Source organism: Leptodactylus fuscus, chromosome 9 (genome assembly GCF_031893055.1).
Source record: "Leptodactylus fuscus isolate aLepFus1 chromosome 9, aLepFus1.hap2, whole genome shotgun sequence".
NCBI lineage: Eukaryota > Metazoa > Chordata > Amphibia > Anura > Leptodactylidae > Leptodactylus > Leptodactylus fuscus.
The window spans coordinates 9,271,137-9,343,225 of NC_134273.1; the positions used below are offsets into that span (position 1 = coordinate 9,271,137).

General features: G+C 47.5%; 2 protein-coding genes across 3 annotated transcripts; one reads left to right on the forward strand and one right to left on the reverse strand.

Moving 5' to 3' along the window:
* The first annotated feature begins 269 nt into the window (after positions 1-269).
* GADD45A (growth arrest and DNA damage inducible alpha) lies at positions 270-3,240 on the forward strand. Its single transcript, XM_075286282.1, has 4 exons — positions 270-387; positions 539-640; positions 1,250-1,463; positions 2,637-3,240. The coding sequence occupies exons 1-4, from the start codon at positions 344-346 to the stop codon at positions 2,748-2,750; spliced, it is 474 nt and encodes a 157-aa protein (XP_075142383.1). The 5' UTR covers positions 270-343; the 3' UTR covers positions 2,751-3,240.
* A 2,212-nt stretch (positions 3,241-5,452) lies between these two features.
* GNG12 (G protein subunit gamma 12) lies at positions 5,453-56,771 on the reverse strand. Of its 2 annotated transcripts, none has more exons than XM_075287255.1 (4): positions 56,644-56,771; positions 35,188-35,244; positions 11,160-11,264; positions 5,453-11,052 (listed from the first exon to the last, which is right to left on the reverse strand). In XM_075287255.1, the coding sequence occupies exons 3-4, from the start codon at positions 11,250-11,252 to the stop codon at positions 10,927-10,929; spliced, it is 219 nt and encodes a 72-aa protein (XP_075143356.1). In that variant the 5' UTR covers positions 11,253-11,264; positions 35,188-35,244; positions 56,644-56,771; the 3' UTR covers positions 5,453-10,926. The 2 variants fall into 2 exon arrangements, with proteins under 2 accessions (XP_075143356.1, XP_075143357.1); XM_075287256.1 differs by lacking the exon at positions 56,644-56,771 and adding an exon at positions 56,375-56,620.
* Between the last annotated feature and the right edge of the window lie 15,318 nt (positions 56,772-72,089).

Below are 72,089 nucleotides of genomic sequence, written 5' to 3' on the forward strand. Positions count from 1 at the left end.
ATGAGGAGACCTGAGGGGGGGCCCGCCTCCAGCACACAAAGGGTTATGCCCTAGCAAGCCGTCTTCCCACAACAGCTCCGCCCCTAGTCTCCGAGCCAGCCAATCCGAGCGTGCAGCAGCGTCTCAGCGTAGTAGCGGGTTGTGGTGAGAACCGGGGCTCATTTACATGCTCCAATCAGAGGCCGTATGTTAATGAGACGCGCGGTGATTGGCTGTCAATCCGGCACATGTAGCCGGGTAGGGGTTGGAGTGAGTCAGACTGAGTAGAGCTGAGGTACAGAGCGGACGTGCTTGTCATACACAGCTGGCTACCGGGATTACCGTGCGGACTAGCGGGACTACTATGACCCTGGAGGAGTTTACTGCCGGAGAGCAGAGCATGGGAAAGTAAGCATTGTGCACGGGGGCCTGTGCGGGCAGCGGCGGTCCGGCTGGGGGCTGCCCTAACAGCTGGAGTACCTCACAGTGACCGTTGCTGCGGTGAGTGACCCGCCGGGTGTGCAGGTTACAGCTCTGATCCCTGTACTGTCTCTTGCAGGATGGATAATGTGGGCTCAGCCCTGGAGGAGGTGCTGAACAAGGCCAAGGTGCAGAGGACCCTGACCATCGGGGTGTACGAGGCGGCCAAGCTGCTCAATGTGTAAGTACAACTGTCTGTGCCTGGTACTGCAACGCTCAGCAGGCCGGGACATCCTAGGAGGTGTAGTGCACGCAGATTGCAAGTAGACTAGTCCTATACAACTGACTGTGCATCTGTCAGGGCATGCTGGGCTTTGTAGTTCTGCTCATTAACTCCTAGCACTGTATCTTAAAGGGGTTTGCACATTATTGTGGGGGTTTAAAGGGGATGTGTATCTGATCATGAGAATGGGGGTGATTGCATTGCTCTGTGTGTCCATGCATTTGGGAATTTGAGAGGTGATTGTAGTGTCCTATGTCACTAAGGAGAATTAGGGGGGACCTATATGATTGATAGGGTTGTGCACCCATGCATGCTATTGGGGGGGACTTGACGTGTCTTTTGGACTGTGCTGTGTGATTGTAGGGGGTCGTGCACCTATGTGACCTTCTGTAGACCATGGGGCACTTCCTGGGTTGATAGTGCAGGATGAAAAATGTCACTTATTTTAATGGTGGTGAATATTTGGGATTTTTGCAAATTACTTACTGCATCTTGCAGTTTCCCAATCTTTATCTTGACTCTTGTATATGCAATTGTCCTAACCTGCCCCCAATCTGTACATTACAGGGACCCAGACAATGTGGTGCTTTGTCTTCTGGCCACAGATGAAGCGGAAGATGAGGATGTCGCTTTACAGATTCACTTCACTCTGATCCAGGCATTCTGCTGCGAGAATGACATCAACATCCTGAGAGTGAGCAACATGAGCCGGCTGGCTGAGATCCTGGGTGGCGTTGACAAGGCCGGGGAACCTGCTGATCTGCATTGTATCCTGATCAACGTAGGTGACATTCTCTCAGGGAGGATGCGGTGGGTGGTGGTTTCTGCTGAATTCCACGAAAGGGGATTGTTGTGGGTAACTGAGTACAGTCCCTTGGGGGGGGGGGGGAAGCTTAACATTCCCTTTGTTGATGGCAACACAATCTGCCCCATACCTGTCTGACATCTAAACTCTTGCAAGAAATGCAAGTCCTTGAGATGTCATTCTGTTCCTGGAAAAAGGTGACTGCTAATAACCCTGCCATAAGTTGTCACCCAGCATTTCCAAACTTCTGAGTGACCGATATGGCTTGTATCTCTGCATACCAAATATTGCAATTTGGGACTTTTCATAGTCATATGGCTTGTCACCCAACTTTCCCGGAAGCAGATAAACTTTAAGCAGGTTAAACAGACTTGACAGGTGACAACTCAAGCTCTTGCATATATTTAATTTTTTTCTTTTTTTTGGGGGGTGTTATTATTTAAAGGGATGTGCAGCTATAGATTAGTGACTTTGCAAATTTTAACCCTCTCCCCCCTGCACCATTTAACGTCTATTGCTGTGAGGTGCACGGAACAGAAACCTGTGGTAACCTTTCAAAGGACACCAATGCGTTTTTACGATTTCCCTACACCTACGAGTCTCGCCACACCCCTGGGCAGCCCTTCCCGATCCTATATCCCCCCTCCAGCACAGAACAATTGACGCTCAGAGGGTATTGTAATTCCGTCTGCCCAACCCTTTGCTTTCTACTGCCAGCTCCTTGCTCAGTTCCCAAGCTCCCGTAAGCCTGACTCACTCCCACATTCCTAAGTTCCGTGCATCTGCCCCCGCCCCGGCAAGGAGTTTCGGTAATGCAAGATCACAGTGACTTTGCTCTCTGCGCGGCCGTGGCTTTTGCATCAGTGCAGTTGGACTTTGGATAACTGCTTGTGATCTCATCACTGGGGCATTCCTGCCCGTTAACTTGTACTGACATGTCCTGTAGTAACGGAGGCCGCAGGTAGAGCAGGATGTAGTGGAACAGGTGCTTTTTGCTTAGGGAGTATTTTTGGTGTATTCAAAAACAAATGCCCCAAAAAACTGAATCACTCAAACTGCAATACCAGGCACTGCCATAATCAAGGGGGGCGCCCTTTTTTTTTTTTTTTTATTATACAGTTGACTTATGTCTATTGTTTTTCATTCCAGAATCCACACGCTTCCCAGCTGAAGGATGCCGCCATGAATAAAGTGATGAGTTTTTGCAAAGAGTCTCGCTTTCTGGATCAGTGGGTGCCTGTGATCAACCTCCCCGAACGATGATCTTTTTCCCGGACTCTTATAGGACACTTTCTGTTTTAAAAAAAAAATATATACAAAAAAAAGTACTGTTCCCTTCAGGGGGCGCTATAAAGTGGACCTGATTGGGCGGCTCCTGCCCTATTGTTTCTGCAGGAGAGAGGAAAATGCTGAGTATTTATGATATTTAATATGGAAGAGGTGGGATGAGCGGCGTCTGCGGCACCACCACGCGTCCTCGGAGGCGACCGGATCTTAACGTTGAGGAGTAGGAGTTGTTCTGAATTTCCAGAAGTTGACGGACTCGACATACCTGGTGTATTTATCGACGATATTTAATGGAGACGACGGTTGATGCTTAAAGTTATTGATATGAAAAGGTTAATTTATTTCTCCAACTATTTATGCAACTTTGTTACGTATTGTATGAATTCTCTGAGCTGGTACTATCCGCTTTTATAGACAGTGGTTAAGAGAACCAAATTTTTAACTTTTACTGTAACTTTTTTTTTTTTTTAAAACTGGTTTTGAATAAAACTTTTAAAAACTCCAAATCTGGTTCCTCCTGTGTAAGAAATCTGTTGGGTTTGTAGGGAATAGTCTGGGGGCAGTTCACTCGATGGCTTTGTTCATGTCTATACTGGGAGACCTGTCATAGATGGTGAGCTGATCTAGTCATCTGGTGTATTGCCCTTCTGGCCTCCATTGGGACGCTGTGGCTAGTCAATGTATATTGGAGCATAGACCATGCAAAGTTAGACAGTAACAAAATACCCTGTGCCCCCAGCCATGTGTGCACTGACCAAGGAGGAGATGTTACCACCAAAGGTTTTCTGGCAGCAGCAATCTCCTAGAGAACCCACCATGGCTTCTGTTCCATATACATAGTTGTATGGCTGCAATTACTGCAGGAGTCGGAACATGGCTGCTTTCTTGTCAGGAAGTGACCGATCCGTTGGTCACATGGCCATGCTGCAGCTCAATCCCATTCATTTTAAAGGGATGGAGAATATGGCATTGCCATGTGTCCCTGAGAAGAGCGGCCATATTTTGGAGTCCTGCGCAATCCTTGTCCCTAGGCAAAAACTTACATTTGTTGCTATTTTGCTACTATTTATGCTATGTGGTGATGGCACAAATTGGCAACTTTAAACCATCTGTGATGGGTGCCCAATTTACCCCCTTGTATCTTTTGCAGAGGATCATACTTTCACCATGTGGTGCATTACAACTATTGTGCTGGTAAAAGGGGGTAGAGTTATACATTGGGGGAATTTACCAAGACAATGGACTAGTCTGTAATATTGCAGAGGTGCCACAATGAGGAGGGGGGACTCCATCCTCCTAATTCTAGTACACCATGAAATGTCAGAACTGAAACCTACACCAATTCTGGACGGTCACAGACTTCAGCTATAACTTGCGCCGGTCTTCTGGCATGAGTGATCGTAAACCTGTTGGAGCGAGGTGTCCCTGACCTGCCCTTAAATGTGCCAAAAACTGGCAAAAAAATTCCCAATTGTTTCAAGGCAGGAGATCAATCTAATGCCGCTCATATTTGGCTCCAGCGAGGGGACTTCTATTCATTGACAGCAGACAAAGTGCTAACCAGCCTGTCTACAAGCTGCAACATCGTTGCACACATACACATGTAAGTTGGAGCATTGTTGCATTAGTAGCAGTTCTCCAGCTGTTGCGAGACTACAATTGCCAGCCTACCCTGACTCAGATCATTGCAGAGCATTGTCGTTTTGCAGCATCTGGAGAATTAGCGGTTGCAGAGCACGGCCACAAAGCAGCTTATGCAACCTCAACTGAACTGAGCGCACCTGTCCCGCTGCCTCATATCAGGGCCTGGTTCACTTTCATCCCTATCTCCAGGAATCCCAATCACTTATTCCACATTCCTGTCACCCACCATTTCCCGTCTTCCCACACTCCATCCAAGCAGTCACCAAAAGAACGTTAAATATTTATTCTAATGGGAAGCGGCGCACCCCGCACCAGTGACCGGCAGCCTCTCCACACTGGATTATGGACTTCCTGTTGCTTATCTAGTGCCAACCTATACCAGAGCGCTGTAGAGATTTCCAATATAATGGAGATTGTAGGAGAGACACTGATGTGCAACAACTACACAGCAGGTATTAAAGGGGAACTCCATCTAGTACAAGGATCCTCTCCAATTAGCCGTTTTCTCCACATGGCAAGAGTAACACCTGCAACTTGTGGGGGGCAGAGTCTAGACCAAACCCCAAATCTGGTTACTATAAACGGAGTACCAGCACAGAGGACGGGAGATTGGAGTTGATCTTCCAGGCCCTAAACCAAAGGGAATGTCCAGAGACCGAAAAACCTGACTACTTCCATAAACAGCACCATGTTGGACCAAGGCTTGGATCTGGTATTGCAGCTCAGCTGCCCTGAAGTGAATGGGGCTGATCTGCAATACCACACACAACCTGTGACCGGAGTGGTGCTGTCCCTGTAATAAAGCAGCCATGATTTTGTAATGTTATGTCATGGTAGTCCGGAGCCATGAAACCTCTAAACAATGACTGACAGATTTAAAGGAAAGGTCCAGTCTTGTGGAAATGTTTGTAGTGGAAATATGAACAAGGAACAATTGGCAAAATGTAAACCGGGTCAAAAGGAGAGTCCGAATCCCTCGAAACCCCCCCAAAATAAAGAGGACACCTGCACACAAGAACGAGCCGACCAGTAAATGGCTACAACATTGATGTATTTGCATGGTAAAGTTTTTACAGAGTCACAATCGAGAACGATCTGCTGCGTCTCGCCGTACGAGAGCCATTCTGGTAGAACGAAAAAACACACAGTGACAAATCATACAAAAACATTTCACCAACAGTCCCGGGATAGATCACACGGATTGTAGACTCCATACTGACGGGTGACAGCTCGCAATTTCAGAAGGAGAAAAAAAAAAAAAAAAAAAAATTACAGAAAGATTTTTTTTTTTTTTTTAATTTTTTACATTTTTTTTTTTTAAATTTTAATTTTTTTTTTTTCCTGTTAAATGTATCATTGTTAAAATGAACCCGGCCCGAGCAGCAACGGGGGCAGCCATTGTGTGACTGGAGCCAAAATTCATAAGGATTGCAAGAATATCCTTAAAGGGATTTGGAAAATGTGGTGGCTTTCTTTCGAAAAAACACTGCCACGCCTGTTCAGAGGTTGTGTCTGGTACTGCAAGTTGTCCTCATTCACTTCAATAGGATAAGCCGCAATACCCGACAACCTATGGACAAGTTCAAGTGGTTTTCTTAAGAAGGTAGCCATATTTTCTTCATTCTCTACAACCCCTTTAAGGCTACGTTCACATCGGTGTCAGGTGTACGTCCGAGGCACCTGTCAAATAAAATCATCTGACAAAAGCAAAGCAGGCCCAAATTCTTCATTGGTGATTTGGATGAAATGAAAACCACCCAGACACCCAACAGACCCCAATATAGTCTATGGAGTCCCTCGGGTTCCGTTCGTGTCAGTCTATTTGTTCTTCTGGTCCTCTGACAGACCGGATGAACAAAACTTAAAAGTGAACGTAGCGCAAAACATGAACACCAGAAGTAAGTGGAGAAAAAAACAAAATGGCTGCTGCTCCTAGTCGTCGGCGCCGGGTTCACTTCCTGCGCAAAGCGTTTCTAAACCAAAAAAAAAACAAAAAACGCAAGATGTTTCATTGTTCTTGGTACAAATAGCAATAACCCCTCGGCTGCCAGTGTAACATGCCCGGCCAGGCTTTCTGAGCCTTCACGGGCACCCGAAAGGCCGATATGAAAAAAACTGAAATAAAAGTAAAATAAAATAAAAATCCTGTTGAAAATGTCTAAAATTTACCGTGAAACTGTCAGTATAGAAAAATATAGATTACAAAAATAGCTGAAGAATAAAAAGAAAGGAATTATCCTCTACAAGATCAGCAGATTTACTTTTCGATGATCCAAAAATAGTTGCTAAACACGATGAGGAGAAAAAACAAACAAAAACGCAAAGTACCCCTCCCCTCCCCCCATTACCCACAATGCCATGCAGCACCACAGGTCCCAGTCAGAATAATAAAAAAACAAACCCATAAATCCACCAATCATCTCGTAAAGGACTGACCACGATTCAGGACACGGCCCCATTTAGAAAAATCACATTCAACATTTTCTCTTGAATAAGCTTAAACCGTGGCGCAAAAATAATAGATACCGTATAGAGGATTGTTATTCCTCAAAATGGCAAGTAGTGTTTTAGGTTAAGACATAATACATAGGAGGAGGAGGAGGAAGGTATCGTCAGACAATCAATGGCCGGTCGTTGGCGCTGGATTCGCAGTCCGTCCTTGGCGTTAGGGATCAGGAAACTGGCGACTGGTGAGGTATTTGTGAATTCTATCTTCAGTCCGCCATGATCATTGTGTTACATTCCTGTTCAGTGGCACTTACATAATAGGGGGTGTTAAACCCGTTCCCACACACCCCACAGGGAATTTGGGGTTAACAGAGGGGGCTCCTACCTTCAGCCAGAGTGACTACAAAGAGTGTCTCCTGCTCTGGAGGACCTGACCTGACCTGTATTACACAGACAACCCCAGTGATAGGAATGGATAGTGTAATACTTCAGTCCTCCTGTGGTGGCGCTGTGGGGAAATTGAAGACTTACTGCCAGGTTTCCCAAGGATTACAGCTGATCGCTAGTGATGGTCGGCTTATTACTAAGGAGGGAATGTCCAAAGTGAAGAAGTCCTTATGTATGAAATAAGTATAGCAGTGGTCTCCATGGTCAACTACAACTCCCAGCATGCCCGACAGCTACTCTACAGCACCCGGGTGACATCTTTCCTACTCCTCTTAAGCTATACTGACAATGACATCATGGCGACCGCTAGACCACGTAGAGAACGGATTGCTTCACTAGTCAAAGGTGACAAATCACCAGAAAGCAATGTAAACAGGGCCTTACGAGGATACAGACCTATAGCGCCTCCTTTGGTAACACTTCGGGTCCCTTTTCCCCTGTACAAGGGCCAAGTCACAATCCTACGCCATCTTGTATTGGAATGACTGATACAGACATGCACCCCCGACTGGTCCCCGTCACTACGACTATCAGCCATCAGACGGCGAGGGATGTCTACAAGAGATACGTGGCCGCACGATACACCACAAATAGAGCAGCAGCCGAGCCATTCAGCGTTTCCCACACCGTCCTCCTCCTTCAGGAATCTCCAGCAATTCCTTATTTGGCCCTGTGTCACAAAACAAGAGTCTTCTTATCAGAAGAGCCGACGATTAACCTGGAAATGCTCGCCACAGCCATGACGGCAGCCGCACAGCCGCGCGCAGGTGACGGGGTATGGCTTGTGTCCTATGAACCTGCACAAGGATGGGGAGAGATAAAACCCCTTCAGGCCTTACGTATCTAACACTAGGACGAATGAGCGGCCATGGCAGAGATCCGATCCCATGTAATAGGAAGATTTAGGAACATAACCAATCACAACACAGCTTTCATTTCTCTTTCTGCTTTTGAAAAATGAAAGCTGTCCTGTGATTGGTTGTTATGGGCAACAGAGACCACTTCATAATCCAGACCTGGTCTCTGGGGGGACACTAGGCCTCAAAATTTACCTAAGACTAAAATCCGGCTTGTTTTTTTTTGTCATGGGTGGCTGCTCCCTACAAGAATCGGGGTGCCCATAGGTTGGTCTGCAGTGGTCACGTATCCCCCCCCCCATTTAATATAAACTTTCATGATCCCTAACACGTCTACAAGTACCTCAGGAGAATTCGCCCCTTCTCCTCACACACCACTGGCAGCCATTTTGTGTAATACCCGATTCATTCTAGATCGACCTTACTAGCCCAAAAATTATAGATAAAAAAAAAAGGGCCTTGATTGTCACGTCCAAGAATGCCGAAACAGCCCACAAAATGGCTTCCCCTGCCCTGAGAACAGGGAGAGGAGTCCTTGGCTAATACATTATACCCAGTGGTGTGCAACACACATTGGCAGCCATTATAAATGAGAGTATCCTTAAGTAAAGTATGATACCGTAGTGATCCGTAACGCGCCGGCGCCTCTGCAGGCGTTGGACTACAACACCCATCATCCTCTAGGAATTCATGGAGAATACGTTAACCCCCTCCAGTCTGAGTAGCCATGAATACATACACAACAGTCACCACTATGGCACATTAGGAGTGTACTAGTAATACTCACACTGATAGAAACGCTCCCCCCGTCCCATCCCCCAACCATACAAGGAATTATATTGGAGTGTCCCGTACAAAAATCCCACACTTTTGCAAATTTTGCTACGTAATAAAATACTCCACCAATTAAAAATACACACAGAGAAGACATTCTAGTAAAAATAGACTGGATATTTACTGAAGTCGCTACGCAGGGAGTTTCTACAGTTTATGGCATTATGTCGAAGCACCGGCTGTAACGGGGGTTGGAAACAAAAAGTTGCCGATCTGTAATTTTCGGCACAATTTTCTTGACTGACTTTAGGTGCTCAAACCCCCTCCCCCCCCCAATAAACAAAAACAGCGGTAACTAAATCTTCTGCATTAGAGGGATAGTAAGAGTTAAAAACAAGAAACCATGACCACTTCCTTGCAAAAAAACAGCGCCCCCTCTGTCCACAGGTTGAAGCTCAACCCCATTCACTTCCGCAGAGTTAACCGGCATTACTACCCACAGCCTGTGGACAGGTGGGGGCGCCATTTGTGGAAGTAAGCGGCCATGTTTTTTAGAATCCGGGTTACCAAAAATAATAGGAGGAAGAATTTTTGTTAACAGTTGACGTGGAGCACAATCTGCAAGGAAACGGAGTGCAAAAAGGTCCTTTGGCTTAATGGTTTCAATACTTGGCTTTAAAACACTGAACTGACGTGTAGATGAAACACGAACCGACGTGATGAGAAGGATGGAGACATCTTAGGTGACAGCGATCCCCGCCACGGGGCCAAGACTAAAGACTCGTGATTTAGACAAGAGACGTTCGGCCCAGGCTACAGCCGCCAGGCAATGTTCTGCTCATTCATTCACCCGGAGCCATGTTGGCAGCTCTGGAGCTGGGCGGCAGCTGACTGGCATTGATTTTCAGCCTGGGCCTTAGGGATCCGTAACTGATGCTGCAGTAATTGTGCCCATTTATGAGCAATAGGACATGTCCATAATGCAAATCTGCAAATCTGCAAGTCAAGGCTTCCAAGTGCGAGATCCTCCCCGACAGTGACCATTCCCAAGTGTGCAAATGTATGAACTGGAGAACAGCGATGCAAATAGAGCATTCAATTTCTTTGGTGAAAATAAAACAAAAAAAATACTCACTTTCCCTCACCCTACGTGGCTCCCATATTGGTAATACTAGTGGACCTTCTGCAGAGGACATGGCCCATGCACTGTGTGATGCTAGCACAGTCTATTAAACATGACTGGTATGCCAACAGGAACCAAGGGTCCTTGAAAATGCTCCCCCCACCCCTATAAATAAGTGATGTGAATGTTGAGTGGTCAAATATGGACAACTTCTGAACCAGGCTGCAAGAAAGTCCTGGTCCGGAGCGTCAGAGTACCTACAGATGGTTTTTGGCCCAAGTAATAAGCAAACTATAGGAACTAATGAGACCAAGTGCCTTGGCTTAACCGATTCTGCAAAATGGCTGCCTGGTCTACATGGTGAATAGGTTCAAGTAATGGAAGATGCAGGGTCTTCTGGATTTACAAGATAAAAACGGGCCCGGGCGAAGGCCTTGGAATGGCAGGATCAGGTCTATGGCAATGGACCCTAGTTGCACTTCACCATTCGCGTCCTGCAATGCTAATCTGTGCAGAAAACGGAGGCAACTTTGGTCTTGGTAAGATTCCTCTTTGTGATACTTGGACTAGATGAGTAGACGCTGCACGTTAGTTAAAAAACATGAAATACAACCCAACACAAAAAAAATGACCGCCCCCCAGTCCCATCAATAACAGGTTTGGTTTTAGAGAGACTGTTTTCTATGAACATGAATGGAAAAAAAATAAAATAGAAAAAAATTCATTGGTATAGATTAAAGAAGATTAATTTTTTTTTCTCGTTTTTTTTTTGGTGGAGACCAGAAACCCTTCGTATCATCGGGGTAAGGATCTGCTTGGTGTAAGTGAAGAGAGACGGTAGAGATGTCTGCAGCGGATACTACAATATAATGCACGGCTTTTTATCCTTGAAGGGGTTTTCTGACGCAGGGATGCCCATGAGTAAAGGGTCAACCTTGGCATGTTCCTCGCAGTAGCGCATGAGATCGGCTGATGCTTTGGAAACCTGAAGGGGGAGGGGAAACAAAAAAATTTTTAGTTGCCACAGATGTCCAATGGTTTGGAATATTTCTGCCGTATTATTGGAATTGCAAAACACGGATATAAGGTCACCTTTATTCTTTCTATGGACGCCTCCACCTTCAGTTGCTGGACGGTTCTCCGTGCTTGTGCTATGTTATTTGTGCTGGTTGTTTTGGTAGACATCTTTGGTGAAGTCTATGGAAAGACAAGAATATTCGTTAAAAATAAAGTTTAGAATGTTCTATCTATATCAGTTTAGGCGATACGTGAGAGGATGGAAAGAGGAGCATGCACCAGGCGTCGGTAAGACATGTGCAGACACCGTGCATGCTGCTCCTTCCATTTCTTCTGCAATTTAGATTTGCAAGCGTCCGAGCGCCAAGACGCCTTGCAGAATCCTCCATTTCCCTGTGTCGGCACAAACTGCGGTGCAGCCAGTGTACCATCGACTTGAGCAATGCAGCTCACACCATCATCGGGAACCAGCTGATCTGCGCCAATCTGAAATCCTCAATTTTGTAAACTGGATAACCCCCGTTTTCAGTCTACAGGTCCTCTACAGACTATAAACCCAGTGTAGTCAGATCCTGCAACGGATTTTGCCATCCAGGGCTGCGGAGTTGGTCGAGATCAATTCTGGATGGAGATGGAATTTGGGAAAAAAAGTTCCAACTCCAGCTTCAAAATAAATGTAATTTATTTTTAATTATATAATTATTCATACTTTATAATTAGATGTAACGATCACTGTTTTTTTTTTTTTTTTTTTTTTTTTTAAATGAATTACAGAATCTTTATTGCTATAAAAGGAGTCAGAGTCGGTGATTCGGCCTACCTACTCCACAGCCCTGTGCCAGCCATTCGTCCTCTGACTACTAACTCATATGTAGGTTGGCATGACTTTGGGTACATATGGCAATATGATGGCATCCTCAGACTACATCGGGTTTCACTGTAGTCTGTTACGATGGACAAAGGTCTGCCAGGACACAAAATAGACACAAAATACAAGAATTCTATGAAAAGTTGTTGATATTAGTTGCCCAATTTCCCTTGCCGATCCTTGTCCAGTAAGGACTTGTGCCCTGATCTGCACTGAGAATAAATGCACACTCATCCAGAATGTACAAGGGTCAGGAGGACAAACACCTTTCCTCTAGATACGCTTGTTCTACTTTATCTACAAGTAAGAGTCCTATTAGGAACGAGACAATAAGATGAAGTCAGGACAGGAGTGAAATACAAGGAGATCTGCAGCAAATTGATCAGGACTGCCCATAGGAATGAGGAGTCCTGACACACTAAGGAGCCGGCCTGAAACGCGAGAATCACCGCTACCGGCACAGGGCAAGGACACAAAGCTTTATGCATCTTATTCAAGGTCGGATAAAGGACCATAGTGATAGAAATCTCCAGGCCGTGCCAAAGGGGTCAGAGCCTTGTATACAGAAAGCACTGGTGCAGTATCAGAGCCGGCCGTCCTCTTCTCACATGGGTCAGTGATAGATCGGATCATCATTTGGGTCGAGCTTCCCCCCCTGGTTGCACCCACATCATGTTTATCTGGGTGTCACATGCACAGTAAGGGATTCCCGTTCAAGCAGCAGAATGTGCACTATGCAGCGATCCCGGCTTTACAAAGCACAAGTGTCAGCATTCGGCAGAAATCACACAAATCCCCGAACGGCGGCATCTGGCCAACCCCTCGGAACAATGCAACAAATTGTGACATGTAATGAGCCCATCTGGTTACACAATATCACCGTATCGGCCCAGGCTTCCATACGACAAGGGTCAATCATATGGAATAGTTGGGCTTAGCCAGACAGAAAGATGGCAGCCAATCCCGCCAAGGGCAAAAAATCATCTGCAAGGAGTTTGTATGTTCTCCCCGTGTTTGCATGGATTTCCATCCCATATTCCAAAAAAAGACATACTGATAGGGAAAAATGTACACTGTGAGCTCTATGTGGGACTCACAATCTACATTTAAAGGAAAAAAAAGAAAGATGGCGGCCAGGCCGGTGGTTTATTCCTCTACCCCTTTATGTTCTGGGAGACGACAGACAAATCACCTGCAACCCCTTCAGTTTATAGGCGGATGCAGGTTCCGGGGTCAATCCCAGATGTGATGGCTCTTTGCCCTATATGAAGTGTCTCCGATTACACCAATCCTATAGGAAGGCATGGGCTGACTCTTCTTTCTGCTGGACCCGTCTCTATACGACTGAATGGGAACACAGAAAAACAAAGCGGTTCCACCTGTTTGAGCCGCGGGACGTCACGACACGGCCCAGAGTACGCAGGTAATTCTATGTCAACAGCCTCACTTTAAAGGGATACGGTCATTGCCAAAGAGCCTCCAGATCTAAAAATAGTGTCATGTAGGAGCCTTTAATAGGAGCAGACACCATGTGGTATAGGAGCAAGGACATGGAGTGGCCGCAAAAGTCCGCAGGGATATGGTGGGGGGTCCGGCCTAAGCCCACACCAGAGAGGGGTCTTATGCAAGGACCAGATGTCTCCTGCACGAGGCTGTAATATGGACAGGTCACCAAATCAGGGATCTATGCCTCACCTCACCGCGGGGGGCATCAGAAGCGGAAGTCAATGGTGATGGATACGACCCCTCCATGTGTACGGCCCCTCCACCTTTCAGACCAAGCATGGCCACGGACACACAAACCATTGCCTATATACGTCTAGTGCATGACCGGACCGGACACTGTGGGAACAACCACTGAGCATCACGGCCACCTCCATGATGCAGGCCGATGCCTGGCTCCAGTGACAGCCACCTGTTTACACGGGCGGTCGCTGCTATGAAGACGCTGACATCACTACACGCAGATCCTGACTCATCTTACATGCAAAAAACACAAACAAAAAAAGGGTTCAGCCCCGTAAAGCGGTGAATGAGCGCGGAGCGGGAGGCGCAGGTATGTGGCAGAGAGTGCACCTGCCCATAGTATACGGAGGAATCCTGAAACATGACGCGAACGAGAGAAAGTCCAGATTATTCACATGACGGATCGTAATCTTCAGAGAGGAAATAACGCAACCACTCAGACATACTGCAACGCCACACCTAACGTCACGAGATCTGTGCAAGGTCATGGATGATGCTGCAAGTTTTGTAGAAGATACTTCAAAGCAGGAAGAAGTGCATCCCCGGACATACACTGGGGGGGCGGCCTGCCAAGTGCCCCCACCATGCTGCAATATTTGGTACATTACCTATAAGAAGTGAAACCAGAATCCGGTGCCAGCGGCTGCTATAACACCATAGTCTACTCCGTGGGTCAGCAAACGTTGGCACTACAACTCTCAGCATGCTCCATCTACTTCTATGGGAGTTCCAAGAACGGCAGAGCAAGTGTGACTGCTGGGAGTTGTAGTGCCCAGGTAGAGTCGCTGCAGTCACTACTGGTATGGCGTGTCCCACAGTAACGTCACTCGTGGTGATGTATATAGGTCCGATAGGTGAACCCCGCTGGATTTCTGCACAACTACATTCCCTATAGAGACTGGCGACACAATATTCGTGATCCTATCGCTGCCGCCATGATGCCTTTGGCGTTAGTTTAACATGATGTGAACCCAAGATTTCCATGGAAAGGGTTTTCTAAAACCTTGGATTTGTCCCATGTTAAAAGCAAACAAATATACACTCGTACGATAAATGCAAGCAAAAAAACGAAACCTCAAATGCACCTAATGAGACCCTCTATCTGGTGAACGGGGTCAAAGGAACAGTTTAATGTATGCACCGGAAGCTTTCCCAGGACATAAGGTAAAGTGCACTGCATGAATAGAGCCCTACTGGTACTAGTAAGGAAGCAGCTGGCGCGGTGCCCATTGTGCCACAGCAGCCCATTGATTTGTAGGGCCACACATGCTCTGAGGCCAGACACAGATCCCTCCTGCGTTTCCTGTTGTGCAATTATTCACATGCCCCGCAGTCTGAGGATCCGGCAGCAGGGAAAAGGCAGCGAGGTTTGCAGGGTTCAGGAAGTCGAGTGGGCACCCGGCCAGGTCCTCCCAAACCACTGTGCAGAGAGGTCGGTCTGGACAAGTTAGAAAGCCACGGGCAGCGGAGCCAGGGGAGCAAACCAGGACAGGGCTCACAGAAATCAGACTTTACTGGTCGGGCAAAACAATAAGGAAACTGGGACTAAAAGGGGTTAATGGAGCTGCACCCTGGAGGCCACAGCAGGGGATCCTAGTACTGTATAGAGCAGTCACCCTGCAAGTAGGAGAGAGCAACAGATACCTGATGGATCCCATAATAGTCCACCGTGGGATCCACTAATAGTCCACCGTGGGATCCACTAATAGTCCACCGTGGGATCCACTAATAGTCCACCGTGGGATCCACTAATAGTCCACCGTGGGATCCACTAATAGTCCACCGTGGGATCCACTAATAGTCCACCGTGGGATCCACTAACAGTCCACCATGGGATCCACTAGATGACTGAAGGATGGATCAAACACCACAAGTGTGAACGAACCCGAAAACACACTGGACACTGAACACGCCTGCAATCTACAGCTGCGGATTTTACAATTTGCACCATTGATCAATTTACATGCCAAAAAACCCCCCAAAACCACATCATGTCCGTGCAAAACAGAACTGACATTATTGCTAAAGGATTACGCTGCCGATTTTCTGCATGATAGTCCATGTAAATAATCTGCATGTAATCCTGACAGTGTGCATGTGCCCTAAAGATACAGAAAATATAGAAATAAAAATCAATGCGTTCTGGATTTCGCAGCACACTCTGTACATTTTGGCAGGGATGGCACTTTGTCTACTCTGGCGATCGCAACGGACAACTCAGCGTAAAGCCTCCAGACGCAGCAATGTCACTTCTTAACCCTTGACTGGGATTTCTCTGAGACACAACAGCCTGCAGAGAGTTGGAGTTTGGCAGGAGGGGCGGCGGGTCCGGGCGCTTTCTTGCAGTTTCATCATCTCACGTGCACTTCCTGACCTGAGACGCGGCCCCTTACTCTACATTCACCCTGTACCCACATAGTGCAATCAACACTACAGTCTGAGTCACCCTGCCTGAAACGGCTGATAACAGGGAGCAATAGACTGGATTCAATGCACAGCAAGTAGAGAGGAGGAGAGACCAGGACGACCCTGGAAATTAACCCGACATTGACTAGTTGAATAACAGGGTTCTGACCCAGATCATGGGATTGCAAACTCCCTGAAGAAGCTTTTTATATTCCGGATCTCTGGCTCAGATCAGTAACCTTCAGGACTCCAGCTGTTGTGACTGGACGCTGGGAGTTATAGTTTCACTTCTGAGCAACAGTGCATGCTGGGAATTGTAGTGTCACTGCGATCCCTGCACACCGATAAGCCACTTCAGTATTGGTGGGGTCTGATCTCTGGGACCCCGAATAATACCGTTAATGAAGGGGCTGCAGTTCTGTCCCCTTCAGTGTCACTCCCGGCCCCCTAATGTGAATAAGGCTCAGCTGCAATACCACACACAACCTGTGGACAGGTGTGGCACTAGACCTAGCAGCCATGTTTTCAATGCACTTAGTATTGGTCCTTTGTGGCTGCAAATTCCAGACTTTAGGAGTTATCTAGTACTAAGTGTTTAGGCTCAGGGTGCTAGGAAAGCTGGGTGGCAATCCCTGAACTAGTGTGCATACAGGCTCTTACCCAGTCGTCTGCAGGGTACAAGTGGCATTACCGGTGGGCTGTTATCTGGACGGTCTCTGTGTCCATGACGTGGGCTCACCCAGCATAATACAATGACAGCCGCAGACCTGTAATCAGGTTATACAACGGCGACCTATAAAACCTGTGACCTACTCCGCCAGGAACTTCACAAATCCAGCTATAGCCTCCACCTGCGCAATCCATTAACCCCTTCAGGGCCCACACACAGGCTGCAGGAAGCCTCCATATCTGAGACACCTTATCAGGAGATATAGGGGGTCTCTATTAGAGGGATCGTAAAGATAACGCACCAGATCACAATGTACACCATCCTGCTGTAGCTGTGCCTTATCTTAAAGGGCCAGTGCACTGCAAAATGTGGATGACCCCTGGGGTTACACAGGATGCAATGCTTATTTTAACCCCTTATCTGTCCCACTGAATATCCTGACTATATACCGAATATTGTACATTGTAGCCTCAGCGTATAGGGCGATAATGGAGTCCTGAGCAGCCCCTATGTCCTATGCAAGTCCTGAGCAGCCCCTATGTCCTATGCAAGTCCTGAGCAGCCCCTTTAAGGCTCCCTACAAAATCAGAGCTATAACACGGGTGGGTGCCTAAACTATAAGCAATGTCCTGGCTCTATTCCAACCACCTCAGCTCCCCCAGAGGATCCCTTTAACCTCTTACCCCAGGCCTGAATATAAAGCGGCCTCCAACCTGCTGTGAGGTGCTCAGGCCAGGACCGGCGAGGACCAGACCCTCAGCCCGCTGGGTGAACAGGGAGCTGTGAAGTGAATCCGCACTCGTGGAAATCCTGGATTTCATTCATAAAATTGTGTTTTCTGCAGAAACACCCCCCCCAACGTGTGGAAACACCGAAAGGACGGCCAGAACAACCCTGGACCTGATACAACAGGAAAAATCAGAAAGTAGACGGTGCAGCGGCCTGTGGACACAATGCTGGGACTCGGTCTGAGTGCAAGTGTAAACAGCGGCAGATCCCACAAGTCGGAGCCGCTGCTGTGTCTAGTGTGTACAGTGCACACAACTATCCTGGTTACAGTCAATACCTCTGTACACACCTCAACCATCAGCGGCCAGACAGACAACCCCAGGCCTCACAGCCTCTTCTGTCCAGTGCTCACCAATAGTCCCCGCTGCAGACTAGCTGCCATCATGTCTCCCATATACTACCGCAGTAAGTAAAGGAGAATCTGCAGAAGAATCCCATAGGACATTACAGAGAAGCCCTGACCTGTATGGAGGTGAATAAAGCACTTGGGATGAGAGAGAAACTTCCTATAGCTGCTGCAATGCTGGTGTCTGTCGTCCTTCCCCATGTATAGAGAGCCAATAATAAGGCAGCAGTCTGTCTTGCTCCAACGAGACGGATTTAGAGGAGATTTCAGACTGAATGTCAGTTTAGTAGGAGGGAGTACAAAGGAGTGGAGAAAGAAGCATTTTTTTTATTTTATATTTTTATATTTTACAATGTTTATCTGTTCTGATGCAGATTGTTGGAAAGTTAGAGAGTATTTCATTTCTCCCTAGGAAAGTTGGGTGACAACCAGCGCCTCACCCAGCTTTCTGAATGGCACATACTAAAAACTATGCTGCTATCCCTTCCATGGGGTAAAGACAGAAGAGAAACAGCTTTTGGCGTCCACCCAGCTTTCCCAGACTAGAGATTGGAAGTAAAGGCCCGGAAAATCAGGCTGACAGATCCTGTAGCAGCGATAGTATTGGAGTGGACACCCAGCTTTCCCAGATACAGACGTACAGGTGAAACCGAGCACCCCAAGTGGGCGGCCCCGCGCTCCCAGCTCTGCTACTTCTCATATGACGCTTACACCTTTGTTGCTGCATCAACACCTCCGTGTTCTTGGCGTGTAACTGTGTTTGCAATGTGTTACACAACCGCCTCTCATTAACCCTGTCAGAGAATGGTCCCTGAAATGGAGGAACTTCCGGATGTGAGAAGACAATGCAAGACATCTGCAGCCTCGACCTTCTGCCGGGAGGAGGTTACTGCTCTCCCCCCGAAATAATGGAACCTCACATCAGCGAGACAAGGGAAAACCGTGCAGAGATTTCTATGGGAAGGATCGACCATGGAGAGAGGAGATGGGTGGGGGTGCCACACTATTAAAGGGGCGCTCTAAGCATACCGGAGCCCGGGCCATTCTCTTGTGGCCAGGTCTAGTAAGCAGTGACCACAGACCCTGCTCTCTATGACCCCCACCTCTTATAGATTACAATGCAGGATGGGGGTCCGCGGTGCGACCACTGGCTCCTCTATTGGTCACGAGACGGAGGTGACCGGAGCAGCTGTCATGTACACTACTGCTCCATTAAAGGGGTTTTCCAGGAAACAAGTATTAGGATAGGTCATCAATATCCGATTGGTGGGGTCGGACACCTGGGACCCTCACTGATCAGCTGGCTGAAGTGCCTGCAGTATTCTGGATGAACCAAGTACAGCGCCGTACGTTACATAGTGGCTGTGCTTGGTATTGCAGCTCAGCCCCATTCACTTCAATGGGACAGAGTTGTACACAGGCCATATGAGCAAGTAATGTGTTGGTGTCCCAGGTGCCCTGCTCTACTCTATGGGCCTGAAGAAGGAGCACAGCGGAGACGTCTGCAATTTTTAAGACCCCATCGATCCCAGGAACAAAGGAAAATGAGAAGCAGCAGCAGAACGGCTACGGCCCCCTTCATTCTTAGAATAGGTGGAGGATTTACCCCCAATGATCACAAAGTGACGGCACCTCCCTGTGACATGTTATCACTTTACAAGATGAGAATAAACCTATAATGGAGAAGGGATGTGTAAAAATCCAAGGAAACGGGGTGTTAAAGTAGCAGTGGTGTGAACACAGCTCTATATCACGCCTCCGCAGGGTGCAGGTATCTGCTTGTGGCAGCACATAGGCAGCCTACTGTGTGCGAGGAAGGGGCTCAGACAGGGGGCGCTCTCACCACCAGCCGCAGGGATAATGAAAAGGATAAGGAGCATTTACTGAGCCAGGGAGTGGGGGGGGGAGAGAACTGCAAGACCTGCAAACAAGACTCAATTATCACATGGATGCCGAAAGCAACCTGCGAAAAGGAAAGAGCCCGGCATAAAGGAGGAGGATTATAGCAGGAGGGGGCACTATCTGCAGGAACAGGAACCGACTGATAATGACTACTTAGGATAGAGGCCAACATTTCCGACTAATGTGAATATAAAAAATGCCGCCAGATAGAGGTCCTTGAGCCGTCCTACACGTGCAGGATAAGAAATAACCAGTCAGGTGCAGGTCACTCTCACAGGAGAAGTTAAAGGGGTTGTCAGGGGGATCATAAACAATAAAGCAGTCAATGCACCGATCCTTACCTGGACCCCCCATACTTTCCCCATATACAGATGTGATGTCACATCAAAGGCTCTGTCATGTGATGTCATCGCTGATGGCCGGGGCAGTGTGGGATCAGAGAGGAGGGTGCAGATACATATTGGTGCATTTTTATTCTCTAGCCCCCCCCCCTTGGCGTGTACTAAGGTTTACAATCCCCGATGACCCCTTTAAATAAATGTGCATCACCTTTAAATTTAGGACAGCGTTTGCATTTTTTTTTCCCAATGCAGATTGGATACGATGTGTTCAATTGCACCCTCATGGCAAGGAAGCATCCAGCTTTCCTGCACTCCTGAATGGAGTAGACCGGATGAGATCTCCCTCGTCCTCCAGAATCCATTCTGTGTGTCTGGGGGTTAGAGTGCCCAATATCACACCGCACATCCTGGCCATGTCTGCAGAGCCTGATAAGAGTCCTTGTAAGCGTCTGCACTGATCATTATCAGGGATTTGGGGTCTTGGACAGGACCCCCCATGCAGTGTGGTAATACTTACACAGTGTGCACACCAGCTTAGTAACCAACATTGCGCCATTCATTACCAGAAGAGAAGTAAAGCCGTAGCCGGTCAGTGCCAGGAAGAAGCTCCTGCCATGTCACCAGATGACCCTGCAATAACCCGCTACGTCATGTATTAGGAGGGAGAATCCCAAGGACCTTTATAGTGTATCTGTCTCCATAGGTTATTTAGGTCCTCAAAAACTTTGCATGGTATATAAAGTTACACCGTCATTGCGTGTCAGTCTTTACTGCCGTTATGACATTCTATTCATAAACCAGAAAGCCAGGAATGAATGGCGTTATAGGATTCTCCCTACAGGCTTGCAAATAAGCAGTCTATGCAGAAATACATCATGAAAATGGACGTTTACCATCTATCCATAGGGGACCCCACCAGTCATGGGGGTCCTGCCACAGTGCATGGATGAGCTCTGCATTCACTGTCTATGGGACTAGTGGCGGCCCCTACACCATGTATATATGAAGTGGATCATGTCCCAGGTTGAGGCCAATGCTCTAGTCCATGCTGGGATTTGTAGTGTCATTGGAGGCCACTGCTCTACAGTCCCCGAGCCCATGCCTATCCCGTCCATACAGAATGGCTCTTCTGCAGGTCTCCTTTAAGGAGCCGAGTGCCCGCAGATCAGCTGTATCCACTTCCATGAACCTCCCCGGCCGCCTGCGTAATTCTGTGTGTACGTTGGGCCGGACCCAGCAGAGTAAATGCTCGTGTGTGTGTGGAACAATCCCACGTGTGCCCTGCAGGTGCCCGCTACCACCTGATGTCACAGCGCCGACCTACATAAAGCCATTACGTCTGCACTAGGAGACTACAACCCCGAGCCTGCCGCTGGTAGCCATGCTGAGAGTTGTAGTGCACTCCTATGGCGTCCAGGCGAGAGGAGGATGCCGATAAGGAAATCTAGCGTGTGAAGGGTTTCAGCACCTGCAGGCACCGAACAAGGATGTTAGCCTATGCAAATGAGAGCGATAACCTTCCTGGAAGAGAGGATGGACCTGCCAGCTCCAGAGTCCTGAGAAAGCCACCCATAGTAAGCAGAAAGAGGAGTGGCCGGAGCCAGCGTGCAGCTACACACACCAGACAAGAGGGGGCGCCACAGAAGGCTGGAAGAGGCTGCAAATTCAGTCACATGAACCCAGACAAGGACACGATCCCTGTTCTGACACTTGCCGTACATTGCATCTATACAGCAGATAGTCAGACTCTGTGCATTTCCGTGAGGGGGGAGGGGGTGAACTTACATGTCATAGGAAAAAAACTGATAAAAGAGCCATTTAAATAAAGAGCTGTAGAGCGCCACCTAGTGGACACATTGCACTGAAAACCTCACAAAAGCAAAAAGCTACCGCGCAGTGACCACAACTATGTAATCTAATAGAGACGGTCTGGAAGGTGGACGAAGAATCTGCACTCGAGGATTTAGGTACCGGCCTAGTTTAAAGGGGACCCATCACCACCTCCACCTTTTCGCATCCTTAAATAGGCTCCACTCCACCGATTCGGGCCCAGTTGGATCTTTTCCTCTAGCCCGGGACCGCCTGCCTGACAGTAGATGGCGTTGCTGTGCTGAAACGATCAGCATTGATTGCTCAGGAATGGCGGGGGGGCTAGAGAATAAATTCTAATTGGAATCTGTGTAATGGAGCCCTTTAGAGGAGGCAAAGAGTTGGAGGAGGTTCCCTTTAACCGTTTTAGTGCCAGAGAGGCAGCGATTCTCTTCACATTTCATCTTTATTGACACCAATACAATGAACAGGTATAACAAGTACTCCGAATTCCTGGTGCCGGGGCCACGGCATATACTTATCTGGCACGCGTCTGCGGTAAGTGACGTTACTCCAGATGCAGGATTGAGGTCACGGCTGCTGCAGAGTATACACAGGGGCCAGTTCTACCACCCCAGGGGCCCACGAATGGAAAGAGCCCATAGGGGCCCCGCTGTACAGGTGGAGGTGGCTGCTGACGTTTGCCCGGCCCTTGTTATGGAGCATTTGTCATGACATTCGGCCGCCAGCACTGCCAAAACCTTCCTATGGAATGCAACGGTTTCTCCTCCAAATACCTCAATTATCCTCCTGCTAAATATAGCCTTCAGTGTGCAGTGTGGACAGCGTCATAAAAGAAGGAGCGGCCGCACAGAACAAACACAGGAGGCCATCGGGTTTACACTGTGGGAAGGTTTCACTGCAAGTCCCAGGTCACTAGAGGAGGACAGGTCAGGGGTGTACCAGGGGCCACAAACATGGCGAGACAGGACAAGCGTGCCAATATGTCTAGTGCACATACCCTAGGCCACATTGTATCCGGCCACGGCTCGGGGGAGTCACGGGCTGGGGTTGTATGGATTCTGTCTGGTCATGGGACGGACCGCGTTATATACAGATCTAACACATGGGCCCCTGTTTGGGCCTTAGCAATAAGTAATAGGGCTCCCACTAGTAATGATGAGACTCCATGGACTGTTATACCCCAAACCACCCACCCAAATCCAACACCCCCCCCCCCCCCCCCACACACACACTTTACTAGCTATGGCAATGCCAAATATCTATTCGGACGTGCCAATAAAGCTTGTTTGATTTGATTTGTAATAGGGCACCCACTAGAAGTCAGGTAGTAGCCAATGTACCTATATAAGCTGCCATTATATAATACTCGGCCATACACGCCAGATAGTGGTCTGCCAACAGCCATCTTCATGGATTTTCCCATAGACATGCACACTTGGCTTGCAGAGGAGGCCCAAATCTAACACCTACCCATCAGCCCGGCCCTATGAGTTGGGCGAGTTGAGCCTTGCACCGGCACGTATCCCGTAACATAAGGCAGGCCCTAAGTTCTGCCACACCACGCTCACCCATAAAGGCACTACAACTCCCAGCATGCTTTGGTCATTTCAGGTTGGAGATCCTGTCCCATAGTGCACCACGGTATAGGATGTCCATTGCCCCCATAACAGTAACCACAAGCGGTCCACTGACCGAAGTGAAGGCTGTGGGGACCTGTAGGGCACTTACAAGCCGGATGTCACGGACACGGAGCAGGGTGGGTATAGCCTGGGACTGTAGCAATGGCAATGAAGAGGTTAACACGAAAGCAAAGGTCAGCAGGTCAGCGCACCCTCAGATGGTGCAGCTATACAAACAGATGGGAGGTTATAACCTTAGTCTGAAGAGTCACAGGCATCCCCGACTGCAAACACCGCTCACTATGTGACACGTCACTGGTCCATGACTACAGCGCCCCCTGTGTACAAAAACCATCGAGGGCTTACTGCTGTGAAACTACAACTCTCAGCATGCTCAATTCTGCTGCTGTTCTTGGAACGCCCATAGAAGTGAACAGAGCATGCTGGGATTAGTAGTTCCACAGCAGCTGGAGTGCCAGAGATGGCTAAGCAGTGATCTAGGGCAGTGCACTTAGTTAGTGCCAGTGGAATGACACTATTGTTCCCCGTTATCAGCCACTTCAGATTATGGAGAGCATATGGGGACGGGGTGCCTGACAATAGTCCAGAAACCTCTGCGCCCCATGTCCAGCACTATATCTAACCCTCGCCCATCAGCTGGGTAAAGAGGCTGCAGTGTTTGGATGAATGCAGCGCCATATAGCGTATAGTGGCTGTGCTTGGTATTGCAGCTTTACCCTATTCACTTGCATGGGGCTGAGCTGCTGCTGTACCAAGTGACTGAAGAAAGAGATATCATTGACCCCCATGTCCCCTTCCCGATTGTCAGACCCTGACGACCTAATCCAAGGAGAGGTCATCAATACACAAGTCATGGAAAACCCCTTTAAATCTGCAGACATTAATGTTTTGCAACACGCAGGGTTAAACGTGCAAAAATAAATAAATCGGTGCGTAACTGAATAAGAGCCGATGATGAATCTTCACAATGTGATCAGCGGCTCCTCCGCCAGTGACAGAATATCCGGCTGATCTCATGGGGTCGGAGGCCGCTGCGGTGACTCAAGGGCGATGCTCTGCAGATATTTGGGATGCGTCAGCAGTCCGGTGAGAGTCACATCTATAACACGGTGATGTAAGCGGCGGCCGCTGCACGCTCCCGCTCTCCCCGCTTCTTGCATTTCCCTGGCAGATTCTTCTTTCCCACAGTTCGTGAGCTGGGGCCGTGTGAAAAGCCAAAAACATACGGCGTCCTCCGCTCCGAGCGCGTTCTTCTCGGGAACACGGATCCTGGGACGTCAGAGGAGACCATGTGTTTATTCAATACACAGCGCTGAATGCCAGAGGTGGCGAGGAATGGCCTGCGCTGCGGCTACATGCAAAACAGACCGATATGGTGCGGGAGCTTCAGCTCTGTGCAAAATAACAGATTGCAAACAGCGCCACTCATGTCCACAGGCTGTGCCTGGTATTACACAGGAAAAATAAATAAATCTAGTTCAGGAAACATGGTTTGCAGTCACATGTCACGTGTTATCTACGTAGAAGATCAGAGATTTGTTTGCAGTGCAGATTCACTACAAAAGATCCCCCTTCTGCTTATTTCAAGGGGAAGAAGGGGTGTCACAAAATCTGCAGTGAGAACGTACCTTAAGGCTGAGCCTTAATATTTTTTTCAGGGCCCCAGACACCATATTATGTGCTGCACAGAGACATTGGGTGTCCGTGCACCGCCATGCTGAGTAGTAGTATAGTAGTAACTTTGCAGAGCGTTGCACCATATTGCAGTCCCAGGTCACTAGGTGCACTGATTTCTGACTATTACAGCAGAACTTGTGAGCGTGTGCAGAGGATTCCAGGTAATTTCCCCGGACTTTGGTCTCATGACACCAAGTCACCGCATGCCTGAAATACCTCAGCAGTCTGAACAGTGCACAAGAGCAGGAGCCTGCACGGCTGACAGTACACACAATCCCACTACTATTATCAGGGAACTGCACTTGCGGTGCTAACATATGCTACAGCGCAGTACAAGCTCCCCAAAGTACAAGCTTTCTTATTTGCAGACGACTATTATTAGCGCTCTCTGAATCCAGAGGAAAGAAACGGCGCTCTTGGCGTCAGCGGCGGATTAGGTTACAGGACAGAACACAGAGTTTGTTTGTGGCATTTGATAGGCAGCCGTGTTTACCCTACACCCGGGGCTGGCACGCCCTGCCAACTGCACGCAATATTAACACATCCTGGAAATCTCTCTGCAGAGCCGCCAGCAGGAACCTCCAGGAGGCTGAAGGATTGTCATAGGGGCCCCGGGGGGGCCACATGTAAACACTATCACCAGACATCTCCTCTAGTAACCTGCACATGCAACAAGACCCCCATCTAAGCCAACAAATAGAAACCCTGCAGTATAATCCCCCCACAGGAAAAGGAACCCTAGTAATGCTCAGTCCTCATGGTCACTCACAGGGCAGGTTACGGTCATTACCTCAAATACCTATCATAGGAAGGGACTGGACAAGGCATCGTCTGCCATAAAGGAGCTCTAAGTGCTGCAAACTTTTATAGAAGCAATAATCGCCCTGGTTATATATATATATATATATATATATATATATATATATATATATATATATATATATATATATATATATCTCAGCGAGACAGTCACATGCAGTAGGACTGCACAGCACATACTGACATATCAGTGTCAGCCTATAACCCTACAGGAGCCCCCCATAAAGCTGCAAGAGTCCTGGGGGTGGTCCAGGGAGTGCTCTGTGCAGGCCTTGTGCATATATACATACAGCAGTTAGGCCGTCACATGAAGAAGGACTACACGGCACATAGTGACATATCAGTGTCAGCCTATAACCCTATAGCCCCCAACAGACCCCCTATATGTTCTCCGTTACTCTGCAGGTGGATTTTGATGCATCAGGTCATCCCACAGTATTGGTATACACAGAGAAATCTCTATAGTAGGTGAAGCCCATGATGCCACTATTAAAGGGGCTGTATGGTATCACAAAAACAGGTCTATTTTTTTCTCCCTATAAACAGCGCCCCCCAATCCATGGGCTGTGTCTGGTATTGCACCTGGGAATGACTTTTAGGACAATTTAAGGACAAGCGAGGTGCGGTTTCTGTAAAGATCCTACAATCTATACCAGGATACAAGGTACAGGACAATTCTTTCCAGGATCTTAATCACAAGCCAAGAATTCTCTTAAGACAAAGCAGGGAAGGACAGAAGAGCGGGAAATAGAGAGGTGACAAGAGAACCTGCTGGGAGCTGTAGTCCTACAGAAGAAGCAGGAATAGAATGAGGGCCGGGATGTCTGAGGCGCCATGTGATCGGGCTGGATGCCATTACAACACGTGCCGTGACCAACAACAAAAGAATCTGGAACATTTTACAGGCAAAACCTCAGATCTCCAGGAGCGGAGAACAATGTGAGGGAAAGTGGCCCAGATCTGAGGAGGCGGGCGGGGGAGGGGGCAACTGTCACCTGCCCCACACTGGAAGCCGAGGGTAGAAGGGGAAAGCTGGTATATTGTGGGTAGGATGGTATGCAAGTACAGTGTTGGCCAAAAGTATTGGCACCCCTGCAATTCCGTCAGATAATACTCAGTTTCTTCCAGATAATGATTGCAATCACAAATTCTTTGGTATTTTCTTCATTTAATTTGTCTTCAATGGAAAACCACAAAAAGAATTGTCAGAAAGCCAAATTGGATATAATTCCACAGCAAACATAAAAAGGGGGTGGACAAAAGTATTGGCACTGTTTGAAAAATCATGTGATGCTTCTCTAATTTGTGTAATTAACAGCACCTGTTACTTACCTGAGGCACCTAACAGGTGGTGGCAATAACTAAATCACACTTGCAGCCAGTTGAAATGGATTAAAGTTGACTCCACCTCTGTCCTGTGTCCTTGTGTGACCACATTGAGCATGGAGAAAAGAAAGAAGACCAAAGAACTGTCTGAGGACTTGAGAAGCAAAATTGTGAGGAAGCCTGAGCAATCTCAAGGCTACAAGTCCATCTCCAAAGACCTGAATGTTCCTGTGTCTACCGTGCGCAGTGTCATCGAGAAGTGTAAAGCCCATGGCCCTGTGGCTAACCTCCCTAGATGTGGACGGAAAAGAAACATCGACGAGAGATTTCACCGCAAGATTGTGCGGATGGTGGAGAAAGAACCTCGACTAACATCCAAACAAGTCCAAGCTGCCCTGCACTCCGAGGGTACAACAGTGTCACCCCGTACTATCCAGTGTCAGCGTCTGAATGAGAAGGGACTGTATGGGAGGAGACCCAGGAAGACCCCACTTCTTACCCAGAGACATAAGCCAGGCTGGAGTTTGCCAAAACTTACCTGAGAAAGCCAAAACCGTTCTGGAAGAATGTTCTCTGGTCAGATGAGACAAAAGTAGGAAAAGGCATCAACATAGAGATTACAGGAAAGAAAGAGGCCTTCAAAGAGAAGACGCCCCCTACAGTCAGACATGGCGGAGGTCCCTGATGGTTTGGGGTTGCTTTGCTGCCTCTGGCACTGGACTGCTTGACCGTGTGCATGGCATTATGAAGTCTGAAGACGACCAACACATTGTGCAGCATCATGTAGGGCCCAGTGTGAGAAAGCTGGGTCTCCCTCAGAGGTCAGGGGTCTTCCAGCAGGACAATGACCCAAAACACACTTCAGGTCAGCACTAGAAAATGGTGGTGAGAGAAAGCCCTGGAGACTTGTAAAGTGGCAGCAATGAGTCCAGCCCTGAATCCCATAGAACACCTGTGGGGGAGGGGGAGAGATCTCTTGGCAGTTTGGAGAAGGCCTCCTTCACATCTCAGGGGGGACCGCGAGCAGGAGCCAAAGAAGAAGGGTCTAAGATTCCAGCAGAGCCTTGTAAGAAACTCATTGCTGGTTAGCGGGAGCGGTTGTGCGCAGTTATTGTGTCTAAAGGTTGTGTGACCAAGTATTAGGCTGAGGGCGCCAATACTTCTGTCCGCACCAGTTCTGGAGTTTTGTGTAAAATGATCAATGATATGACTTTTTTTTCATTCTCTTTTGTGTTTTCATTGCAAAATAAATGAAGATATTACCAAAGAGTTTGTGCTTGTAATCATTATCTGGGGGACACCGAGGATTATCTGACAGAACTGCAGGGGGGCCAATACTGTATATATGTATGTATATATGATGCTCACTCCTTGGGTCATGTCCTTCAGGATCTCACACGTATATATCTCATCTGTAGCATAGTTAGCTGCACGCCCTTATATTGCTCCATATACATTCAGACTGGGCTCTGCCGAGGGTGCACGGAGTATGCTGTACACCAATAAGATCATTTATATTGACATAATTTCTCCCGACATCTGCGGCCTCTTCACTACTTACCAGGCTCAGCGCCGTACATGGTCTAGTGACTGTGATTGGTATTGCGGCTCAGCCCCATTCATTTAATCAGGGCTGAGCTGCAGCATGGTCATGTGACTAATAGATGTGATGTCACTGGCTTCAGAAGAAGGAAGGGGAGCGTCACGTAGTCCCAGGGGTGCCGCTAAAGTCACGACCAGGCCATGGACTCTGCCACAGATAATATACCGGTATGGTATCAGGTAGGTTTTGGCCCCAGTGCAAAGTCTGTAACAGGGCCCCCCATCTTGTGCCAGGCGCTTCAGACGACACCTCTGCTTAAACCTCAAGTTATAATGTTGTTGTATCACTTTAACACTTCGCTCGCTTTGCTTAAATACTCTGCAGAGTCAAGGCTTAGTAAGACTCTGTATATGAATCCTCCCCCCCCCCCCCCCCACCATGATCGCACCAAACGGCACCCACTACAGTCCCTAACTTGTAGGAATCTGGAATTTTCTGAACTTGCCGACTGTAGAAAAGCAGAAACCCCCCTGGAGACAAACCCTGGACCCCTGCGGTACAAAGCAGAAGTGCCAAGTCCTGTGCGGAGCCAGCGGGGTTAACACAAGATCTGCAGCCCTGGATTAGAGAACCCTACAAATAATCCCATACTATACTAATCCTACAGGAGTTGGTCTGGGCCGTTCCTGTAGGATTCTTGCACGGTGATCCATTCTCTGCTCTGCCCTATATTTTCCCTCTTTCTAGAACAAATTCCTGGGCATCCATATAAGTCCTGTGCAGGGCTCTGCCTCGTGCCGCTCGCTGTCAGTCTGCAGCACGTGCCCTGTAGAATAGCTGACATCTGAATCAGCCAGGGCTTGGCTTGTCGCACCGTACGCCGCCATCACCTGCTCCAGCCAAGGACATCACATGCACAGAGCGAAGTATGACAAATCCAGAGCAAGGTCTGCTGGCGGCTGAGGACAGATGTGAGAAGCTTTCCTCGCCGTGACCTACATTGCATCATGCCAGTGTCACATTACTGGAGCAGCGGCAGGTCGCAACTGTAGCCATTAACCTGCTGACCAGAGAGGACGGCGAGCAGGCGGGGCGAGGAGAGGAGCCATCATCACAACAATGCAAAAACCCTCACAGAAATCTGGCCATGTTTGGTTCAGTAACAGATCGATCCAAATAATCTGCTACAATGTGTCAGTGCAGGGAAATCTCCAGACTGGATACAATTGTAGCAGGATTCTATACACAATAGATATCGCATACAAGACGCAGACGGATGGGACTTCCACTGAATTCTATGGTTAGAGAGTTGGGTGTGACCAGAGACCAAAATCCAGCAGGGTTCATTTTCTGCAACGGCCGCGCCGCAGTCGTGTTAAGTCAAACGAAGGGATAATAAGCGTAGATCACAGGGGTCGCGGCCCAGACGCCGCGTTCTCGTAACATTCACACGTAAAACATCTGAGTTTGTGGAAAAGCAAAACAGAGATCTTGTAGAATTTCACACGTCTTGTAAAGCAAATACGGGGCCAGTTGGTAAGTGCATTACATACCCAGCATGGTGGCGCTGCGGTTAGCACCGCGGCCGTACTACTGGGGTCACGGGGTGATTTTGTACCCTGAGCGCTCCCCCCCCCCCTCAATGTTCTTGTGAGGTCTCCTGCAACAATCCAAAAATACACTAGAAGGGTGTGGAGCGAGCCCAGGCTTTGAACCCATCGGGGCCCACGACACAAGTTAACCCTGGCATGTCCAAGCTCATGATGTAGCTCAGGGGGCTAAAGGGGCACCCATCATAGACAGTCATATTATACCTACAGGAGAGAGAAGAGTGCCAAATACAGGACCTGCACCCATCTCCACCCCACACAAGGGCAGATGGAGCAGAGGGGTCACAGCTCTCAAATCAAATCAAACAGGCTTTAGTGGCACGTCCGAATAGATATTTGGCATTTCCAAGCTAAAGTGTGTGTGTGTGTGTGTGTGTGTGTGTGTGTGTGTGTGTGTGTGTGTGTGTGTGTGTGTGTGTGTGGGGGGGGGGGGGGGGGGGGGGCGGTTGGTTTGGGGTATAACAGTCCGTGGAGTTTTATCTTCCTCTTCGTTGGTGACTGCTATATGGGAAGGTGGGGGTGGGGCCGGTGTATTGGGATAAATATAACAGTCCGTGGAGTTTTATCTTCCTCTTCGTTGGTGACTGCTATATGGGGAGGTGGGGGTGGGGCGGGTGTTTTGGGATAAATATAACAGTCCGTGGAGTTTTATCTTCCTCTTATTTGGTGACAGCTGGACACGTATTGGGCAGCGATCTCCACAGTGGCCTCTTCTTCTCCCAGTAGGATGTAGAGTTTCCTCTTCTCGTCTGGGATGTGGGCAGAGAGTCTTTGGTAGTAGACGGCCCTCATAGCTGAGTATTTGGTGCAGTGTAGCAGAAAGTGGGTCTGGTCTTCTAGGGCCCCCTGGTCACAGTGCTGGCACAGTCTCTTCTCCCGTGGCTTGTACGTCTGTCTGTATCGCCCCGTCTCTATCTCCAGGTTGTGGGCGCTCAGTCTGTACCGGCTCAGGGTCTGTCTGTGTTTGGGGTGGGGTATTCTCTCCAGGTAGGTGGCCATGGTGTAGTCTCTTTGCAGTGACTGGTACACGGTGAGTTTCTTGGAGTTATTTATCGCTCTTCTCCATTCCTCGATGTCCCGCTCTCTGTCTCTCTCAATGACTCCTTTTACTTGAGCCTTGTTCAGGGCATGTTGGGGGTTTTGGCTTGGCAGATGGCTGATGCTTGGTTGGGGGGTATCGGTTTTGTTCAGGGCTCTGTGGCTCAGCCAGGCTTGGTGGTGGTAAGAGCCAGGGCTGCTGTCCTGTATGCGAGTCCAGAATGATAGCGCCCTCTTCTGCATGGTGAGCCATAGGGGGAGTCTGCCTAGCTCTGCCCTGCAGGCCATGTTGGAGGTGTTGCGATGGACATGGAGGAGGTACTTGCAGAACTCCAGGTGGAAGGTCTCTGTTGGGCTGGAGTCCCACTGACTAGTCTGGGTAGGTGGCTGGGCCCCAAACCTCACTACTCTCACCACTCACTAGTTTACACATTCCCACAAATCACCCAGAGGCGAATGGAGAGCGTGGCGGACATGTACAGCCATCTCTGTATCCACCCTCCACCAGGAGGCAGCAGCCATCTTCACCAGACATGGCAGGGGTCTTGTGGACCTCCAGATATAAATGCCGGCCCCTATGAATATGCTAGGGAGCCCCTCTAAACTGCCCCACCCCCATCCTCGGTCAGAAAGGAATGGCTACGGAATACAATAAAGTGACAGAAACCTGCTAGTAAAACATTACACTGATGAAAACAAAACCCCTTGGGCTCGAGGGTCACGTGATCGCTTACCGGAATCTAAAGTTTGTAAAATGCCATAAAAACAAGTTATTGCAAAACTCCAGAGCTGCGGGGGCAGAGCACAGAGCAGGACAATGTCTCCATCTAGTGGTCAGTGTAGAGAAGGCAGATCATACACATCTCACCATAAGAATGTACATCAGAGAGACCCTTATACCGCCCCCTACTCGACATCCCTCAATAGTCAGCGCTCCGCCAATTCCGGCACAGGTGGAGTTTTTTTCTCTAGTTCCCGACATACCTGAGTAATCAGTGTTCTTAATTCCAGCACCCAATTATGGTGAGGACTACAGAAAAAATTCCATCTGTGCCGGAATAAGTGAGAGGAGTCTATGGAATATAAAGTGTTGGAAAGTCCGCTTTAGGGGGCCATCTGCAGATACAGACAGATACCCCCGCAGCTGAAAGTTTCCATGTCAGAATGGATGCGCCATGGCTATAGGTTTCATCCTATGTCCTACACATTGCAGGTTTTTTGCAGCGTTTGGCTGATATTTCTTTACGTCTCGCTAACTTTGCTGTAAAATGTTGCAGTTACACAGCAGAAATCCCGCAGCGTCTGCATCACATCCTCGGAAATACTGCGATTCCTTACTATGTAGGCAAAGTGCCAGGGCGGCAAGAGACAACACTTGAGGACGGCCGCTGCTCTCCATTCCCGAAATCAGAGTTTAGAGTTTTTGGAGGGTCTCCTATGTGACATGGGAACTAGAGACAAACAAGGGGCAGAAGGGGAGACCTTGCCAAGGGCATCTTCAGAATAGGACGCGAGTTATCCCCATATCCTATTAACCTGCAAGTATAATGTGGAGCTGACTACACTGCTGTGACGTAACCCTCCTGCAGGGGGAGCAGTGAATAGACCTCATATCCCCGATGCTTATAGTCACGGGTGTCCATACACAGACCGATCCCCGCCATGGCTGCGGTAAGGTCTAGATGTTCCCATACAAAGACCCACCGTACAACGTATTAGGGCCGGGCGATGGTAGCATGCCATTGATTTTTCTTCCTGCCAGTCCGATGGCGGCCATGGGTACATGGAGATCCACATTCATTACAGGGAATCTAATACGTCCAAAATACCTAATAATCCTGCCATGTATAGGGTGCCTTTATGGCCAAAACCCGATGAAGCAATGCAGAGGTAATTAACTTTATGGTATGCAAATCAGCCTGCAAGTGCATTAGGGGCGGGGCTTGACTTTCCTATACACAGCTAATGGGGGAGATAATGGGGGCACATACCAGGACAGCCAACAGTCTGCTGAATATATTGATGAGGACATGAAAGGTTCTCTCTCATATATATATATATATATATATATATATATATATATATATATATATATATATAAATGGTCACAAAACAAACAAAACAGTTTGTAAAATAAAGGGAGAAAAAGACAGAAAAATCTTGTAAGTGCGAGTCCTTTTGTTTCCCTGACGCTGATCGCAGATGGGACGGCTCCTATGGTGTGACACGCTTCTCCTACAATCCTCAGGTTTCTATAATGGTGGGCTCGTGGCTCAGACACGCTCCCTGGCAGGGCACTCCTCTCCTCCCGTGTAATGAGCAGGGGAAAGCTGGGGAATGAACTGCCCCATCTCCGCCTGGAAAAGTGGAGTACCTCCAGACCTCAGACCAGGAAGACATTTCTGTTCCATAAAACCATGTGCACGTGTATCTATAGGAGAATGTGTGGTGGATATCAGAGGCAGTGGAGGAATTGGCATTAACCTACAGATATTTAAGAATTAAGGATTATTTCCTGGGACTCTGACAAATTTCAGGGTATATTATTCTGCTGTGTATTACCAGGGTGTATGACCCCCCCTCCATTACTTGCACCGGAGGGGATTGTTAGTGGGTTTGATGAGAGATGTGAAATCTAATTCCTGATCAAAACCTGGATATCTGAAGGTGACCTTAAAGGGTCACACGCACGACCGCCTGTGGGACTTGTAGAATGGCGCTCCTCATCAGTCCCATAGAAGAGAATGAAGCAGCAGCCAAGTACGGACCCCACAACGCCAATCCTAATGGATGGACCCCAGAGACCAAACCCTTATTCCCCATCCACAGGACAAGTGTATATCATAGGAAAGGAGATCGCAATAGCACAAAATAGTCACTAGGGGGCAGCATGTCCAATGTTATATGAAAGGGGAGGACAGACTGTTTAGTACATTGCCGTTATATAAGAGACCATAGAATAAAGCCACCAGAGCAATATCAGTCTAGTCCGTACAGTACTGGTGAGCACTATAGTGTGAACAAGACCAATAACAGGATGAATCAGCCTGTGCTGCCCTCTAGTGGCCTCAGTGATGTACAACAGCAGAGTAAAACCCCAGCTGCTATAACTAGACGACTAGTAGTGTCCACAGAGGATTACACCCAGCTTCCCCACACTCCTGAATGGCAGACCTGCCTAGATAAGATGCAATGCACACTGATGGTACAACAATCCATAGACAGTCAATGCAAAACTAAGTACCAATCCATTATACACCTCTTCCTCCTCGGTGGGGCCTATAGGTGGGCAGCTGGGGGCCGCAGGTGGTCTTATCTACCCTATAACATATATACTGAAGAGCAATCCAGGGTGTTCTCTCCTGTACCAGTGCCCAGCCCTGAGACAGAGCCAGGCTGACCAAAGTGGTCCTGAACATACTGAATATTTTACAATTATTTTTTATATTTCTGGGGGGAGATCAAACATTTCCATATAGTGACCAATGAGTCGGCGGCGTGTAGGGACCGATCCTATAGAGATATAGGGGAGAGAAGAGCAGGACTCACCTAGAAGGGTGGCAGCTGCTCGTACCCGTCTGAAGCCTTTGTTCTCTTCCTGGAAACCTGCAGGAGAATAAAACACAGACGTTAAAGGAGCCGCAGCAACGTCCAGGACAAGTGCTAGGTGTCTGCCTGGCCAGCAGAGGGCACCAGGTGACCGCACACAGGAGGAAACTACTACTAAATACGTTCTGGGAGGAACCGGGTACAGTACAATTAAGCCCCACCCATACTGCCACCAAGCCCCGCCCATGCTGCCAACACTGCCAGCAAGCCCCGCCCATGCTGCCAACACGCCCCACCCATGATGACAACATTGAAGACTGATTGCTGGAGATTCCAGCAGCAAGATAATAAATCTATGGCCTGAGGACTGTTATAAGTAACAGGCATCCTCCAGGAGCAGACAGCGCCCCCTTTACAGATGCATTGAAGAAATTCCAAGAAACAGTGGTGACTCTCCCTCTCCTCAAATACTTCTATAAGGCCCCAACGTTCCCCCTTCTTCAGGCCAGGACACTGTTCCTCTTCCCTCCTTGTATACGAGTTAAATGCTCACTCTCTCCACTAGGGGGCAGAGCTGTACGCTGCTCCAGTTCATGTCGCCTCCTAGTGGTGACACCTGGAGTATTTCTATGGAGGAAGATCGCACCAGAGCATTATGTATATGAGGACAATGCACCAAATCTCCTCCTGCAGCGGTTCCCTTTAAGCGCCCCCTGCTTGTTGCGGTAGGCAGGCACATTTGTTTATGAGGTTTACACAGTGAGTGCACATTTCCATAAAGTGGTTACTAGTCACATCCTAACGGTGCAGCGTTACCGGGGATTTGCATACACTATGGAGGAAGCGAGGGAGAGCAGAGATCTGCAAGAGGGCGACACTGTGTGCACCTGGCAGCATGCAGAAGGGGAACAGGGGTGGTAACGTGCGGCTTCTTAAAAAACCAGACATAATAGGTAAAAAGTGTATAGGATGTCAGCAAGATTTCCTGACATTAGATGCACATCTGCCGAACCTGTGACTCTTCATGGGCAGAGGAGGATGAGATCACATAGTGCGTGAACGGCATCCTGCAGCCTGCTATGTAGCGTAAAACATAAAAGCAGCAGACGCCAAGTAGTCCAAAAACATGCAACCACCACCTATTATGGGTCAAATTACAAGTAAATCAGTAATAATAATAATAATAATAATAATAATAATAATAATAATAATAAAAAAAAGTCTCCAAAGGCCCCGGGAGCCTGCACGGATTATACAGTGCGCCTTGTATTCCATCAGGCAGGTCACAGCTGTTCGGGAGCCGCTCGGTAAAGCAGAACTGGAGCTTTGGATTCTGCAAATATTTCACACAGAAAACCCTAAAAACAAAATTTTACTCCTAAAATCCGACACCATGAAGACAATGCCCAGATCAGCGCTCACAGAATCAGCAGATACTTATCACGGCTGAGGAAACCGGAGCTCTGGGATACCCGCACGATGCGGGAGACTCCGCCATGGGAAGGAAGAGATTCATCAGATTTACTGAGGCGCACATGGGGGGCCGCGGTCATCATGATGGGTGTAACAGGACATTGTGCCCCGGCCACCTACAAGGTAAAGCCACATGGGCAGTTCGAAGATTCCTGCGACACCTGGCAGATCATGGGAACCAGAAGAGATGGCAGCTCTGTGGGGTCCATGTTTGTCACCGACCCATGGACTAGAAGGAATGAGCCCGGGCCACAAAATGAACAGGAATAAGACCAGATCGGCCCATTAAAAACCCCCAAAACAAGCAGTTGTGTGCACGGGGCTACAGAAATGAATGGGTGCCATATATAGATCATGTATGGAAAATAAATGCTGTAGGGTGTATATGGGGCCGAGGTGATTTACTGCCCCATTACTCAAAGTAGAGCAAGAAAACCTACCCGGCCCAAAGTGCAGTTTTAGTAGACGGCAGATCGAGAGGTTTTTCATCCCCGGCGGATACAGAGATTACACAAGGCCGGCCCAGGGCTCCGCCAGCGCCTCACACCTAGCGGGGTCTCCTATTGCCACATCACGGACATCTTGATGCTTAAGAGTCCACAGGGAGGAGAAACTCAAGGACTGACTGAGCACCCTGTATGTATAGAGATAGAACTGTCCATCACTGAGCAGGACCGCCCACTGGACTCCCAAATAAAATGCAGGTTATACGATAATCCTATAGATCAATCCGCTCTGTAACATCCAGTCTGCAGATACTTCGGGGTCCAGAGCATGAAGCATGACCCAAGACCATTATTGCTTCCCACTACCACCAGGTTTTGTCCTAGCCTTGCCCCCTATAGGGCCAGATGGATGAACGATCCAGGGAGACAAAACCCTTGGATTCCTCCATGATGGGGGATATAGTGTAAACCCCTCCAGCCCAGCCTTGTACCCAGCGATCATGTACCTGGTAGGACAATCCGCTTACATGGGGACATCTTGTCTAAATTACCATCATATGGTGGACATGGTGGGAAGTCTCCTGCTCTGTAGCCCATCGGGTCAGACATGTAAAACAACATCACCTACCCCTCAAGATTGGATTCCATTTCACTGGCAAAGTCTATGGCTCAGAGGTCTCTATATACGTTTTGGACAGTCAGGGTATACGCAGTATGTCCTGGTCCATTAACACAGACTAGTTAACCCCCACAGTGCTGCAGGGCAGTATTTTTTGGCTGTGGTCACAAGCTCAATACAGCAATGTATGTACGCTCTGTCTGGACGGTGGAGCTCGCTGAAACTGCGACATCGACTTGCCTATTGATCACAAATTCGATGAATGTTTGGACCATTGTACCTGATGAAGACGGAGCAATTAGGTTATCAGGAGGAGGACAGTGGCTATGGCCAAATGGGGTGGAGGGACATGAAGAGGTCAATACACAGGAGAGGGAGACGTCAGAGATTATGTCCAGACACTGAGATCTCAATCATCACCATAGAGAAGATCCCTTGTACAGTCTGAATGCAGAAAAGGATGCGGCTCGGAGGTAGCGGAGAGGGATGTGGCCATCTTTGGCAGGCCCAGGTTATTTGCTGCTTGTTCCGTATCACCCCCATACCTGCTATCAGGGGACAATCCCCTTAAATACAGGGCTATCAGTAGGTTTGGTGGACCACACTGCTCGCATTAGAGACCATTGGATTCGTCATCGACCATCCAACAAAACCCTTCTATGTAATCGCACCCTACAGGTGACTGACAATCGATGTACCGATCATAGACTGGAGCTCAGGGGTAATAGGGTCATCACACAGCCGTACGTTTTCCTGGGACCTGCCATGTTTCCTGCATTGACACGTGCAGGATTTGCCTTGGGTCTTCGGCGCCTTGCAATTTTTCCCCACTGCAAATAATTATAATGGACCTGCAGCGTGTTGAGCACCACCAGGCGCAGGGCACTTTGGGAAACTTTTTTTTTCTTGCAGTACATGGTTTTGGCGCCGGTGGTCTAAGCAAAATCTGCAACAAAAAACAAAAACAGCTTTTCTGCAACGTGCGGCTTCAGTCTAAAGCTGGGGTAGGGAATGTACGGCTCTCCAGTTGTTGCAAAACTGCAACTCCCAGCACGCAAACACGCGCTCTTCTGTTCTTGGAACTCCCATGGAAGTGAATGGAGCATGTTGGGGGTTGTAGTTTCACAGCAGCTGGAGAGCCAAAGGTTCCCTATCCCTGGTCTAAAGTAACAACCGGGTGCAGCTTCAGGTCCTATACAGGATATATAATGTAATACCCGGCGGTGCGATCCATGAGAGAAGATAAGGAGTGAATTCTCCTCCATCCCTCATCTTATAAGACGTCAGGGTTACAGCCCTCACCTCCCTGACTTCACAGGCCCGTACAAAAACTAATTGTCGCCCCTGTGACAAGTATGTGTGCACTGCGGCCTGCGATCCTCGTGGCCTCGCTGACTCAGGGCTACAGGACGCGCTTCATTTGCAAAAAAAAGGGAGGAAATGGGACGAGGAATTCTAAAAACAGAAAGTTCAAAGAAAGCACAAGTCGTGATTAGAGCGCGCGGCGCCGAGCCAAGACCAAAACATGGCCGGCCCGACCGGGGCTGACCCAAAAGACTTGTTTTTCTTGCTGGGACAGACAGAATGTGGGCAAGGCCTGAGCCGACGGGGAGAGACGTAAACTTTACTACAAACAGCCGAGGCGCTGACATCCCTCACCTACTTCTATGTAAAGGAGATCAGAGACCCCATCCCGAAATGTATAGAGGTGCTCACTAAGCCAGACACAGATTTACATCCTATACTACATGCAGGCTTCTGACCAATGCAAAATGGCTGAGAACAGAACAAGAGGAAGGAAAGAGTTAAAACATGGCTGAAATGGGCGACTTGTCCAAGACAGGTAGAAGAGGCACAATGCAAAAACACAAGTACACGGGCGGCTGAAGGGACCCGGAAATAACCAGCATGGCTATAGCCCAGGGCTACGAGGAGGCGTCCGGTGCCATAGAACTGGGCTTGTGAGAAATCGCTGCCCGAGGCAAGAAGTGGTCAGTGACCTGTGGAAGGATTAACAAGATTCTGGGGTGAGGGAGGCTGGATAAGACGATGGGGACCCCTTTAAGAAGCCAAGTAAATGGATACAGGTCTTGTACACCGCCCCTTTAAGATCTCTGCACTCAGGCTGTGCTTTAGATGAGCTCCCCCAATATGTCCGACCGTCCTATATAATTATATCATTGACATTTCCTTGTCTAATCCAAAAATTGGAAGGCTGAATGGCGGGAACATTGCGTACAGAACACGCAGATCGCATACATGGCGCTTATCTCGGTTTGTACGCTGCCGCTCTTATGATGAGCCCTACAGCAATATAAATAGCAGCGACCGCCGACCCGTCCCTGGCTGCTTCGTGCTCGCAGATGACAAAGGCCACGTCGAGTGGATCCGTACTCCTCCACCTGCGCCTACCGCTGCCCCACATAGGTCACATCCCACCATAGCGGTGCATTCAGTAGCCCTGCACATAATGAATACCAGAGGGACAAAACAGCGAGCGAAGGGATCCGCGTGATGGAGAGATCAGAGAAAACAGCGAATATTCTTACTTTATTCTCACTGACCCCCGGTAATAGGACTGACAACATCTCACGGTGCACGTACAGAGAACCTTAGGTCGTCGGGGATTAGACTTATATTGCTGTTCATCCTGAGCCTCCTGTTTCACAAGTATCAGACCTACAGTAGGATCTACAATGAAAGAAAGTTAGGGAAAAAAAAAGGAGAAACAAACCGAGTCAAACTGCAAAAATAGAGACAAACCCCTTCAGCCATGGCCTATGTGCAGGAGGGAACGCCCCCGAAAGCGCCTCGGAAACCTGCGCCATCCAGTTGATCTTTACGAGTGTCCGACAGGCGGCCATTCAGGTCTTTCCAGTGACTCCAGATTCTGAAGAGCTTTTGCAGACAGATGGGACATTTACAGAATCTGCGCACAGAGAAGTGTCACGTGTCAGACTTGTCGCTGATGGTTATCGCCAGTTCTACGTCTGAGGCCGCGGATGACTTTTATATTTGCAGGAGGAGTAACAGAGTAACAGTCCAACAGCACAAGAGAAGAGGTTTCAGAATGGTCATACTATATGGAATACATGTATGTACTAAACATGTCAGGATAGGCGAGCGGCCTCCTTGTGGACAACCTATATCTGCCCAATCCAAAGCCGACCCTTGGATGTGCCAATGGCGTCCATGTCTCCTGTCAGGGACCAGTGCAGTGATGGCGACCAGGCCTATATACCTTACACGTGAGAGCGCAGCACCTGTCACAGGCCGCACCTGCGGCTCAGGCGAGGCACAAACATCGCGCCTCATATTTACATTTCCAAGAGCGACTGATAGACGGAGAACGAGATCACAGAAAGCCCGGCCGCAGGAAATTGCCTGGTCGTAGAGAACACGCAGACACCATGATACATGTAAGCCGGCGTGATCAGGACTATGGCCGCTTAGGATACAGGACCAAGAAGAAAACCGCTAATGGATTGTTCAAGTCAGGCGGAAAACTGCGCGGCCCAGGCCAGCCAGAGATGTAGGACATTAATTCACTGCAAAGCTGGGTGTTTATTGAGCCATGGCCATGCGGTAACCCACAAAACCACCGCAACGCTAACCAGGAACGAAATGCAACACAGCGGTGACTGGCCGTACCCATTAGGAGAATGGCGGTAGTGCATCATTCAGTCTACGGGAAGGAAGGAAGACAGGGAAGGAAGGAAGACAGGGAAGGAAGGAAGACAGGGAAGGAAGGAAGACAGGGAAGGAAGGAAGACAGGGAAGGAAGGAAGACAGGGAAGGAAGGAAGACAGACAGGGAAGGAAGGAAGACAGACAGGGAAGGAAGACAGACAGACAGGGAAGGAAGACAGACAGACAGGGAAGGAAGACAGACAGACAGGGAAGGAAGACAGACAGACAGGGAAGGAAGACAGACAGACAGGGAAGGAAGACAGACAGACAGGGAAGGAAGACAGACAGACAGGGAAGGAAGGAAGACAGACAGACAGGGAAGGAAGGAAGGAAGACAGACAGGGAAGGAAGGAAGGAAGACAGACAGGGAAGGAAGGAAGGAAGACAGACAGGGAAGGAAGACAGACAGACAGGGAAGGAAGACAGACAGACAGGGAAGGAAGGAAGACAGACAGACAGGGAAGGAAGGAAGGAAGACAGACAGGGAAGGAAGGAAGGAAGACAGACAGGGAAGGAAGGAAGGAAGACAGACAGGGAAGGAAGGAAGGAAGACAGACAGGGAAGGAAGGAAGGAAGACAGACAGGGAAGGAAGGAAGGAAGACAGACAGGGAAGGAAGGAAGGAAGGCAGACAGGGAAGGAAGGAAGGAAGGCAGACAGGGAAGGAAGGAAGGAAGGCAGACAGGGAAGGAAGGAAGGCAGACAGACAGGGAAGGAAGGAAGGAAGACAGACAGGGAAGGAAGGAAGGAAGACAGACAGGGAAGGAAGGAAGGAAGGAAGACAGACAGGGAAGGAAGGAAGGAAGGAAGACAGACAGGGAAGGAAGGAAGGAAGGAAGACAGACAGGGAAGGAAGGAAGGAAGGAAGACAGACAGGGAAGGAAGGAAGGAAGGAAGACAGACAGGGAAGGAAGGAAGGAAGGAAGACAGACAGGGAAGGAAGGAAGGAAGGAAGACAGACAGGGAAGGAAGGAAGGAAGGAAGACAGACAGGGAAGGAAGGAAGGAAGGAAGACAGACAGGGAAGGAAGGAAGGAAGACAGACAGGGAAGGAAGGAAGGAAGGAAGACAGACAGGGAAGGAAGGAAGGAAGGAAGACAGACAGGGAAGGAAGGAAGGAAGGAAGACAGACAGGGAAGGAAGGAAGGAAGGAAGACAGACAGGGAAGGAAGGAAGGGAGGAAGACAGACAGGGAAGGAAGGAAGGAAGGAAGACAGACAGGGAAGGAAGGAAGGAAGGAAGACAGACAGGGAAGGAAGGAAGGAAGGAAGACAGACAGGGAAGGAAGGAAGGAAGACAGACAGGGAAGGAAGGAAGGAAGACAGACAGGGAAGGAAGGAAGGAAGACAGACAGGGAAGGAAGGAAGGAAGACAGACAGGGAAGGAAGGAAGGAAGACAGACAGGGAAGGAAGGAAGGAAGACAGACAGGGAAGGAAGGAAGGAAGACAGACAGGGAAGGAAGGAAGGAAGACAGACAGGGAAGGAAGGAAGGAAGACAGACAGGGAAGGAAGGAAGGAAGACAGACAGGGAAGGAAGGAAGGAAGACAGCGGAGCCCTGTTCTTGCCCTTCTCCATCTGACATGACTTGGCCGTCTATCAGCACAGGGGAGATGAATTACAGAATATTTTTTTCCCCTCCAATGGCCATTTAAGCCATCCCCCCTCCCCTGTAGATGTGTATACTCCTTCCACAGATTAGGGGAAAAGGTTCTGATCACTGGGGGTCCAACCACTGGGACCCCTACATTCAGAATGGGGGTCCAAAGTTCCCGAGTACTTCTTGCGAATACGACAGGGGTGCACAGAGGTTGCACCCACTCCATTAACTTCTACGGAACGGCAGAGAGTTGCAGTTCTGGCCGCCCCCTATAAGTGAATACAGTAGTGCACACCACAACCAAATTCTCATAGAATATTCGGGGGAACTAGTGGGACCCCATCCTCGCTCACTGGAAGTCGCAGCACCCACATATCTAGAACAGAGAACGGAGCATTTTTGCATTTCTGGCACCGGATGGTCTACAGCAGGGTAAAGGTGCAGAATCGAGGATCTGTCTCTTTAAGGAAATCCAATGGGGTCGGCGACAGTAACAATGAAAGAAGGATTTGACTAACTACTATCATACGGAAAAGATTGTGCAAGACGCTGCGGGAACTCGTGAGGGTTCCTGCCAACGCCACTAACATGCCAAGATAAATACTGGAGCAGCCGAGGACAGAATTACAAGAAGAGGTAGTGAATCCAGTAGAGCCCAGCAATGGCGGATAGGCGGAGACGTTTCCCCAATCTCCCAATGACTCATTACTGGAAGGACAAGAAAGAAGAAAGACAAATACATTCCCAAAACTAAAGTCCCATCAAACACCCCTGACATGGGAACGAAGCCTGGATAACGAAAAGAGCGACAAGACAGACGGCCGAGCGCACAAGATGTTCAGTGTTTAGACATCTCCATCATCCAGACGGAAGTCTGCTCCAACACTTTCCGGAAAGATCTAAACAGCAGCAGATGATCCGACGCAGCCCGTGAGAACCACGAGGAGCGGGGGAGGAGGTCACACCGCTCGCATCTCCACGACACGAGGACGATAATAATTGGCCATAGATCTAATGGGCCTGGTCCTCAAGGGGTGAAACATCAGCGAATGGATAAAACGCACCGGGGATGGAAACAGGGCAACCTGCCACCCCAAAAATTAATGGGTGCAAGATTAGATAGCTGTGGCATCCTCACCATACAGAGCACAGCGCCATGCACTGGACAGTGGCTGCATTTGGCACTACAGCTCAGCCCGACCATTTCATAGTAGGGGATGTCACTGGACGAAGAACATCGTAATCCCAGACAAGCCCTTGAAGGGCGCAGCATTACACGGCAGCCATATAGATGAACGGCCGTCCATGTAATATGGGCTAACAAATCAGGGTCAAGGGTGAACTCCTTCGTATGACACCTATAAGCAAAGGGTTAAATCTGCTAAGTCACTTGCCACGCGTGAAAGTCAATTTCCAGATCTGCTCTCACCCCACGCACCGGCGTAATACAGCGCAGATTCTCCACCCGCAGCATATACGTGAAGTGTGAACACCTACTCGGCCCTGGCAAGGATTATTGTCCGGTCCTAGAGGATTTTTGCACAAGAAAAACCAGCAACGACCTTGTGCTAATCATCCGGCCGCCATCTACGGCGACAAAGGAGCACGCTGCTAAAAACCGCATTAGAAGTGCAGCCGCCGGATCCAAAAAGACAAAGATCGTAAGTTCACAGATGGTCAACCCGAGATAAAATGTAACTAAAATATCACAGAAATAGCTGCAACGCTTCCATGCATCCCTGTCCAACATCACCGGCACCCAGACAGACTGCGAGTGTGCACGGGGCTTAAATAGGTTATTCTCCAGAAGCCAGGAAACGGCGGACTGTTTATACAGAGGAACGAAGCTCAGGCCCTCGCTGTATACACAATGCAGCCAGATCAATCTATTCCAGCAGAAGGTTCGCACCTGTTTACAGAGGCAGAGGAACAGAAACGTTGCGAGCTGGCAGAGAGCGCCAGAGGCGGAGCGCGGGGGACAAGATCAAAGGCTTGGACCACCCGGGATACTTGGACCGGGCCACATGTACCAAGCAGGTTACTTTACAAGGATCTACGAAGCACAACGGATGTTCAATGAGAACAGACTATTAGGAAGAAGAATTTAACCCATTAATATGGAGAGGGGGGGCGGCTGGTTCTGCTCGAGTGTTCAGAAGAACAAAAAGGGGACATATCGTGTAACAGGACAGGAGTAAGTCTTTAGATTTTTCCAGAACTTGTATACTGATGATTTATATTGTTTGAGGAGTCATCAATATCTGATCAGTGGGGGCTCTACCCCCGGGACCGCCAACGATCAGCGGATTGAAGACTGAAGTGTTTTGGGGCGGGTCACGGCTTCTTCACTGACCGAGATATCCATGAACACGATGTTTGAGCCCAGCTCCGGAAATAGACGCGCAGAGAGGCCGTTCCAGAAGAAGGAGGAGGCAGCGCTGGAGAGTTCTCTCGCAGCATTAGGGACACCCCCAGTGCTGTTTGAGCGCTAAGGACCGCCCCCAGTGCTGCGAGAGAACTCATTTGCCTACAGACAAAAACTGGGATTTCTACAGAACAGCGGCCCAGAGAAGACATCTAAAGGTAGGAGCAGAATAGCCTTTCTTAATGCTATTCCTATGTGGTACCCAGAAAAAAAATGTGATTTTATTGATAGAACCCCTTTAAATACCCCTTTTAGCTGTCCATATACTTTAGCTGGTCAGCTGTTCAGCCAACGTCGTTTCCTCCAGATGCCCCATATAGACCAAATATTTTCAATGGAAATTCACCAGCAAACTCCATTTGCAGCAGCGCATCTCTGGCAGGATTGGACATATTAAAATGCAACGGGTCTGATCTTTCTTCCCTAATACCCATCATACAGAGGTTCAGAGCTGTGACAATGGTCACCTAAGGCCTGGTGCATACGACCACAGATCTTATCCACAATTACAGATAATATACAGTCCCATCATGTTCTATAGGCCCGTATATACAGCTGTGTGATGGGGCTAGAACAGATACAGGCCACAAAATATGGAGCAGGTCCTATACCGGTCTGGTTTTAGAGGCGCTGCCCAATCAATAGCAAGGTCAGTGAAGATATACTGTAGTTCAATATAACATAAGCAATGCCTGAATGGTCTTTTTAAAGGCTATTCACACATATGTGGGGCTCCTACTGTATCATTTTGCTGAGAGAGCCCCTTTAATGCTGGATGATGCAAGTGATCTTAGCCAAAAGTACAATCCTACAGTAGAGGTGGAATATGGTCACGTAGGCCTCACCTCATACCCAGGAGCGCTGCACTACTGAAATACATGAATAGGTCTGGCTGTAGGCCATGTGCCCTATGTAGTACCCCTTTAAGAAGCGCGAGGTGACCTGACCAGACACAATAATTCTCCCGTTGGTATGAAGTCACACAGCGCAGTTCATCACAAGTTTTCTTTGCCTAATAAAGTGACTTTTTACACCAAGGTTTCCTCCTTCTCAGCATGGAGCAAAGGATCTCTGTCGACAACCACAAACTTCCCAGCACGCCAGGGAAAACTGCAGCCGAGCGCCCACTTCCTGCCCCCTCCCCACGGCGCCCAAACATTGTTCTTATTTATATAATTGCATCCGCCATGTCAAGTTCATGTTTCAGCAAGTTCATGTAGAGCGGCGGTGGCGGCCCTGCGCCCTGGAACCGGCAAGATGACAATGTCAGAAACATCCAAGAAAACTCAGGAGGAATCGAGACGTTACAGAGGAGAGAACAGCAACGACAAGACGACTCCAAAATACAGACTATATAAATGGCCGACAGCCGGAGAAGCAACGATCCACCGAGTCATTAATAAGTAATTCACTCCTATGACAGTAAATAAGTAAAACTAATTCTAGAATAATAATGACTAATAATTCATCATTTTCTACATCAAGATAAAGTTGGTAATTTTTTCTGACTCCACCCAAAATTAGTCTCAAGTCTAACTCCACGGCCCTGGAAAACACATGAAGGGACCAATCACCTAACATGCAAAGCCGTGCGGGAACATGTACTGCAATCACAAGCAGCTGAAAGCATACAGTGACTATTTTACAGTTTATACTCCAGAGCTGCGCTCACTATTCTGCTGGTACAGTCACTGTGTACATACATTACATTACTTATCCTGTATTATACTCCAGAGCTGCGCTCACTATTCTGCTGGTACAGTCACTGTGTACATACATTACATTACTTATCCTGTATTATACTCCAGAGCTGCGCTCACTATTCTGCTGGTGCAGTCACTGTGTACATACATTACATTATTTATCATTATTTATCCTGTATTATACTCCAGAGCTGCGCTCACTATTCTGCTGGTGCAGTCACTGTGTACATACATTACTTATCCTGTATTATACTCCAGAGCTGCGCTCACTATTCTGCTGGTGCAGTCACTGTGTACATACATTACATTATTTATCATTATTTATCCTGTATTATACTCCAGAGCTGCGCTCACTATTCTGCTGGTACAGTCACTGTGTACATACATTACATTACTTATCCTGTATTATACTCCAGAGCTGCGCTCACTATTCTGCTGGTACAGTCACTGTGTACATACATTACATTACTTATCCTGTATTATACTCCAGAGCTGCGCTCACTATTCTGCTGGTGCAGTCACTGTGTACATACATTACATTACTTATCCTGTATTATACTCCAGAGCTGCGCTCACTATTCTGCTGGTGCAGTCACCGTGTACATACATTACATTACTTATCCTGTATTATACTCCAGAGCTGCGCTCACTATTCTGCTGGTGCAGTCACTGTGTACATACATTACATTACATATCCTGTATTATACTCCAGAGCTGCGCTCACTATTCTGCTGGTGCAGTCACTGTGTACATACATTACATTACTTATCCTGTATTATACTCCAGAGCTGCACTCACTATTCTGCTGGTACAGTCACTGTGTACATACATTACATTACTTATCCTGTATTATACTCCAGAGCTGCGCTCACTATTCTGCTGGTGCAATCACTGTGTACATACATTACATTTTACATGGGGCTTGTATGTTCTCCCTGGGGTTCTCTTCGGGGGCAGAGACAATATGAGCGATACAATCTCTGTACACTGCTGCAGAATACGTTGGCGCTATAAATGTTAGTAAAACAAAAACAAACAGCACGTTCCCTTCACTTCCGCCTTTATAACTTACTACCTTGGTGAAGAAACTCCTCATTGTGAGCTCTGAAGAAATACTTTGTTTACACATTACTAGAAACTCGCCACCATTAACCGCTGAGATCCCAGACCCAAGATGGCTATTACAGTCAAGTGTCTTATTGCAGCATCTGTCATAAAGAGACACATTTGCATTGTGCGGTCTCTTGTATATAAACAGCAGGGTGTGCGCCGCGGACCTTGGGAAAGAACTGTGCCGCTCAGATCTGAAAGGGGATAATGATTCCTGCAAGTAATCCGATAATACCTGGATGAGCAGACACTACAAGACAACCTGAAGGGCAAGATACAAAGCTGCCAAACTACAAGGGAGGCCCGTAAGAAGAAGAAAGGATCCCGAGCGCAGAGAAATCAGCCAGACACTAGAAATGTACTGAGGATCAAGAACTGAGACAGAGCCGGCCCCAATATATACATCTATACCCCCGGACACAAGTCACACCACAAAGCAACCAAAAGCATATTCACCATCTTCCAGTGTATACTCCAGAGCTGCGCTCACTATTCTGCTGGTGCAGTCACTGTGTACATACATTACATTACTTATCCTGTATTATACCCCAGAGCTGCGCTCACTATTCTGCTGGTACAGTCACTGTGTACATACATTACATTACTTATCCTGTATTATACTCCAGAGCTGCGCTCACTATTCTGCTGGTACAGTCACTGTGTACATACATTACATTACTTATCCTGTATTATACTCCAGAGCTGCGCTCACTATTCTGCTGGTGCAGTCACTGTGTACATACATTACATTACTTATCCTGTATTATACTCCAGAGCTGCGCTCACTATTCTGCTGGTGTAGTCACTGTGTACATACATTACATTACTTATCCTGTATTATACTCCAGAGCTGCACTCACTATTCTGCTGGTGCAGTCACTGTGTACATACATTACATTACTTATCCTGTATTATACTCCAGAGCTGTGCTCACTATTCTGCTGGTACAGTCACTGTGTACATACATTACATTACTTATCCTGTATTATACTCCAAAGCGGCGCTCACTATTCTGCTGGTGCAGTCACTGTGTACATACATTACATTACTAATCCTGTATTATACTCCAGAGCTGCGCTCACTATTCTGCTGGTAGTCACTGTGTACATACATTACATTACTTATCCTGTATTATACTCCAGAGCTGCGCTCACTATTCTGCTGGTACAGTCGCTGTGTACATACATTACATTACTTATCCTGTATTATACTCCAGAGCTGCGCTCACTATTCTGCTGGTGCAGTCACTGTGTACATACATTACATTACTTATCCTGTATTATTCTCCAGAGCTGCGCTCACTATTCTGCTGGTGCAGTCACTGTGTACATACATTACATTACTTATCCTGTATTATACTCCAGAGCTGCGCTCACTATTCTGCTGGTGCAGTCACTGTGTACATACATTACATTACTTATCCTGTATTATACTCCAGAGCTGCGCTCACTATTCTGCTGGTACAGTCACTGTGTACATACATTACATTACTTATCCTGTATTATACTCCAGAGCTGCGCTCACTATTCTGCTGGTGCAGTCACTGTGTACATACATTACACTGACGATAGGGAACCCATATAGATCCAATGTGAACTATGGTGGTTCTGGGATCATCCACAATAACTACAAGTCACATGACAAGAGCAGCCAATCAGTTTAGACCTCAGAGAGGTGGGTGACCATCATTGGCCGCAGTCATGTGACTCATCACCAACATGGAGGGCTCTAAACAGGAAGCGCGGGCAGACTGGCACCACTTTATGGATACAAACGAGTTTCTTGTTTATTTTGACAAGGATCTAAATGTTCCAAAAAGTGAAAGTTATTGAAAGAAAAAACCCCATAAGCGTACATTTACACCGATTACATCAGCGCTGGTTGTGACACACCAGAAGTTATAAACCCACAAATGGGTGTAGGAAATGAAGCCATCAGGACGGGTCTCGCTGCCAAAATAAACAAACTAAAATCTTCCAGGGTGTTCTACGATGGAGGAAGCTTCAGCGCTGCTTAACACCGTACGAGGACATGTCAGGAAGAGACTCCTTATCGGCTACCACGTACAGCCAGGGAAGTTAATCATTGAGTACTCTATGGCGATATATTAAGATCATCTACAACACAGGGCCACGGGCTCCAGGAGACAGACAAGAGGCCACAACACCCGATTTTGTAAACCCACTGGACCTAACAAACCATTCTGTGGCTTATTACTGAGATACAACATCACTTTTTGACTTGAATGGGTAAGGGCCGTGACCCCTTCACTGTTTGCACTTTACAGGAGGGCCCCCAACCTACAGGGCAAGAAGCTGCAGAAAGATCCCATTCAAGTAAATGAGCGGGCTGTAGTTTGCCCCATAGTCAGGGGGTCCAGAAGCACCAAAACTCGGGGAATACAACATCAGATGTGACCCCTTTACTCTCAGAATGTGTGAGGGTTCAGGAATATACATTGAGTGACAACAACAATTGGTCATGTGACCCAATGAACTAGCAATGATTGTTCTTTTCTAGTCCTGATACTAGACAGCAATCTGCTTCACTCTAGCGCCACATCTAAGTACAGGCTTTGTATGGTATTGCAATGCAGCCCCATTCACTTCATTAGTCATGAGCTGTAATACCACACACAGCCTGTGGAGAGAGGTGGCAGTGTTTCTCTCCAATCATCGGGTGCGATCATAGCTTGTTGTACATTCCCAATCATCAACCAGGGCTCAGATGAGTTTCTCTATGGTAGCCACGGACAATGGTCAGCGGGTGGGGTTTCTTTCTCAGCTTTATTAGAAAACAGACAAGAACAAATACAGAACTTCTGCCCAAGGATTCCATGTCCTGATGTAAAATGTGACGCCAGAGACTCTACATGGCTGCTGTGCGAGCAGGGTGTGTGCACGCCGAACCAAATTCACTAGAAAAGCCAAAAATCAGGAGAAAGGGACAAAGAAAGCAGAGGGAGGCGGAAGCGGCGAGCTGTAAAATCTAATCATTTAATAGGATGCTAGTGACGTCTTGTTTCTTCTGTAGCTGTACATTACCCGGAGGGCCAATAACAGAGTCCTGGGTTTTATTGGAGATGGGGTGGGGGTGGGGGTGGGGGAGAAGAGACGGAGGTCCCATGAATCGGGTAGGAACGCCACTAAGTCTTGCAGAGTGATGGCTTAAAGGGATCCCATCATTAAAATCACATTTTTTTTTTTTAATCTTGATCACACGTAGGAATAGCCTTAAGAAATGCTATTCTTCTCCTACCTTTAGATGTCTTATGCGCGTCGCCGTTCACTTGAAATCCCGGTTTTCTTCAGTTTGTAAATGAGTTCTCTTGCAGCACTGGGGGCATCCCCAGTGCTGCGAGAGAACTCTCCAGCTCCGCCTCCATCTTCTTCAGGAACGGCCCCTTCACGCGTCTTCTTCCAGAGCTGGGTTCAAATTTCTAGGCCTCAGGCAGAACAGACTGCGCATGCCCACAGGCCACAAGAAAATGGCTGCTTACTTACCATGTAAGCGACCATTTTTCTTGTGGCTGCGGGCATGCGCAGTCAACTCTGCCAGAGGCCTAGAAGATTGAATCCAGAAGACGTGTGAAGAGGCTGATCCTGAAGAAGATGGAGGCGGCGCTGGAGAGTTCTCTCGCAGCATTGGAGACGCCCCCAGTGCTGCGGGAGAACTCATTTGCATACAGAAGAAAACCGGGATTTCTACTGAACGGCGGTGCGGAGAAGACATCTAAAGGTAGGAGAAGAATAGACTTTCTTAAGGCTATTCCTACATGTTAGGGACAAAACAAATGGCTTTTTAATGATAGGATCCCTTTAAACTATACACTCGCCATAATACTAACCCTATAGATTTATCGTTGTCGCCAATGAAAACTGGAAGTGTCAACAGGTCACCTGACATCACGTAAGTCCAGAAGACCGAGAGCCCTGGACATGGACATTGCACGCTGGTCACATTAGGAGATCAGTACAAGGCAGCGATGTGCAGACACTAAGCTGGAGGACGACGCAGGAAGCAGCGAGGAATTAAGATGTCCCAGAATCCCAGCGAGCACGCTAATACTTTTCACTTTTCATTTCCCTTTCTGACAGCCTGTGGCAAGCTTTTAATCGCCGTGTCCACATCAGTTGCAAAGGAAGAAGGTTACAGCGACAAAAGGAATCCACGGGCCATATACTCGCATGGGAGAGAACTCGCCACTGCATTAAAGGGGCTTCATATAGGAGAGGGGTCCTCGTCTTTCGCCTGAGTGACGGCAAAGAACGTCTCGGGCGGATATAAATGCGCATTCTCCTTAGAATTACAGACAGGTTCCTGGCTCATGTGCACGGGGGGGATTATACATCTATAATACAGAATGTAGAGCGTTTTATTCCGCGTCATGGACATTTTATAACCCTGATACTGCAAGGAAAGCTTTGGGAAATATCCTGGCAGGCTGCATGCATGGGGAGAACATGGCACCTCAATGTCAGCCCTCCTATGGGTGCATATTAGGACTTGGTATACGTTCACATCTGCATCGGAGGCCGCAAACTTCATCTAAAACTAAAGCCCAAAAATAGCCCTTCGTGGACACATTGACTGTCCAGCAAACTAACGGCCCCATAAAGCGTACCCGTTTTGCACTGGCCCTACCCCATCAATAGAACAGACCAGTGGCTCGCAATTTGCACTACGTACAACCCATAGTCCCCGAGGGTACACCCCATAGCTAAGAACCAATGGTCTATAACAGGAGCAGGGACCGTACGGCTCTCCAGCTGTTGCAAGACTACAACTCCCAGCATGCATACTTGCTCTGCTGCTCTTGGAACTTCCATGGAAGTGAATGGAGCATGTTGGGAGTTGCAGTTTCACAGCAGCTGGAGAGTCCAAGGTTCCCTATAGTAAATGCTGCATTCAATTCAGGTCCCTCCTGTAAGGTCCTGCACCCGTGGGGGCCACACAATTGATGGAAGTGCTCATTGCACCTCTATGGTAAGGATGGCACCTGCTGCGGCCATGCGGGGGTGTCTATCCTGGGCAGGGGGACCTGCATGTAATATAGACATCACTGGGGGCCAATTATGTTACACTGGAATAGGGCAGGAATAGGAGCAGATAGAAAAATGAATGTGTCTGGCTCTCAGACATTGGGCTCTGTAATATTAGGTTGCATGTGGACTAAAACTACTAGGGCCTTAGGACGTATTCATATGTGCAGTTGAACGTCATCAAAAACTGCATACAGTAGAGGTGTGGTTAACGCCACATGGGGAGGGATCACGCAGTTATAACAACCAGAAAGACCAAAACCACATCCAAAAATCACAGTAAAACCCCAGGCATTTTTTTTTTCCCAGTGCGGTTTTAACCCCGCCTCGACCGCTGCATCTAAATATACCCTAATTCTTTATTTCCGCCCGAGCCACCGGTACTACATGATCAAAATCGCAGGAACATGAGAAGACTACACGTAACGGGGAAAGTGGCCGCGTTAACCCCTTCCTGGGTCCTCAGCCCCTTTCACGTCTCCGCGACACATTACTTTCGCGTTCTTCGATCCGCCAGTAAATCTGTTTTGACAGCTGTTTGATTAAAGCGACATGTAATTGGTTTAATATGTGCGATGTGGATTTCAGAAGTCACGTTAACCGCATGCTAATCCTGCTGCAAATCCTGGAGAATTCACATGAATGATTCCGAAAACTGGATTAATTATATGGGGAGGAATAGCGCCAGATGAGGCTGTGAACAGATGTTAATTAATCTGGCCGTGCGCATCGTGCAGCGTTACAGTGACATCGACGTGGTATAGGATCGGGCTCAGTTCTTAGACAGCACCGGTGCCCGGCCCAGGACTCTCCAGCTGTTGCAAAACCACAAGTTCCAGCAAGTCCTGACAGGCGTGCAGGGTGTTGGGGTTGCAACAGTTTGGGCAACATTGTTTCACAGCAACTTGGCTACACCGGGATCGATCGTGAAAGTTCAGAACTTTACTTCCAAGACGTCAGAAGTGAAAGCACACGTCTGCAATAACAATATTCAAGGTTAGAGCCCTGCCAAGGAAGCAGCAACCTTCACTTCAAGACAGGGTGAAGAAAACAAACACATGGCAGGCGGCGCCCACAACCGTTTCCAATAGGAACTTGGCAGGGGCTGCATGGCAGCGGGATAGAGGAAAGGATCATAAATCTCTGCATGATCAATAGGACGCTCCTACAATCCAGTGTGGTCCCCGCACAGGATTACGTAATATCATGGAAGACGCTTTAAAGGAGCAGATCGCCTGAAGTCGGAAGTGGCTGATACCAGAGAGATCTACCAAGGCTGTCAGCAGATCAATAACAAGGTAGAGGACATAGGTGGAAGGGATTGTCCTGGACTCCCCGCCAGACTGCAATAGCTGATAACAGAACAACAGATTAAGGCTAAAGCAAAAAATAGTAGAAAAACGGAACCTTGTTGTAGATTTTCTGCACTTTTTGTTTTGTTGAGCCAAAGCCAAGAGCGGCTTTAAAAAGAAAGGAGACTATAAAAGGAACCCTCACCCACCGCTAAATCCACTCCTGGCATTGGCTCAAATAAAACACAGCTTTTCTGTGATCTGCACGCTTTCCAGGACCATGACATAGATAACCTACACTTAGGAAATGTTATCGGTATCAGACTGCTGGGGGTCTTACACACAACACCCCTGCAGATCAGCAGTTTGAAGATGCTGCAACCGCCAAGTGCGGTTTCCTCTTCTCAGGCCAATGATGTCATTTATATCGGTCACATGACCTTGCTGCAGCTCAGCACCATTCACATAAATGGGACTGGGCTGCAATACCAAGCAGACATTGAGGCCGCAGCACTCATCTCTTGAAATGTCTGATCTGCAGGGGTGCCAGGGAGTCAGGACCCCAATGATCTGATATTGGTGACCTATCCTAAGGAAATACATTTCAGCTTTACTGCCCTCTTTAATAGTTTAGCAAAGCAACTCCGTATTCTAGCTGCTGTATATCATGGGTGCAAGTAAGTTCCTTTGCCAGGGGACATCTATGTGGGAAACACATGAAGAAAACAACCTGCTCCTCCAAGGAGTCTCAGCAAAAGATACTTTTTGCCCAACCACAAGTCAGGGTGCCCTGCGTGTGTGTATATATATTTTTTGTGTAGATTCTGAGCCCCATATAGGTATCACAATGTACATTTGTTTCCTATCTGTATGTCTTTGTAGAATGGGAGGAAATCCACACAAACACGTGGAGAACATACAAACTCCTTGCAGATGTTGTTCCTGGCGGGATTCAAACCCAGGACTCCAGTGCTGCAGTGCTAACCACTGAGCCACCGTGTTGCCCCTTGCACAGATTATATATGGTGGATCTGGTGTCACACACACAGATTGACCCGCAACCACATGAGATTTGTTACTGATTTTTGGCCATAGCCGGTGTACAGTGAACCTATTCTCATCTGATGGGCGACAAAAACAAATTGTGTCCTCAGAACACCCAGTGGTGGGAACAAAGACAGATCTAGAGCGCCCCAAAGTAATCAGTAACCATCCAAGGATCTGCAAACACACAACACAGATAATCCAAGGACTGGCAAGAAGGGGAAACTCAGGTCAAAAACCACAAACATCGCAGAACAGGATCTACAGCCCGGCACACAAGGAGGGATCTGGTAACTTACTGGGGTCTGCTAAACAAGAGTGAATCCACCGGGAGAGACAGCCAAGGGGAGATCTGGTCTCAAGAGATCCACTGAGACATCCACACAACATACAAGGGGATCCACAATTCCAGAAAATTCATTACAACATTCTAGGGGGATCTATGCTGTCTTGGGATCCAATGAAAGACAGACTAGGAAGTACAGCTTTATGGGATCCACCAATAAACATGCACAGATCTAATCACATCACCAGATCCACTGAGAAACACACACAGTGATCTATAATGTTATGGGATCCACCAAGAAACATACAAAGTTCTACAGGTATATGCAAACTAATGAGAAACATACACAGTGATCTCTACAGGATCCACTGAGAAACAGACATGGGATCTACAAGGGGGATCTGCTAGTATAAGCATGCACTGCAGTAACAGAGGAGAATAGAAATAAGGGATCTACTGACCCTCTAATCTGAGGTGATCCACTGTCTCTAATGGGATCCAGTCAACAGCGGGCACAGATGCAGAGACTTGGGAGATCCAGAGATATAACAGACAGACGTACAGTGAACCTGCTGAGATTTACAGGAGGATCCAGTCAGCAGGGATCGAGTCTGTCAGGTGAGCCAGTGACAGGTAGTCAGGTCAGACACAGTGACATAGAGGTGATCCAGCCAGGGACAGGCATGCTGAGGAGGAGGAGGAGATCCACTGACAGCCCGGCCGCTCTTACCTCGGTGTCACTCCGAGCCGCCGCCGCCGCCGCCCGCCCGCTGCCTGGCTCGGTGTCTCTCCGCTGACCTCTCACCCGGCCGCGCCTCGGTCTCACTCCGCGGTTGCTAAGGCAGTGAATGCTCGGGAATGCTGGGAAGGAATGTGACGTCAGAAGGAGCCTCCTGAGGACACGCCCATCGTGTCTCCGCCCCTGAGGGCGTGGTCAGCGAGAGAGAGAGGAGGGGGGAGGAAAAGGCGGGAGAAGGGGAAGAGGCTGCAGGTGTGAGGAGACGTCAGAAAGCAGAGCGGTGATAGTAATACTAGTGATGAGGTAAAGCTGTGACGTCACGTGTCAGGGAGGCCATATACGTCACCTTATAGCTCTGGGAACTGACATTCCCCGAAAATCTGAGAGAGTCGCACCCCCGGGTTACACCTTTCTGTCCTATCTGATGGCCCCATTCACACTGTGCAGTTAGATGGCGATAAAGCCAAATTCAAATCTGCACTGGGCTGTCTGACGGAGGAGCAGAACAACGGACAGATAGAACGCTAAAATATACGAAAGCGGAGGAACCGCGCCGATTGTGCGCCAGTATTAGACAATGTGACTGACTCTGATACTTTGTCTCGGTTCACACTTGCGCTTGGGTTTCCGTTCTTCGGGTCCCAAAAAATGGAAACCCAATCCGTTATAATGGGGTCCGCACCCAAAAATTATGGAGATAAAAGTCAGCGAGCGCGGGTGTGAACATAGCCTAACACTGCGCGCAGATGTTACTGTTTTTAGAGCAGTTTTTTTTTTTATAACTCAAATTTTTATTGAAAATTTTTTTAAACAATAAGAAAAGAAAAAACAATTACAAGTTACAAGGCGAACACCCGCCCTGCGAACAGAAAAAGCACACAGTGCAACACAAAATACAATCAGAAGAATAAAATTAAAAAAAAAAAAAAATTAAAGACAAAGAAAGCAACATAGAAAAAAAAGAAAAAGGAAAAAAAGGGGGGGGGGGAGGGAGGGGTTAGTGGGACAGATGAGTGGGGGAGAGGACTAAATGTGGGGGGTGAAAGGGTAGGTAGGGGTGAGTGTGAGCAGTCAGGAAACCAGTGAGAGCGCTCGCCAGGTCATCCATACCACAGCCAGTTGGGAAGGGCTCGGGAGCAACCACTGGTCAAATACCTGAGACGAACAACAAGAGTATCAATCAGAGGAGGGGTCAGAGCCCAGGAGCGTCCGGTACTCTGCAGACTGTTGAAACCTGAACCAGTAGAACCAGGTTTTGATGTACGCCTCAGTCGTGCCATGCAGGAAAGACGTGAGATTTTCCATGCGCATTATCTCGTTGACCTTCGAATTTAGAGCAGTTTTTAATGTTTTCTCATCCGTAAAATGAAGACATTGCACCGAAAACCATATCAAAACCACGCGCCGTTGTAACTGCACCATGCGAACGCGTCTTCAGTCAGCCAGTACGACTATTTCACGTTGCTGCCATTTTGTCACAATTGTAGGCACACCGCAGCAATCTGAAACAGGCGTTCGATGTAGTAAAAATTTGCACCGTCTGAAATAAACCCTGACGCACCGTGTACGTAACCGTCAAAAACGGACGTGTATCGGCTGTTTTCTTAATGTCCCTCACCCGACCATTGTAACGTTGTCCTTTCCCATCCTCACCGTCACTGCGCTGAGATTTAGCGCCCTGTTGGCTTTTCTGCTATGTGCTAGCAGAAAAAAGAAGCGACATGACCTTTCTTCATGAGGAAAGCAATGGAAGTGAATGGGAGGCGAAAAACTCCTGGCGTTTTTTTTTTACAGTCCATTCACTTTAGAGGGAGGAGAAAACCGCCTGGTGTTTCCTGAAGTAGTTTTTACCAAAAACTGCTCCAAAAAACGCCTCAAGGTCAAAAAACCGAAAAGCGGTTTTTTTTTCGGGACCAAAATAAGCCAGGCGGTTTTTACGTGTGAACTAGCCCTAATACCTTTGGGGAACAAAACATCAGACGTTCCCCAAACGGTATAAATAAAAGTGACATCTGATGCCGCCCTGTATACAGACATATAAATCATATATATAATATGAAAAGAAAAGTTACAGTTGTCAGATCACGGTGACTCCCAAGAATTTTTTATTATTATTTTTTTTAAGTCTTGTATTTTCTTAAGGTGTTAAAACAACGAAAACAATAGAAATTTGGTATCACTGTAATCGTAATGACCCGCAGAACACAGGTAACGGCAACTTGGCTGCAACGCCAATGATGTATAACAGATTATGGGGATCCCCATGTCCTAGCGAGGTACCCGAATTGTATTGACTTTAATAGGGTCACTTCAGAAGACCTGAGGGCCGTGTCAAGGTGATCCAAGGTCCAGTCTAGAGCTGAAGGACTGGTCTACCCCAGGTTCACACCTGTATTCGGCTCTCCCAAGTGGACCCATGAATGGAAACCTCATTCGCTTAAAAAACGCAGTTACCCACAGAATCCCCCAGACCCATACACTATAATGGCGTCCGTCGGGTTTCCATTCTAAATAGGTGGAAAATGTGGAAAGAAAATCCCTGCTTGCAGAACTTTTATCTCCGCATTTTTCAAGTGGATTCGGGGATGGAAACCCCAAACGTAAGTCGGGGCGCAGGTGTGAACCTAGTCCTATTGTCCAATCGGGCCATTGATGTGGAAAGCCATGATTGGATGAAAGACAAGTATTCACGCCTGGAGCAGCTCTGGATGACTTCCAGCGTCACATGGCCGCGCCGCGTGATCTCCGTACTCAGACCCATTTCTATTTTCCATCGCTTCTATCAATTGAGGATTCTTTATCGGGCACCAAAAATGAGATAAAGTGCAAGTGCATATTCACACAACAGTGTATTATGGCTTCTTATGCTCGGGATAGGCCAATGATACCTGATCTGTAGGGGGCCGACAGCCGGTCCCCAGACTGATCAGCTGTATGGAGACGATGGCACCGCTGCAGTCAGTCTCATGTGTGTGCATATATACTGTATATACCACAGTGGTCCCATCAATGTGACATCATTGCTTCATTTGGTCTGGGTAGACACAGATGGGCGAGGTGAGAGCCGACCCCGGACATATTTATTTTACACCCATCCCCTGTTTGCTGCATTGAAGTTTATGATCCCGGCCAACCTCTATAAGTTCTGGTTCAAGGCCATGGTAAGGACTAGAGCTATTACATAACACATGTCATTCACCATAAGCAGAGTACAGGCACCACTCATGTTAGTCTGTATGCCGTGAACTTGCTGCTGAGCACCGTGTATATACCGCAGTCCCAGCTGTCCAGACACAAATGGCCCCCAAATATGTGATAATTGCAGCAATCACTTTCAATGACATTTTTGTCTTTCCCATTCTACTACACATTAGCTAATTCCTTGCAGGCCTCTGTATTACAGGGGGGGGGGGGGGGGAAGCTTCCTCAGCACTAAGCAGACCTGGAGAGTAGTTACACATCTGAGAGAGAAGCTTTTTACTTGACCAGATTGACATTAATAGCATAGATTTCACTTCAATGAACGCAATCCTATTGAAGTAGAAAGGCTTTGATGTTATAAATATAGTCCTGAGAACTGGTAGGGTGATATACTGCTGTAGCAATCGATAGGTAGGTTACCATAAGATACTCTAAGGCTGGGGAGGGGATCACAGCGGGATGGCGGTGAACCCCCTGCAATCTACAGTCACAGGATGCTTAAACAAGTCACATCCACATGCTGCGACTGAAGAGAGCCGCACAAAGTGACCCGAGCTGTGAGTCTTATAGCTGCAGCATATCATGTATGGCTGCCGGTTTCATCCTTGGTTTTTGCATTGCAAAGGTTGAAATCTGTAGGCGAGCCATAGCAAACAAGAACCACAGAACTGGGAGTAGTGTTTTCTGCAGCTTGTTATATATCATCTATTTATCTATGTATCTATCTAAGGGAGCGTTCACACTACCGTCGGTGTCCGACATGTAGTGTCCGCTCCTAGTGTCCGCTCAAAATCTGTCACGGACACTAGGAGCGGACACTAGATGTGTTTGTGACACCTGTCATTCACTTGAATGGGCATCGGGTGCGTTCTTTTGCACTCCGTGCCCGTCCTTCCCTGTCCGCAAGAGAAGATGTCCGACTTCTCAAGCAGACAGAGGAACCCTGCATGCAGGGTTTTTCTGTCCGCTTGAGAAGTCGGACATCTTCTCTTGCGGACAGGGAAGGACGGGCACGGAGTGCAAAAGAACGCACCCGATGCCCATTCAAGTGAATGACAGGTGTCACAAACACATCTAGTGTCCGCTCCTAGTGTCCGTGACAGATTTTGAGCGGACACTACATGTCGGACACCGACGGTAGTGTGAACGCCGCCTAATATCTGTATACTGGTATCTATCTATCTATCTATCTATCTATCTATCTATCTATCTATCTCCTATCTATCTATTTATCTATCTATCTATCTCCTATCTATCTATCTATCTATCTATCTCCTATCTATCTATCTCCTATCTATCTATCTATTTAACTATCTATCTATCTATCTATCTATCTATCTATCATCTATCTATCTATCTATCTATCTCCTATCTATCTATCTATCTATCTATCTATCTATCTCCTATCTATCTATTTAACTATCTATCTATCTCCTATCTATCTATCTATCTATCTATCTATCTATCTATCTATCTATCTCCTATCTATCTATTTAACTATCTATCTATCTCCTATCTATCTCCTATCTATCTCCTATCTATCTATCTATCTATCTATCTATCTATCTATCTATCTATCTATCTATCTATCTCCTATCTATCTATTTAACTATCTATCTATCTCCTATCTATCTCCTATCTATCTATCTATCTATCTATCTATCTATCTATCTCCTATCTATCATCTATCTATCTATCTATCTATCTATCTATCTATCTATCTATCTCATATCTATCCATCAAACTATTTTTGTAGCTATTTATTTAAAAACATTTACACAGTGAAATTCCTTTGACAGAAAACATTTGCCCCCACCTGGTTTGCCACATATTATTCTTATGTTTCTCCTGAAGATGCAATTCTCTAAGCCACAATAGGCTGCAGAGCCTAAGAAATCTCTGCTTGTTTTACCCTTGACCCGGTTGGATACTCCAGTTGCAGAATAATCTCTTATTGGTGGCAGTAGTGCAGTCAGGCACAGAGTCACGGGTCACCACCAGGAGAACAGTCAGGATGCCGCGTGCAAGAAGTTGAGACGGAAGTATAGTCAGGAACAGAGGTCAGGGTCAGAGCCGGAAGTGGAACAAAGCAAAGGTCGATCAGGATCAGTAGTATAAAAATGAGTAAGGATATAATCCTCACAGTATCACCACTAGGTCTGACATCATCAGAAAGTGACGGTTGTGTCAGCAGCATTATGGCGGCCAGGCCGCTGGGTCCAGCTTGCAAACACTTTTTCATGGAACCAGGTTAGGGGACTAACAAAAATACCGCTTTCTCTTGTGGTTGGAGGGGCCTTTTGACCTCTTAAGACACCTTGGTCTTGGTGTGACTAGTAACCTCTAGCCGTGTGCATGATGAGGGCTAGGGGTTAATATTAGGTTTGGAGACTTAGGGTTCCCCTAGTAGTCAGACATCTGCAGAAAGACAAGTGGTCATATATTACATCGATTATGCAGCATATTCAGACGCCTTAGCTTTCTCTTCAGTAAGTGTTCTGTAGATCTCATCTTCACACAACAGGTTATTATCACAACAGTTTTCGAGTAGACCTGCCCTCTACCCAGACAGGCAGAACCAGACTTATGTGATCGGCTGCCAAAATCACACAGTGCTGTCTGTTTATAGGTCAAAACAGGTTCCTGTAACCAGCCTTGTTCATGTAACCTAAAAGTAAAGTCGCCATGGACAATCTCCTTTGTGCAATGGAAAAATATTTTCATTTCTGGAAAGAGATGAAGGGTGTGTTCACATGTCGCGTATAGGGTGCAGATATTCTTTTCGAAGTTGTAGGCAGAAAATCAGCAGCATATGACAATGGCCGCTAAATGGATGAGATTTTAGCAAATTTCTTCCACATGTAACGAGAGATGAGCGAACACTGTTCGGATCAGCCGTCCCAAACAGCATGCTCCCATAGAAATGAATGGAAGCACCTAACACGGCGACTGGCTGCCGGCAAAGTGTACGTGCCAGTTGCTTCCATTCATTTCTATGGGAGCGTGCTGTTCGGAACGGCTGATCCGAACAGTGTTTGCTCATCTCTAGTAACGATCCAAATTTTGTCACAAATTCTGTGTTGCAGTTTTTATTTTGTACCTTGCGGAAACACTGTTTGTTTTTTTTTTGTTGCAGCTTTTGCTGCAGTTTTTTGAGCCACTCAGGAGTGGATTGAGCAGAAGGGAGACGTATAAGAACTCCGTATATTTAACATTCCTTTTGTAGCCATTCTTGGCTCAAAAAACGCAACAAAATCTGCAGCAAAAAAAAAGCTGAGTTTCTGCAACGTGGAACCTTAGCGTTAAAATGTATTTATGCTTTTTTGCAGTTAAAGGGCTCGTTCCCACGATGTAACGCGGCGCTCATTCTGACAAGTATACACGTGTCAGAGTCAGTGCTTCAAAACAGAAACACATTGACTTCAATGGGTTCCGTTTAACGCGCGTAACACGTTGAAGTCAATGGGATTCTGTTTTGAAGCGCTGACTATGACACGTGTATATGTGTCAGAATGAGCGCCGCGTTATATCGTGGGAACAAGCCCAAAATCTTCATAAACTGTTCAGTAATTTTCCAAATATTCTACCTAACTTTGTGTTATTTCATGTGATTTCATAGACAGGGCTGCTCCCTCGGGGTACTGTCAAGAAGAGCATCATGAAGGCGGAAGGAATTTTTTGGACCATGCAATGCTTTTCTGGGTAGAGGTATGCAAATTATCGGTGTGCTCCAAAAAGAAAGCTGTGCCTCTAGTTAGTGCCTCAGTTATTTTTGGACTAGAGATGTGCAATTTGTTGAGAATGCTGCTTTACCTCCCACAGAAGTGAATGGAGTGAGCAGTGTACATGAGCGGCCATCTTTTCTTTCATTGTCCACTTGGATGTGGTAGCCTGCGATTGCCTCACTATTTGGGACTGGGACTTGAGATAGAAACCGGTCCTGCAACTAATAGACATTTATGGCCTAGGCTTGATTCATATCTGTGTTCGGGTTTCCGTTCAGGGCGTGTGCTTGGGGACCCCCAAACGGAAACTTAATCCACATAAAAAAGCGGTTAGCTTAGGAAACCCGCAGACCCCATAGACTATAATGGGGTCCGTGTGGTTTCTGTATGAAATATGCAGAGAGAAAAGTGCTGCTTGCTGAGAGGGTAACGGAATGGCGTTGTATAGGGTGGCAATGTCCCTTTAAAATAAAGGTTACACATGTTAGAGCTCTGCCAGCTTGCTTATATAAAAAAAAATCTCTGCTATAAGGAGAGGGGATAAGCGTCAACTGCTTGTGTCATATGCCCCTTATCTCCCAGGGATGCTGGTGCTTTGTGTCAGTGCAGCCTAATCCTCGCCTACTTCCAATGATCACACACTTGTACAATATAACTGTGCAAACGTTGGTGGCCACATCTAGACCGGTTTTTGGCCCAATGTGGCTACCATTACGTTCCTTGGTAGATGCTAGAATGGAGTGGGTTAAATGAGGTGCTGCCTGGTATGCTGTGGATCCAGCAGGTGGCGCTGCCTCCTGTTACGGTTACTATGAGGCACCACCTGCTGTATCCATGTCAAACCAGGCGGGTTAAAGTTGCGTACAGGAGAGGTGTAGGTAGCGTCATCTTCAACAATGCAACACCTGAAAATGCTGAGGCGTGTGTTAGCTGTGATGGGCAGGTGGGCGGAGCTTGACAGATCGCGCTGCTTACACTCCCAGAGTCGAGGCAGTGCCACCTACTGGATCCATTACTCCATTCTAGACTCAACCCAATCATTAGAATCCAACAGCTGGAAAAGGCGTACAGTTATCTAGCGTGTGTGCCAATTTTATGAGACCCCCTCCCCCTTCTCTTTACATTACATACACCCAATGTTGAAGCTTGTATAGATGAGTTGCTTTTTATAATATTTTAATATCCCTATAGCTCCGTCCTTTTATATAGTTGAGAACTTTTTTTGCTACGTAATGTGCCTGCTAACAATCTATATCCCCTCCCTTGTTGTCGTGTAGTTTTATGTTTCTTCACAATAAGCAGTTGCGTCAGAGAACATTTTATCACGCTGTGTCTGTTCACACAACACTAACCAAGAAATACTTTTTATCACCATGTTTGGTGAAAGACTGCGGAGAAATACAGCAGGAATGCAATTTCATTTCTCTGATTCATAAGTGGGAGATGCATTAATGATCCGACTTATAGTCCCGGGTGGCAGTAACATATCATTATGTCTGGTGCATTGTATGCAGGGAATGGTTAAGTACTGCAGAAGTGTTAGAAATGGTGCAACTACCCCAGAGACTGTATATAAACATCTGAGTGTCTAATATATCATGCTGTATCTAATATCATGATATAAAGCAAAGTATTACAGCTGAGCTGCAGAGGAACCTTATCATTGCTGACTTAGCCGTCCTGGGTTTCAATCTTCTAGGCATGCGCAGTCGGCTCTGCCGTTGGGCCTCGGGCCGCTTACACCAGCTTACTGTGTAAGCGGCCACAAGAAAATGGCCGCTTACATGGCTTACTGATGGCGCCGCATGAGTGGCAGCCTCGATACAGAGCTCCAAGCTGAGAGCAACCTTTATCTTTCCTTTTCACTCTTTTTGTCTGTATCTTCAAGAATCCTCTAACCAAGCAACCTAGCACTATGAATTAGCAGCTATAAATCGAATGGAAGACACTGTGGAGTGTTTTTTTTCCTTTTGTTTCTATTGTTAAGCATGGACAAGACTCAAGACATGATCAGCTGGAGTTTCCTGTGTGCACATGTGCCTGTTACCATCTCCCCACGAGCTAAGGACAGCATGGTCACCATGAGGCAGATAAAGCTGGAGGAGAAAGCTGCATGGAAGTGTGGACTTCTTATTTCAAGGAGATGATTTTTGGCGTCTATTGCTGATGTGTGAAGATGTCTACAGCTGACTGGTATTTCTTTCTCTTACTGTGGACACGTGGGCTATGTTACAGCCTGGGAACCATCACCCACCTACCCCATGAGTTTATGGAAGTTTGGTAAGCGAGCAGCACCCTGTCTACCTGGATGGTTTCAGACTTCTTTGGGCAGTAGAACACAGTGGTAAGAAGAAAGGAGGAGGGCTTGTGATGAAGGACATTTGGGGCATTTTTTGTGGTTAATGGACAATAGTGCTGATACAAGATACCAAACTATCAGCTGTGAGCAGGAGATCTCACTACCTACCAAAGGAACTGCCACATGTTATCATGATAGCTGCATGTGACCCCCACCTCTGCAAAAACGTTTCTGCCTGTTATATCTACATGCTGTGACCCCCCTCCTTGTGTCCTCCAACCACGGTCAGGTCGTATTATCAATATCACTTCACACAGAGAACTAAATGATCCTGCTGTGTGTCTGTGTTTCTTTCTTTTTAGTTGCTATGATTCCTAGGATTTCTCTATCTGCCATGAGCTTGTATGTGTTTCTCTCTTGCTATACACTACTGTACCATCCATGAAACTGTGTCACTGAAATTTCCCCACTGTGGGACTATTAAAGGATTATCTTATCTTAAGCGGCCATTTTCTTGTGACCATGGGCATGCGCAGTCGGCTCTACCCGAGGCCTGGTGGCAGAGCCGACTGCACATGTCTATCAGATTGAAACCCAGGACGGAAAAAGACAGACGCGTGCCTTTACTCCAACATGGACCTTCTGTATTCCTGTCTGGATGAATGTTCTTCTGCCTTAATCCATATGACTATAAAACTTAAACAGAAGAAGCCCCGAGCAGTGCAAAGTGCAATCCTGGGATAATATCGGCAGATTATGGAGATATCAATGAATTCTCACCTTGATCGGTTGTGTATGAGGGCACTACGCTATAGTCCTTAACCTATCTATTCGCCGTTGCAGTCATCAGAACCACTGCAGGTGGTAATGACCTGCGGGTCTCCCTGCTGATCTCATTTGAGGGGCTTAGGCTGGTCTTACACGGCCGTAATGTAAGTCCGCAATTGTGGGTTTTCAATTGTGGACCATTTGCGGACACCTTATACTCCATGCGGACTCTTACACCACCGGATATTTTATCCGTGGTGTGGCCAGGCCGCAACCATGGTCCGCAATTTATAGAGCAGATCTGTAATGACCATGAATTGCGGCAGGACACGGACATGTGCAGAGTCTATGTTGCCCATCAGCAACGAGTGTTGCTGATCGGCAACTTGCGGACCGTACATTCAATACGGTCGTGTAAGACCAGCCTTAAGGGTAACTTAGACAGCACCTTTAAGAGTGGTCCTCAGCCAAACCAATCAAACATTTATTTAACATAAGACACCAGAAAATTGGAAATAATTAATTCCTAAAAGGCAAAAAAGTGATCTTTTTATACAGAAGGCATAAGAGCTCTGTCGTGGATCCAGAAAATGTAATTAGTTCCTGCAAAATTGACATAATTTACCCTGCGCCTGATAACAATACACTGCATGTTCATGGTTTATGTGACGTCCATGGGCAGAAGCGCGGACGTCATCACAGCCAGTTATATACACTGGAGGATATACATGTCAAGGCTAGCCACTGCGTATTGTAAGCAAGACCAGCTATGGAACAGTGTCAGCGGTACAGCGAAAAAGAGAAGTAATAGAAATTCTTCTATCCACATTCACTCCGGGTTATTCGGTGCCAGTTTTCTCTTACTTTATGGTTGGAGTCTGATGAATTGATGTTTACACATTGGGGGAGATTTACTCTGCAAAATGCACCACAATTTACAAATGACCACCAAAGTACAGGGAGGGCCACACATTTATTATGGGCTTCTTGACAGTTTTAACAATTTGGAAAGGAACAAAAGAAAATGTGCAGAGCTAGGAGGAGTTGTACAATGTGTGTTAGTTTTTGGGGTGAAATGTTAGTGTCTGTGCCATGTTATAAAATTTATATTTTTACGGACTGTATGCAATGTAGGCTCCTTATGTTGCAGATCACTTCTATGGGCTGGAGCCCTCCTCCATGAAAACTAGGGACAGGTGTAGCCATAGAAATGAATACAGGGGCCACACGGTGGCTCAGTGGTTAGCACTGCAGCCTTGCAGCGCTGAGTCCTGGTGTTCAAAACCCGCCAAGGGCAAAAAAACATCTGCAAGGAGTTTGTATGTTCTCTCCTATGTTTGCATGGATTTCCATCCCATATTCCAAAAAGACATACTGATAGGGGAAAAAAAAGTACATTGTGAGTCTACATTTGAAAAGAAATGAATACAGTTGTTTTTCTAAAGGAACCCATTTAAGTCAATGGGAGGTTTTTTATTTCAGCTCTGAATCTGATGCGGATTCCACACCAAATTCAGCGCCATTTTCCTGCGTTTGAATGCACCCTTAGGGCTAGTTCACACGGAGGGGGTGGATTTTGGCGCGGAATCCACGTCATAATCCACCCCCTCACAATGGTGGTCTATGGAGACCACTAGTGAGCTGTCCTTTCTCCAGGCGGAATCTGTGGCTGATTTAGCCGCGGCGTCCGCCTCGCGCCAGCATGCTCTAGCCTAGGCCCATTCATTTGGGCCTAATCCGTAGCGGAAAACTGCGATGGGACGCCGTGCACTGCACCGTCATCCCGTCGCGGAAGCCCTGATGGAATATGCACACGTGGACTTGTGTGTGAACTAACCCTTTCAGTTCACACACAAGTCCACGTGTGCACAAGATTTCAGTTCTTCATATTCAAGGACTCTGCTTGCTGTTTGTGAATGAGAACACTGTGGTTTACAGTCAGATGCTGAATACTTGTACTGACCGACTACGGCAGGAAGTGACAGGGAGAATAACATTTGTCGTGACGTTTGTGACAGTCGGAATCTTTCAATCTTTTTTCTAAGGGAATGTAAGCCATGATGAGATAAGTCAGTTCCTGCATCCGCTCATTTGTTTAAAAAAAAGTTATCAAATGTTTAGTTAAAGTGCGGCCCGGCGTCTGTTCTCTGGAACAATGTTATTCTTCTTCTCAGAACTGGGAACAATTCACCAAATCTCACAGTGGCTTTACATGTTGCGTGAAAGTCACTGAAAAATGGGAGGAAGCTTAGGACAAGTATTTACATGTAACCAGGGACGTAAACAGTAACCAAGGGGCCCCATAGGAAAACTTGTGGGTGCACTTTTTAGTTATTACTATTTGCACCCTAGGTCTCTGTGGAAATGAACCCCCTTAGGGCTCGTTCACATCTGCGCCCGATCCCCGTCTGTCGGGTTTCCGTCTTCTGCAGACAGAAGACGGAAACCCGACAGACAGTGTCCGGCTGTGAGCGCCGGTGAGCGTTTTGTGCTCTCCGCAGCAAAACCGTTTTTTTTTTTTTTTTTTTTTTTAACCGGATACAAAGTCCTGCATGTCCAACTTTGTGTCTGGTTAAAGAAAAATGGTTTCGCTGCGGAGAGCACAAAACGCTCACCGGCACTTACGGCCGGACAGTTTCCAAACCCATTCAAGTGAATGGGTTTGAAAACTGAATGCAGGTTTCCGTCTCCTGTCCAGTTTCGTGCAGGAACCGGAAACCTGCATAACAGAGGCCGGGGCGCAGATGTGAACCCGGCCTTAGTTGTTGAGCCCCATACCATGGTAGTTACACTCGTGCATGCAGAATTCTGGGATTGCATAGCTTAGAAGCCATGGGGAAAAAGGGTTCCTTAAGGGAATATAAATGGTATCTGCTACCCTTACCAACCAGCACAGTATCTCAGTCATGGCAGTACGATGGAATCTGCTCCGAAATATTGCTTATATGGGCACATTGGCCATAGAGGTAGGTGTGCTTAACACTGCAACCTGTCCGTGCAGGTGAATGTGATTGGATTGTCAGTGGTCGCTGAGCATTGATGGCCTTTCCTAAGGACAAGTAACCAATATAGGTAATGTACTGAGAACCACTTGTGTCTGTACCTCGGCCCCTTGTCACGACCATTGACCATTGTCTGTAGAACACAACACTCTGCATGTTGGCTTTTCTCCCTTGAGAACAAAAAGACATAGACCTGCAGATTGAAAAAACAGTTTCCAAACAGTTTTTCTGATCCTAAGGCGGATTCACAATGGACGGATACCAGGCGCAAGTGTGAACGAAACATATAGCAGCTACTTAACGTATTTAGATAACGTTCCACAGTCTTGAAGGTCACTAGAGACACAGAGCGCGCCCATATTGATGCCTTATTCTGGATACACGTGACACCTAATACAAGAAGCCTAACCACGTCACTGAATCTTGTATCAGAGGTCCTGTGTCATTTCCTTGTATAATGAGAGGAATTATGCATACAAAGAACATGCAGGACAAAGAAGAACGCTTCCCGAGGATCGATCAGTGCTCTTAGACTAAATGAAATCCACTCGGGTTATTAAGTCGTTGTGTCAGGAAGCCACGTCCAGGCCACAATGAATTTCATTCCATTACTTCCATTGACTGCAATGGAGATATGCACCCAGCGTGCACCGAGTAAAGGTTTTATTTAGCTGCGGGATGACGTCAGTCACATGAATCCTAAACTGTCTGCCATTAATGAATAGACCGGCCTTCTAGAGAAATGCCCTGCAAGCCAGAACCACATTAATAATTTCTGCACATCCATTGTTTGCCTGCCCCGGAGACATCGTGACTTGCTTAAAGGGGTTTCCAACGAGCTGAAGATAAATGAAAATAATTCATATTATAATAAAAGATGTAGAAATGTGGATTGCAAGTCAAAAAAAGAAAAAAATAACTCATTATGTACTTTTGCTTGGAAATTGGGTCCCGTTGTGCCAGGAGATCGCTGCGCGTAGTCATCAACATTGTAAAGCATCATCTTCTATCATATGCACACAGCAAGTGATTTACAATGCTGATGGTTATACACAGGAGTGTTACTACCGGGGTAACAGTGAGTCAGAGGGGGTAACTATGTCTCTTTAAAGGGGTATTCACATCTCAACCAAACATGGCCAAGATGGGTATACAGTGCCCCTTCCTACAACTCCTGGGATGGGAGTTTTGGAAACATCTTAAAGTGACTGTTCTATGCTGTTGCCATAGAGGTAAATGGATTATGGAAACAGTGTTGCACAGTGGAGTATAAGGCCCTGTTCACATCTGTGTTGCATTTGTGAACCCCCCCCCCCAAACAGAAACCTACAGACATAAAAAAAGTGGTTACCTTTAGTAAATCGGCGGACCCCATAAACCATAATGGGGTTCGTGTGGTTTCCGCACCAAAAATGCAAAGAGAAAAGTGCTGCTTGTAGGACATATCGCATGCGGATAGGGGAATGGAATGGCCCGAAATCAGATGTGAACCAGACCTTACACCACCTCTGTGAATCCTGAAGCTATGGAAACAGCGTAGCTGACTCTGCTCAACTCCCACTGATCTGGGAGACATTTTGGCCCTGGTAGATTCCTATTAACGTCTATGGCAACCACAGAACCGGCTAAATTTGTTTGGCTAGCTTGGGCAACACGGTGGCTCAGTGGTTAGCACTGCAGCGCTGGAGTCCTGGGTTCGAATACAGCCAGGAGCAACATAGGCAAGGAGTTTGTATGTCCTCCCCGTGTTTATGTGGATTTCCTCCCATTCTACAAAGACATACTGATAGGCAAAAACAAAGTACATTGTGATCCCTATATGGGGCTCGCAATCTACACACATACAAAAAAATTTGTTCGGCTAGCTTCCATAGAAGTGAATAGAGAGAGCTTCATACATAAGGGGCCATCACATATAGATGTGGGTCCCGGACATGAAACCTATATCTATAGGACACATAACTGCACAGGAGCATTGTACAGAAAATACTGAGTATTCACCTCTTCCTTCCAGAATCGTTGTCCCCACTGTCTTGGTCCATGTTTGCAGTGGTCACATACTGTACCCCTCGCCTACGTCCGTATTACTTACATACTTGCATTTTCCAGCAGACAGTTTGGGTTGCACTTGTTTAGGATGTCCTGCAGTAACTGAGAAATGTACAATACATTGCAAAAGCTTGCACCCACTTGTTGTACTCTATGGCGGAGCATCGTCCACCCACTGACAATATCTAGAATCAAATGTATCTCGGAGGCTTTAGATCTGGGCCTGGGACATGTATTTGCCCCTAGACAGACATTGAATTGGTAATAAATAGCTAATGTATTCACCGGTAATGGATGTGCGGGATGTCCGGGGGGCCTATAAGTGGCCTTTTTATGGCTTGTGGGTATAAGGAAGTCATTCCTCATTGGCTGCGTCAGACAGAAAAGATATGG

Bases quoted from the DNA above. Each gene is read 5' to 3' on its own strand.
- GADD45A (XM_075286282.1), top strand. From the start codon at position 344: ATGACCCTGGAGGAGTTTACTGCCGGAGAGCAGAGCATGGGAAA. The intron at 388-538 runs GTAAGCATTGTG...TGTCTCTTGCAG, and splicing joins GGAGAGCAGAGCATGGGAAA to GATGGATAATGTGGGCTCAG. The intron at 641-1,249 runs GTAAGTACAACT...TGTACATTACAG, and splicing joins GCGGCCAAGCTGCTCAATGT to GGACCCAGACAATGTGGTGC.
- GNG12 (XM_075287255.1), bottom strand. From the start codon at position 11,252: ATGTCTACCAAAACAACCAGCACAAATAACATAGCACAAGCACGGAGA. The intron at 11,053-11,159 runs GTGACCTTATAT...CTCCCCCTTCAG, and splicing joins CGTCCATAGAAAGAATAAAG to GTTTCCAAAGCATCAGCCGA.